Source organism: Crinia signifera, chromosome 5 (genome assembly GCF_055691185.1).
Source record: "Crinia signifera chromosome 5, ASM5569118v1, whole genome shotgun sequence".
Lineage (NCBI taxonomy): Eukaryota > Metazoa > Chordata > Amphibia > Anura > Myobatrachidae > Crinia > Crinia signifera.
Window position 1 is genome coordinate 258,194,884 of NC_139221.1, and position 72,089 is coordinate 258,266,972.

Consider the following 72,089-nt stretch of genomic DNA (forward strand, 5'->3'; position numbering starts at 1 on the left):
TTGACTCACTGGTGACCTCCAGTGGCAGGTCTGTTGCCATTACAGCTTTGTGTTCTGGGAGCTTAGTTTTATTCACTAGGCTGTGAGATATTAAGCTAATCAAGCACTAGCCTGGGAGCTCCCTGAATCTTCAGGTGTAATTAATTACATGAGCCCTTTATAGGGCAGGCTCACCTGCAGTATTCTGCCAGTGATAGCTTTCTGTTTAAGTTCCTGCTGCATTTGCAGGGAACTTCTGTTTGCTCCTAGCCACGCTTCCTGGTCCCTTGTTCCAGTCTCCTGTTTGGATCCCAGGTTATATCCTCTGCAGCTCAGCTCCTTGCTAGTAATAGCATAAGCCTGATTACCCGGTCCCCGGAGCATTGTTGCTCCAGTCTTTGAAGTGTCCTGGTGTATACTCCTGCTCTCTTGTCTCCCAGCCTGCTTGGATCATCATCCTGTCCTGGGCCAGAGCCTGCACCTGTCCCCGTTACCTATCTGCCTGTGGGTCACGTAAGTGCTCTGTTGGAGCCTGCTGGTTATTTCTTATACCATCTTTGGCCCGCCGTGGCTGTACCCCTCCGTGGGTCCGCTGTTACTTTGCGGTATCATTTCTGTTGTCCTTCCTCTTTGGTTATTGTCTGTCACCTTAGCGTTGGGTAGGCAGGGGTATTTCCCTTCTAGCTACTCCTTGTTTTGGGGAATCGCAGTCTCGGGGTGTCCCTGTTCCGAGATTCCCTATTTCCTTGTTTGTGTCTGCGACTGGGTCGCCGTTCCCCGTTCTTGGCCAGGTGCCGGTAGTTAGGGGTCTCTTCCCAGCTAGGCCCTGTAGTTAGACGGTCCTTTTGAGATACCCCCTGGTGATCGCTCACCCCTTGTCTTTACCTAACACCTGGCTGCATCGGGGTCCGAGCCGGCCTAACTGGCTCTGTCGAACGCGGCGGCTACAGGCGAAGCCTAGCACTTGCAGGGGTATTCCATCTGCCCGGGGGACTCAACAGAGTCAGTGTAGGTTTCGCTGTGGCCGTTCTAAACAGCGGTCCCAGCTGCGGGCTCACGCCTGACCTTTTTCCTCCTGCCAGCTGTCGTATCACCCAGAGCCCAGGCGAAAACCATAACACCCTTCTAAAGCTGAGCTCAGCGGGCACTCTTCATCTATCTGAAACCCCAGGGAGGCTCCTTCCGAAGATACATATCTCTGGTCTCTACCCTGTGCCTGCTGATAGACCAGTCTCCATCGAGCAACAATCTGTGATCGCTGCATTGGTTGGCTATACGTTTGTCATTACCTGAGTGAGTACTTTCAGGTGAGGGGTGCTTGGCTGGCCCTGTGCTGCATCCTTGGGCTATAAAAGGCACACGAACTGCTACAGTTTTTTGTCTATTCTGCGAGTCTGGTGGTGTGCTAGCCGCCACCGGCCTATTGGAATCGTTGCCCCTGGTATATAATTCAACATGGCAGCCTCAACTCAACTCCTGTTACAGGCTATCTATGCCTCTGCCGACAGACTCCTCGCCAAGCTCGCTGATGTGTGGGGGGAGGCCCCCTCTATTTCTTGTACCCTCGCTGAGGCATATACACTTCCCTGCGGTGATCCTACAGCCGGCACTAGAGGGGCCCTATATTGTTTCAAGGATGAGCTCTCCTGCCCTGGAGATATTTCTTATCCTGACCCAGCGGATTCCTTAGTCTCCTTTGCCTGGGATATGGACGCTGCTGCTGTTGGAGAAGATACCCCTCCTGATCGTGGGCCTATAGCCCATACAGATCCTGTAACTCCTCTCTTTAGAGAGGGGGATTCCGAGATGTCTTCCCACATGCACCCCTTAGATGCCGCCTTGATCGTTGCAACTGGGCACTGCTGCTCTGTCTACTGCGACCGTTGCCCTGGCAAGGAGGACTCGGCATATGCGGACCCTGCTCCTATGTTGTTCTCCCCTATATCTCCTAGCAAGATCTCCGGACATGTGTGGCTTGAATACATTGATGCTACAGGTCGTCCCTCTGGCCCTATATGCTCCTTTATGTCATCCATGGAACCTGAGGCCTGGCCGGACTAGTGTTGCAGAGTCACTGTTACAAGTGGAGATACAAATGTTTTGTATGCCTTGTCCTATAATTCGTTGCATGATACTTCTATATCCTGTGTGCTATTGCTTTACTTTAGTCTTATGCTCTTCTATGTGCTAGTAATATTTGTGCTAAGATCCTGATTTATGAATGCTTCTACTTTGATATTGTTCCACGCTTTCGTCTGTGACTCTTCTGGTCTCACTAATGGTTACCGCACTGTTATTCATTCTCTACTATATTGGTTTGTGGTTTGTGTTATTGCGTGGGAAGATATGGGAGTCATGTATTGACCTATTTCAATTTTAGTTCAGAGACCACTACCCCGATATATCCTTTACAGACTATCCGGTAATTTGGGGGGGGGGGGGGGGGTATAGTTTAGTATAGTTTGGGAATATTTTGATACTGGGGGGGATAGGGGAGATTCTTAGCTTAGTTTAGGGTGGGTATAGGGTTAGTTGGGGGGATCCAAGTACGCCTCAGTTGGGGAGGGGGGTTGTACAGGGAGGGGGGTTTTCTCGGAGGGCTGTTTTGGGTTTATGGGTGGTTTATTTTGATAGGATTATTGGTTAGGGTAGATTTCCAGACAGAGGCTTAATCATTGATGTTTCTCTCCTGTGTGGGTGCAGTATCGTTTATCCATAATTCTATGTTAAGGCTTCAGTACCTCCTTTGTAGCAATTGCCCGGATGGCGCCTCCGGGATTACACGCTTCTCTTATAGTAGCAACAGAAGCCGTAACAACTCAATCTCCTGATTCAAGCTATGTATACAATATCCTATGTCAAGTCAAAATATTATCTGCACCTTTATGTTGCTGGAACCTTCAGCCCCTGTCGGATACTGTTTTGGGGTTTTTCTAATTGTACAATATTAAATCTTTAATAAAAATTACTGAATTTAAAAAAAAGAAAGATGAATGTAGGTGGTGATACATAGCTGAGATATTGCATTTTTCACTCCAACAGAAATTCTACTTGCAACACACTTGGGAAAACTGGAAATGTTGCAAGAATCCTTACTGTTCTGGCAGATAACTCTTAACCCCTTAAATTACCAGTGAGAAGACTGTGTGGAAGGGGTTAACTATGCATAGGTTACTTTACAGCTTGCATGTTTGCCTATTACAAATAAGTAATGTCACACTTTAGTAATTGAGAACCTCAGGTTAATCCCAAGTGACAACTATCACTATGACATCATGTTTTTAAAACAACATTTCCTTTGAAACAAGTTTCCTTTCATCACATAATCATCATGCAGCAGCAGCAGGCTGCTGTGAGCCCTCCCCTGACTGGGGATTTCCTCTGAGTGGTGCCCTCCTCACATCAGACAGAGCTCTGTCTCTACTGCCATTGAGGTGACACCGCTGCTGCCCTTTCTTCTGCCCCTACTGCCCATTCTCCCAGCTGGCTGAAGGGTTAATCCTGCCTCCTGCTGTTTCGTTCTCATCATTTCCTGGCAGCAGAGTCTCAGAGAAGCTCCCGCCCCGGACTTCCCAGCACTGGGGCTGAGAGCTGCAGCGACCAGAGAGCAGCCCTGCTGTCACCTGGAGATCGCTCAATGGGCAGCAAGTGACTCCCGGCTTCCGAGCAATGCTGGAATACATGGCGTACACAGGTAACGATGGTGGTGTGGGGCACATACATATGGAGGACGGTGCACTCTGTAGCCTGACCCCTGGGGTGGGAGATAAGTGCCACTCATATTGTAGCACAGTTACAATGGATCTGGGTTAAAGATCTCCTTCTCTGTTTGCGACTCACTTTGGATTTGGATTGTGCTGCTTCTGTAAGTGCATACGTAGCACTGGTATATAGCTTGTTTGCCCTGCAATGTCTTCTACTGTAAAATTAAGCCACATAAGTCTTTTGCACAGTTTTCATGTTGTTTCTGCTCATGCACCGTGTCAGGAGCTTCACACAGTTGTAGAGCCATACAGATATATGATAAAAATAATGTGCTGCTCTTTCTGATGAGACAACCTGTGGTGTAGTAGGAATGGACAATGGAATCCGATGGTTAGCAATAATCGATGTTTGCGATCTGATGCCAGCATTTTATGAAGCTGCGGAAGATGACGTGCACAACGCTCCAAATGTTAAACCTGTACAGTAACTGCTGTTTGATAGTTGTGCTCTAGTCCAATGTTTACGCAGTTGAGTGATTATCGATGGTCTGCGTGTGTGACACTGCGGCAGTATGCACACACAGTCATTAAATTGCGATTATGGTCATATTGAGCATTTATCCTCAAGTGCAGCACGGATGGTGTAATGGTTAGCATTACTGCCTCACAGCTCTGAGGTCATGGGTTCAATTCCCACCATGGCCCTAACTGTGCGGAGTTTGTATATTCTCCCCATGCTTGTGTGGGTTTACTCCGAGTACTCCAGTTTCCTCCCACAATCCAAAAATATACTGGTAGGTTACTTGGCTTCCAACAAAAAATGAGCCCTACAATGTATGTGTGTATGTGTGTATGTGTGTATGTGTGTGTGTGTGTGTGTGTGTGCATGTTGTAGGAAATATGGATTGTAAGCTCCACTGGGGAAGGGACTGATGCAGGGCCGGACTGTGACCAGAAATCGGCCCTGGCATTTTGCGCACACAGGCACACCAGTAGCGGGCGGGACCAGTGAAAAGGGGCGTGGCCTCATGGAAAGGACATCACAAAAAAAGGAGGCATTACACTTTATAGAACACACCGTAATGCCCATTACACATTATGGAACACACCATTATGCTCATTACACATTGCCAGATACATATGCCCCACAGTGGCAAGTACATATTATGCCAGATACATATGACCCACAGTGCCAGATATATATTATGCCCCACAGTGCCAGATACATATTATGCCCCACAGTGCCAGATACATATTATGCCCCACAGTGCCAGGTACATATGCCCCCCATCACCAGATACATATTCACGAGGGAGGTAGGGGCAGGAAGCAGCACAACTGACTTGCACTGTGGCACAGCAGGCAGGCCATAACGGATCCCACCAGGTCCACATGTGATGCTCTGCCAGGCTCTCCCGCCCGCTTTTGCCCCTCCCGTCACCTTTTCCCGTCCACGGCCGGCCCCTCAGCTCCCCCATCAGCGCTGCTTACACTGGAAGGATGTCGGCGCCGGCGACTCAGGTACTGTCGCGTGATGACGCTGCGTCATCATGACATCGATATGCAATTGACGTGCTGCGCCACACAGCGGAGCTCAGTATGTGCAAATCAGGCTGCACAAAATCGGCCCACAAGGCCATCGGCCCTTCTGGCATTTGCCAGAAGTGCCAGATGGCCAGTCCGGCCCTGGACTGATGTGAATGTTCAAATATTCTCTGTAAAGCGCTGCGGATATGTGTGTGCTATATAAAAAAACACAGGCTCACTGAGACCAATTTTGGGCCGGGTATCGGCACTTGACTGCGATCTTTTATGCAGGAAACACATCTCCAGCATCTCAGGGGCAGTACGGATGGTGTAATGGTTAGCATTACTGCCTCACAGTGCTGAGGTCATGGGTTTGATTCCATCCATGGCTCTAATGCTGGGTACACACCAGGACGACTAGGGCCCGATCCCCACAATCTAGATCCAATTCCGATCAATTGGATGTAGATTGTGTGCTGATTGGGCCCTTTTCTGACCTGGTGTGGACCGGTCCCACGGGTCGGTCGGTCGTTATTGAGATCCTACCTGCTGCAGGTAGGATCTCAATGACGACCATACAGCCGGGTGCGGGTCGCCATCGGATCGGACCTGCTCACGGTGCACATCGTGAGCGGGTCGTGCGTCACCGTGAGCGGGTCGGACGAGACACAGACGACCCGCTCACGATGTGCATCGTGAGCGGGTCGTCCTGGTGTGTACCCTACATAACTGTGCGGAGTTTGTATATTCTCTCTGTACTTGTGTTGGTTTCTTTTGGGTACTCCGGTTTCCTCCCACAATCCAAAAATATATTGGTAGACAAATTGGCTCCTATCAAAACCCTACAATGTCTGTGTGTGTATATGTGTACATGTGTTAGGAAATATAGATTGTAAGCTCCACTGGGGCAGGGACTGATGTGAATGTTCAAATATTCTCTGTAAAGCGCTGCGGAATATGTGTGCGCTATATAAGAAACGGTTAATAATAATCTCAGTTGAAGCTGTCACCATACACTCACCAAAGAGATCGATGTTTTCCTGATTTGCGCCTATGCTGTGAATGTGTATGCAGACATTCTAGGGTTAATTTGTTGGGAGCCTATTAACCTACCATTATAGTTTTGGATTGTGGGAGGAAACTGGAGTACCTAGAAGAAACCCACGCAAGCGCAGGGAGAATATACCGACTCTGTACAGTTAGGGCCATGGTGGGATTTGAACCCTAGTTCTGTGAAGCAGTAATGCTGACCATTACACTGTCTGTGCTGCTATATTAAATAACTGATAATCTATGAGGTACCAACTGGAGCTGCTGGCAGCAAATGATGTAACCATAGCATGGGAGGTTCCTGCTCTTTATGTATGGTGCAGTGCACTTGTTTGTGTTCATTACAGAAAAATTAATTACCCCGATAGATAGAATACTCTATGAGGAAAGCTGAAGTATATCATGCTTTGGATCCGGCTTGGCTGCAATTGCTGCCCCCTACCAGTGACCATATATGGACTGTGACATTTTTGGGATTCCTGGCTGGTACTCTGAATCTGTGCGAGGTAGGAATGTATCACGCAACTATTCCACTGTTGCCTTGATAATATTCCCTGGTAACTGCATAACAACTACATTCCAATCACATTGTAGCAGTAAGAACACAATAGCATACATCTACATTAATGGGGTTTAAGAGTTACTTAGTTAGGGCCGGTGATGTAGGGGAGAGGTGTTGTCTAGTTGGTGACATCATTTAAATATATTGTCATAATACTGATACTGCAATATATAGTATCTTAAATGATGATACTTTCTTTAAAAACAAAAATAGACATCAATAACAAAGTGCTCAGAGTGAGGGGATAACTGATGCTGCCCTTAAGGCCCCCATACACTCGATTTGGGCCCGATTCCACCCGACACTCGGTCCTGTGCACATCAGTGTCGGAGGGCGGTACATAAGATAAATCATATGTGCAGCCGTCAGCGGCACATTGAGGGTGCTTTTTAGCACCTGAGATGTATTGCATCCAATCCCTGAGCAGGGAAGCGCCGTGCAGAAGAGGTGCTCTGCATCCCTGGCTGGCACCTGGCTTACGATCTTGCAAAATAAGTCTTTTTCTGCCAGGCGGCCGTCGGCAAGAAAAAAGGATCCCCGTCCCCACAGATCCTCCTATAACCTCTGACTGTACCTCTACAATGATCAGAAGGGTGCAGGCTGCAGTTATAAATGGATTTCACAGTGCCCCTTGTATCCACTGACCGCAAGCAGCTGGCACATGGTGACCAATGCTTCCTTTGCCTCTGGGTGTGTTCTGCCACTGATTCACATTTATAATGCTTATTCAGTGATAATGCATCATTTTACAGTGGACTTGCTACTTATAATGGCTTTGACTGTGAATAGGGTCACAAGTAGGGTGGCCAATCCCGGGATCGGGATCGGCGGGATCCCGGGTTTTGGCCCCTAAAACGCCGGGATTTCAATCCCGGGATTGGAGTTTCCAATCCCGGGATTTCGGGATTAGACTGCGCATGCGCAGTCTAATGCCGGGCAGCATCTGAGCAAGTGCTCAGACGCTGTCCGGCAACTCCCGTCCCGGCATTGTGGCTCTGCGCAGCGTGACGAGGCCAGAGGTCACGCTGCGCAGACCAAGCAGCTGCGCAGCCCCGTCCTGTCATCACCCGCCTGCCTGCTCGGCCACCCGCACACCTCCCTGCCCGGCTCCTGAAGTGAAGTGGCCGCCTCCCGCCTGTCTCCCGGCATCAGCAATGGACCGCCCACCCTCCCAGCTTCACCGACCACCCGCCCAGCTGCACCGCACATGTAAGTAAATATGCGGGGCGGCCGGGGCGGGTTTTTTAATTAGGGAAGCCAATCCCGGGGATCCCGGGAATCCCGGGATTGGGCATTTTTCAATCCCGAATTCTGGGATTGAAAAAATGCTCTGGGATTGGCTTCCCTAGTCACAAGTGGGAACCTAATTATGCTGTTAGCAAACACTCTCAAAAATGACTTCTAGGCCCTGCATCATTATTCATTTAAAGTTTAACATTGAAATAATCTATTTTTAACATAATCATTGTGAGTAGGGATGCCAATCCCGGGGCATTTTTTCAATCCCGGGATCCGGGATTTTTCCCGATCCCGGGATTGGCCACCCTAATTGTGAGGTTGCCCACTGTAATGTGACGGCAAGTATACTGTACCACTAGGATATTTAACCTTCAAAAGACAAGAGTAGCTGTTACCCATAGTAAAACCTTTGATTTATTTAAGAAGTTTCTTATATAGCGTATACATATTCCGCAGCGCTTTACAGCAAATAGTTAAACAGTCACATCAGTCCCTGCCCCAGTGGAGCTTACAATCTATATTCCCTACCACATGTACACGCACACACAGACATTCTAGGGTTAATTTTGTTGTAAGCCAATTAACCGAAACTGGAGTACCCAAAGGAAACCCACGCAAGTACGGAGAGAATATACAAACTCTGAACAGTTAGGGCCGTTGCAGTTATCGAACCCATGACCTCAGTGCTGTGAGGCAGTAATGCTAACCATTACACCATCCGTGTAGCTACCATTTATCTAGTGTTTACAGTGAACACCAAGACATGATTGGTGGATTTGTGCAACTGCTGCACCTGACCTCTTTGCATGCACTCCAGCAATGCAGAGCATGATTCTTGTAAATCAGCTGAGGGACTTCTGCTTTCTGCTATAAAGTATCTTAGATTAATTTACAGGCTTAAAGTAACAGTAGTCATTGTTGTATATCTATACTGGGCAAAAGTGGGCAAAAAAATGCCAAAAAAATGCCCAGGCTCCTCAGAGTAGACTCAATGTCGATGACAGTCGTCGTCCAGTTTAATGCTCTTGTCACACCATTAGCAGTCGCCCTAAGGGGACATAAGGATGCTGGCCCCTAATGATTGGGATTCACCAAACCACACCTCCCAACAAAATGGATACAAATGACCGGCGGTTGGGATGCCAGCATTCAAAATACCGTCACCAGCAACCCAAAGGAGGGATATCTTGTTACCCTCACCCTGCCCGCCCCTAACTCCTTGCAGCCTGACCATAACCCTTTTCATTAGTGACTAATCCCTGTACTAAGCTGCCTAATCCTAACCCCCCCTGACCTGCGGCCTGACCCTTGCCCTCCACCGAAATCTTACCCTAACCCCCTGCAGCCTAACCTAAAGTCTTCCATCGGATTGGATGTCAGACACATACAATTTGGGTCCAATATCAGCACGGTCCATTAGAATCCGGCCCAAATCAGACAACAATATGGGCACCTTAAGACTAGTAAGTAAAACAAAGATGACAGTTGCGGATATCATTACACATTGAAGCTGTTTACTGTAGTGCATATCATCTTTGCAAATGCAGTCCGTAGTTTGTGACTATTTAAGTTCAAGGAATAATAAAAAAAATGTAAAGCAATATTAAATGGAAGTTAAGGTATCTTTTCATACTTATGTATGTGACAACAAACAAATGGACTGAAGAAAATTTGTTGCGCTGTTTTTCTTGCCATGAAATCTGTTATGTGAAAAAATACCACACAACTATAAAAATATTTAAATAAATATATATATATATATATATATATATATATATATATATATATATATATATATATATGCATATTCATTTCTTTTCCATAATATACTGCAGAATGCAACAATTTTATAAAAAGTTTTTAGATAAAACTTTTTAAAACCGCTTACAATAATATCTGTCATGTGCAATGTGCTATATTGGTATCATAGTCATAGACACTTAGATATAAAATACAGGTTTCTCTCAGCTTACTGTCTTTATATGAATATAGCATGCTATGCTATATATTTATTCCCCTGCTTTCAAACAATGCAAACTTCCATTCTCACAAATCCTTTGTATACTGTATACTGAAGAGGGAAAGATCCGTATTCCCCTTTAAACTGCTGCAGCACTGAAGTTTATGTAGTATTTCTAAAATGAGAGGAATTATTTCTACTGTGTCCAGAATAGTCCAGCAACGGAAACTGAACATATCTGATTTTTCCAGGTGTTTAGGTCCCTACACACTAGAAGATTATCTTTCCAATCTGGCTGGTTGTAATGAAATCTGGAAATTTGGGGAAACAAATGACAATCAACCATTTTCTCCCAAAAGCTGGAAAATGGACAAAAGTCATCTGCATAAATGGATTTAATTAATTTGTCTGAATGACTATTTTTGTGTGTTTTCCATGTTTAGGAGCAAATGGTCAATTGTCATTTGCTCCCAAAAAATTCCAGATTTTCACTTCAACCAAGTCCCTGTCAGGGCATATCTTATATAGGCCATACTCTGATGGAAACAGTGATGCTCTTGTTGAAGATTGCACGATACTCATGTCTACACCATTAGTTCAGCAGTCTGTAGAACATGACAGCAGATCCATATAAACGCAATACTCTTGATAAATATTATTATTTATTAATAATGAGATTCACAAGCAAAACCTAAATATATTTATTATCAGGTATTTATGTAGCACACACATTTTCCTCAGCCCTTTACAGAGAATGGGGTTTTGAGTCACATTTTAAACATTTAAGTTATATTTTCTTTCTTGGTATGAAAGCAGAGTTGTATGTAAAAGTCATACAGTCGCTTATTCTTAAAAAGAATTGTGAGGTATTCCAATTAAACTTGGTGAAATGTTTGTGTAGGTTAATATGGTAATTCCAGACTGTGGTTTAGTCTGTTTTCAGTCAAAGATTATAAGATATTACTTCAGAGATGGAACCGGAAGTATAGGCTACCCATATAAGGAAGGTGTTTCCCTGTAATATAACAGGTTTAAAGGCAAAGCAAGTGAGCCTATTGCCTAAAGCGCCTTGTACTGCGTACAGGTTCGGAAACATTGCAATGTGCACTATGTGATGCACGTCAGTGCACTTTAAATCCTAAACCCCAAATACTGCATGCAATGTATTCAGTCCATATAGGTAGATTGAAGACTACGTGTCAGCATGATAGCAATGTGATGTAAGAAGCATTTTAGCAGTGTCAGTTTTCGAACTTTAAACAGGATGGTAGAGTCATATTTGAAATGATAAAGCCAACATTGTGAAAATGCTTTAAATCACATTATTAGCGTGCGAGCATGCCGACTTGTCGTCCTTATGATTGTGGCTATAGCAATGACATCCTCATTTATAGGCTATGGTAGTGCAATGATTTGTGTTACTCAACTGTAATGATTATGAGGGTGATTCAGGTTGGTTTACAAAAGCAGACTCCTTCTTTAAAGGACAATCCATGTGCACTGCAGGTGGGGCTGCGATTTAGATTTCAGTTTCAACACACCCCACCCCAATGTAACTCTCTCTGCACATGTTACATCTGCCCCACCTGCAGTGCACATGGTTTTGCCCATTAGAGAGAGAGATTTTGCTTTTGCGAGCCAACCCGAATTAGGACCTAGGTGCAGTGAGCAACTTTTGTGTGTTGGGTATTTATATTGTGTGTATTTTACAATCCAAATTCAGATTCATTTTCATAATGTATGTATACAAGATGCAAAGTGAAAATGATTTCCACTAATGATTATCTTGTGTCCTAGGGGTTGCTTTGGAGAGCAGCGCCAGAATGGATTTTATGAACGAGAGCAGCAACCAGAAGGAGGACGCTGAGCTGCTGCTCACTTATCTAAATGTGTCTGAGGTGGTTACTATCATGGAAAACCTGTATAGGGACGGGACGGAAGTATGTGCTGGTGAGAAGAACATGGTGGCACTGTGTCAAGACACGTATGACTTTGAGGAGAGGTCAGACTCTTTGTTTCTCAGTGGGCAAGAAACCTCTCTCTTATCATCAGTCACATACGGAACTACAAAGGAATTACTCAGCTTTGCAAATCAGCTGTCGGATGCAACTAAGCATTTACATAAGTGTCTGCAGCAGGAATGTGGAATCATTTTAAACAGGGTAAGAGTTGCTGCAATCTTTGTGGTTGTTGTATTCAATCCCACATACAGTTGTCTTATTATTGGGATATCTTAAACACAGTTATGCCTTTTATTTTGATTACTCTAGCACAGGGGTGTCAAAAACAAGGCCCACGGGCCAAATCCAGCCCGCCAGACCTCTTCATGTGGCCCACGCAGCCGCCGCCAGCCTTCACCTTTTATTTTGATTACTCTAGCAGACTGAGTGCAATAAGGGCTACAGTTAAATTAGTTATCAACTCAATGGGGGAAATTCACTAAAATGTGAATTCTACTTCACATGTGATGTTGCTCTGGGCAACCAATCAGATCCTGTCTATTTATCTTCTAGAGAGTGCTAAATAAATAGTAGTAGATTCTGATTGGTTGCCTATAGCAACATCACATGTGAAGTAGAATTTCCCCCAATTAATCTCTCAGCAAAAAATAATATTTGTTTCAAATTCATCTACAATGATTTCCTTGTTTGCACAGAATTGCAACATTGTTGCATCCGAGTACTGTATAAAACTAATGTGGCCCATACAGCTAAGGGGCGAAGACCCAATGTCGATCGGTTGACTCTGAAGATTGGGGATTTCTCGGCTGATCAGCAAAATACTACATGTTAAGAGTCATGATGACTCCAATCATTTTTCAGTGACTCTATATTGTCCAACATGTTGAATTGTGACCATCCCCCAACCAAGGCATCGGCAAAATGGAAAATTTACACAATTGCTGATGTATGGACCCCATAAGGGTTACATCTGCCAGGGTTCCTCTCTTAAGGCGACATCTGCTGCATGGTTGCAGCTTCCTGATTAAGGTCCTGACTTATAGGTGGATGTGAGTTAAACATTTGACGCAAGCACCTAATGTGTTACTTATGCCTATGTGTCTGAGACACACTGCGCATGCATCTCAATAGTCACTGTCCGCGGACGCAAGCAGTGGTGCAGAGAGGGGGTGGGAGGGTATTATTACCCGGGTGCAGGTCTGTTTAAGGGGCCCCTGTTACTTGACAGCAGCTGCTGGAGCAGTTCTTCTCAACCCAGCCCAGTGCTGAGCTACAGTGTGGCCAGGGAGGTGCTTAAATTGCCATTTTTTTCTGTATTTTATTCTAGAGGTGCACGGTCACACCTCCCATGATTAGGCCACACACCCTGAAAATTGTCTGGGCACAACCAGGCTCTTTACGGCCCTGAACGCAAGTACCTAATGATTTACTTATGCATGTGCTTGTCAAACTGGGGGTCATTCAGGTGCGATTGTTTTTCCTGCTCTTGTTGCAATGGTTTGCTGTATGCAATTGTAATTATATGCTAATATGGCAGAAGCTAACCCCTGCAAAAGAACGCCCATTGCGATCGCATCATTTGCATATGGCACCACATGATTGCACAAACATTGCTAACATCGACACACCTTGGATCTTCACGTAGTCTCTGTAGATGTGGAGGATGAGCTGATCTCCCAGGATGCACAGTACTCTCCATTAGCAAGTGTGATTGTAGCTACTAATGTATGCATGCCCAGTAATACTGTATATGGTGTACTTACACACATGTGCTGCCTATGCATCTTTCTCTCCCCCCCCCCCCCCCCCCCGCCCTCTCTCTCTCTATGGTACTCTCTTTATATACTGTTGATTTCAGATAAACATTGGCCACTGTCTTGTGCAAAAACGATTCTGCATAAATAACTTCATGATTACTTATGCAACAATTTCCATTGAAATAATGTGCATGATGCTAACAAAAACATGGAAATGATTGTGTAATATTATTACAGAGAAGGTTTCTATTTTCAGACGTAAGTGCCAGCATAACCCTGGCAGCTGCCAAAATACTACATTCACCACACCTAGTACAGGCGTTGTTGTCTGATGGGTCACAGTTTGCCACCTTGTGGTGTTTTATTGTGTACAAGCTGAATGGTACATCATACGCGGCAGGACTGATTGGGCTCCTAGGGGGATATTTATCAGTTGTCAGTGCACCTTTACAAAAAAGTCGCCACTAAATCTTCTAGTGTGTCATTTTATAACAACTGTAAAAATAAAGGTTTTATATAAGTGTAGCTAATGTGTTAGTTAGCTTTACAGGTTAGTAACATTTTAAATTTACTCTCAGATTTTTTTTAAAGTGTTTTCTGATTGAACTGAAATCAGGGCCGTAAGGTGTGACCAGTACCACTGCTGCGGGCACCAAGCAGAGTGCATTAGTGGCAGCCTGGTGAGTCTCTGAGCAGTACATTACTAGGCTACTGGTGCTCAGCTGCCTTGCTGTTTTCTGACCTGTCACCATGCCACATAACCTGGGGGGTCCAGGCCATGACGCAAACGTGCTATACTCACTGGCATTCTTACTGTCATACAGTATAGGTGCATAATGTATGTTTTACTTTGTTGGTTTTTTTTTTGGGGGGGGGGGGTGGTAAATGCATCTTATCCCCATCACTTAGATTTCCCCAAATGGCTCCCAATTGGTTTTTTTAATGCAAAAATATTTTTTTATGCAAAAATATCAGCAATGGCTATGTGGCTTTACAATTTTGAAGAGTTTTGGAAAACCCAACTGTAGTCTGTCAGTGTCTGTATTATACAATCATTAACAAAGAGGACCCATCATTTCACCTCTGAGATTAAGGGCCTTATTCTGGTTGGTGCGGCCGGGCCGTACGCGTACGTCCCGGGGTTTTTTATGATCTGCGCATGCGTACATTCGCTAATGCGCAGGCGCGAACACTTCACAACGCTTACGGACGGGTCTCTACATGCGAAAAAACCTATACGCGAGTGTACGGGCATTGGGGGCGGCATAGGGGCGTGATGAGGGGAGCAGCCAAAATAATGAGGGAAAATGGGCGTAAATATGGGCGTACACGGGGGTGTGCACCAAAAATGAGCGGTGCTACTACCGCACGATCGACTAAAGCACTGTTCATTTCGGACACAAAACAGGCGGCCGCCAACCGCCATCTCAAACCACCCCTACAGATACCGCATGCCAGCGTGCGCCTGGGTTTGCTAATTTACGCTGATTACTACCAAACACATACACCTGAATGTAATAACCAATGCTGCAGTCTATTAAGTCCAAACCATGATTTCACTACCAGCAAGCCACACACAGCACTCAAACACATTGGAAGCTTATCTTTCTATACTTCTCTACATTTAAAGGTTTATTTAATTTAAGGTAAGAATCTTTGTAAGACCTGCTTATATATGCTAAGGTAGGTATTTGCTAAACAGTTAGACACATTCACTACGTGCTTTCATAGACTTTACACAGTAGCACACTCAATCTTCACAAGTCGACATGTGTCAACGTGTTCACTCTAATACAAACATATGTTTTGTATTTATGATACAATAACATAAACCACATCTAACACCTACAAAGGATGTTTCAGCAATGTTTTAAGCCCATGCCCACTATTTTGCACATTAATTAATTCAATCAATTAATTAATTTTCATAATTATAGTTGAAAGGCAAGATTTGCAGGTCCATATATGTGAAGGGTATGTCAGCGTACACGGACGTACGCTCACTCTCACGAGCGGTGACATAAGCTGAGTTTTCTATTGAAAACAATAGGGACCCGTCCGTGCAAGCTGGCGTACGCTCAGATAGCAGCAAGAAGTCGGTGGGAAGACGGCCGAGAGACGTCCGTAAACGGTGGCGTACGCTCAATTGTACGCCAGTTGTCGGAGTGTAAGGGCTGGCCCGTCCGTGTACGTTGGCGTACGCTCAATTGTACGCCACTCCCCTTTGCCGTTGTTTCTGGCCGTACGTATGCGGCTGAGTTATGGGTGGACTTGACCCCAACGGCCGCGTACGGATAGCGTACGTTAATAGCGAACGTACGCACGTTTGGCCGCTACGATCAGAATAACCTCCTAAGTGCCTTGCTCCCTGGCTCTCTTTTAGCGGTAGGAGGTAATCCAGTTAGATGTATTAATATTCACCTCAGCAAAATCATACTGATCTACATGGAGGAGGAGAGCGAATGTGCAAGTGCTTATACTGATATTCACCACAAAGGGGTAGATTTGCTGAACTGGGAGGTACCAATATGATGTGTGGCTGCACACACAATGGGTGACTGTGGTAGGAAAATCATTCTTGGTTTTAGCTTGCACCTCTGTGGAATGCCAGTTAATATAAGCAAGGTTTTCCTGCCGTATAAGCCATGTAGCGTTCATACCAGGTACCAATGGATTTATCTGCCCCATTTTCTAAATTTTCAATAAAACTCTTTCTGTGCTATAGACGTGCTCTGGTAACAGGGAGTAAGTACCGCAGTGACTGATTTGGCAGCTTATCACTAGGCCTTAATTGCAAGTTTTTAATTGCAAGCTAATTAAATTTGGAGTATGCCCTAGCCGCACCTGAAATCACAGTGTAAAACAATCTTTATTTATGAAGAGTACCACACCACAGAAGTGGGACAAGGAATCTACAGCAAAAAGATAGACAACCATTAGGTCGACACCATTAGTTTGACATGTAAAAAGGTTGACATGTAAAAAGGTCGACATGAAAAGGGTTGACGTGCAAAAAGGACGACATGTGAAATGGTCGACATGCAAAAAAGGTTGACATGCAAAAAGGTTGACACTATCATTAGGTCGACAGTGTCTAGGTCGACAGTCAAAAGGTCAACCTGGGGTTTTTCAGTGTTTTTTACGCAAATGGCGACACAGTCGACATGGACACAGTTTGAAGTGAACCGCAGCACCTCGCATCGCTCGCTTTGCTCGCGATGCTTCGAGCACGATGCCTCGCTGCACTCGGCACACTATTTTATTCTCACACCTCACCCTAGTGGATGGTAGGGCATGAAATACCGCCTGTCGGCACATGTCGGCTCAAAAAACAGTGGAAAAACCCATGTCGACCTTTTGACTGTTGACCTAGACATTGTCAACCTAATGGTAGTGTCGACCTTTGTGCATGTCAACCTTTTTTTGCATGTTGACCATTTTGCATGTCGAACTTTTACATGTCGACCTTTTTACATGTCAACCTTTTTGCTTGTCCAACTAATGGTGTCGACCTAATGGTTGTCTATCTTTTTTGCTGTAGACAAATATAGTCCGGATACTCCACACCACATGAGTGAAAAGAAACCATTATATATTTGAAAATACTTCCACTTAAGATTGGCCCGGGCAAGGTCCCTGTCTGTGGTAGGTGCACAGCAATCAGGCCTGAGCCCAGCGTATCTTTTGGCGCCTTGCAGGGTGTGTATTACTCTGGAGACACCCTGCATTTGCCACCTCTGGCTCCATCACCCAGTCTGGGCAAGAGACGATCCTGTTCCTTTGGACTGCATTTTTTTATATTATTGCTCAAGTTTGTCCTGTTATTCATTCCCTTTTTAACCCATTAGGTGTTTTTAAGTGTGTATCCCATGCTTTTTACCCTGTTATCCTGTATACAAGAAATACGTTTTCTTATTCATACTGTGTGGTTCTACCTTCCATTTTTTGCTATTCCCTCCTTGGTGCCAGGAACACCAGAATAAGGTGCCCAGGCAGCACAGGACTGATTGCACTAGGAGATAGTATTCACCTGCTTGTTTCATGACACCTGAAATTGGTCTACATGACTAAGGTTGGCAGAGTTAACATGGCTCGCTGCACGCGGCACATTATTGTATTCTCCCACCACACCGTAGTGGATGGCAGGGCATGGAATACTGCCTGTCAGCCGGTGTCGGATCAAAAAACGTAACCAAAACCTTGACATTGTCAACCTAAAGATTGTGTCCACCTTCCAAACCTGTTGACCTATTTCAGGTGTCGACCAAGCCCTGCGACCTTCAGTGGTCAACCCAATGCATGTCAACCTAAATAGGTTCAACCTAGTGACCGTGTCCCGTAGTCACTGCATACAAAAAAAAAATGATATTTGCACCTGTGGCACCAAAACATGGTTTGTCAGTGCATATGTTTGTACCATTTAGCTGGACTTGCTCCTAACTGAGGGAGGATCTGTGCATGACCAAAAAGAGCAGACACCCTCCCCCCTGCACAGGGGATGCAGGAACTACCACCCGGAGCTATGTACAAATTCTGCATCAGCTATGGAAACTCTGACCCCTGTGGAGCTTCCTCCTGCTCTACGCTTACATGGTGGGTGGCTGTGGTGTAGAAGGAAGCAGTGCGCCGGGCACAGTCACTGCAGGCAACATTTGACATTTATGTACAGTGGGTGGGTAGTAGTGAGCATTGGGCATAGTTTGTCTTCAGTCATACATGGTGGTGTTTCAGCCAAAAAGAGGTGTTATCCAACAGTTGGCAGGACATCTACAACCAGGAGAAAATGGACGTATTGCATCTGAAATGTTGTATCTAGTGAGATATCTTTGGATTTATGTGAGGTCTCCATAATGCAGGCAGCGTTATAACACCAGCAACGGCATCTGACTTGCAGCTTGAAATCAGTCTGTCTTCCCCTATGGTGCAGCGAGCACTTCTGTGTGAATCTCAGCCACCGTAAAGTGCTCTCACCTGTGAGATCATTGTGTCTCAGTGGATTGACCCCAATATGTGTATCAGCTTTTGGAGTCGTGTATTAAGAGTCGTGGTTCTAATTCTAAATCGGCTACATTAACATAGCATGTGGTCACAAGTTACAGCTCACACTTCCCTTCCCTTAGAATGACAGTGCAGTGACAGTAAGCAGAAGCTAGGACAGGACACAAAAACTGATGGCTGAGAAGACTCTTCTTACCAGTACACCTTTCTTATACGCAGTCATACAAGTTTTATATATGTTACGTGTTGAACGTAACATGACCATCTTGAATATAATATGCCTGTCCTTTAACCATAACATGATAGCTTGTATGAAGCTTAATGCTGTAGACAACCACAACATATACATGTGCTCATTAAACGTCCAGGAATCTCCAGCTAATCGTAGCCAGCCTGTGGTGCTGTGGGGCCCTCAGCAGTATGCTGGTTTGGGCCCTCCTCACCTCTATCAGGAATATGTGCCTATAACTGCTTTCTGTACGTAGGACAATGCATCAAATGTTGTAAAGAGGACGGGTATCTCAAGCACTCAGCTTCGATTGTAACGTGTGTACACACTATTACCCTCTTTTGAAGTCTGATACTGTACATCTCCCCATACAGTATATGGGCTTTAAATCAGTAGTTCTTATTTACAGTTGGATTAAGGGACACATTCATTTGCATGTCTACACCCATAGGATATATTTATTAATATGCCTCTTATGTTGTCTGATGCGTTTCTGCATGTGTCATAGGCCCAAAAGGGATATTGATCGCCCCCTATGTTTCTTTCATTCCAGAGTCAATTTCTCAATGTTTCGGCTATGCTATAATAACAGAAATACAGGCCAGATAATTATAGATCATGAAATCAAACATTCATTTCCTAAAAATATGTAATCCAAAACTGTATCACCTCAGATCTATTGCAGTCTTTATAAAGCTGGGTACACACTAGGCAAGTGGTTCTCAAACTCGGTCCTCAGGACCCCACACAGTTCACATTTTCCAATTCACCCTGCAGGTGCACAGGTGCATTCATTACTCGCTGACACATTTTAAAAGATCCACAGGTGGGGCTAATTATTTCACTTGTGATTCTGATCTACAGCTGAAGAAGTCTGCAGAGTAGATTTCTAGGCACATATTGCACTATGGCCTATTTATATAACCTCAGTGTTTGGTTTTTCTTCAGGTAATTGTGCAGCGCAGTAATCACATCCAACTTATTTGTTATGTAGTTAAATCCTGATGGGGTGTAGCTAAGATGATGACAATATTTGGTATCCCTCCTTCCCTTACAGTTAATACAATCTGATGAATAAAAGTAGAAGAGCCTTGTTGGATTTGATTTAAACATTTGCATTTTTCCTCCAGATGCTCACGATTAGAAACGGGCGATATCAGACCGGCACTGACGTTCTGTTATTTCCATGGAAGATGACTTATAAGAGCATTGGGTCAGAATTCATCCCCCGGGGTGCCTTCGGGAAAGTCCACCTTGCGCAAGACATGGAAAGTAGAAAGAGAATGGCGTGTAAACTGGTAGGTTCCTTTGAGAACGGAGCACTCCGTATAGACAGTTAAATATTTGTTTGAGACCAGATTAACAAGGCTATACATTTGTACTTCCATCAGTGTCTGTATAATGTTACTTGTTTCTGTAAGTCACAACACAGGCTGCAGAGACGGGATGCGGTCAATATGCCAGCGGTTGAAATACCGACGCCGGAATCCTGACCGCCGCAATGCCGGCACTTTTTCCCTCTATGGGTGTCCGCGGGACCCATAGAGGGAGAATAAAATAGTGTGCTGAGTGTAGCGAGGCACCGGGCCCACAGCGGCATTGCGGTGGTCGGGGTTCCGGCGTCTGTGTTTCGACCGCCTGGATTCCGACCGCCAGCATTTCATACCGGACCCGCAGAGACACATGGAAGTATCATGTTCCAGATTATGACATATTACCTGGTAAATTGATTCTATTACGGTATATAACTGTGTTATTAGGGTATGTACCCTGAGATCATATAAGTCCTTCCATGGAGACCGTGAACTGAATGACTTATACTTGGTTTCCTTGATGCAATTAGAAAGATGAATTGATTTTGTTTTTTTCTGTTTGTATTTCAACACAAGAAAGTTTACATAAGTTATTGTTTGCTGTTCCATGACATTAACTCGTTTCCTTAGTAGAAACACATGATGAAAAAAGCATAGGGCTGATAAAGAACAGATATGTAACAAAAAAGGCAGATAGTCAAGCCTTGTTTAACCCTTTCAGCGCCAAGGGAATTTGTCAAAGCAGGTGTAAAATTGCCAAGCAAATCCCCTTGAGTGCCGACGTTGCTGTGAGACATCCTCAAAATGATTGTTAAAAATGCCAGGATTGCTCACAGCAACATTGACACTCAAAGGGTTAATTGTAATACACAAAGTAGCTCTACAACTATAATGATGTAATAGGTAAGCAGGGGTTGCAATGGTCCCGATGGAAGGATTGGTCGGAGCAATGGTCCCGATGGACACTGTAGGATTGGGTTAAGCGCTATTTGAAATCTGAGAAGAATGAATAGGAGACACTGACTGTCACTGGGGGGGGGGGGGGCCTGGATGAACGATTTGTGGGTCCGAAGGTAGGGGTGGGGCTAAAGGAGTTCCCTGCTAATCTTTGTATCCTGCCCGCTTGACTTGGAATCGGGTGGGAGGATGTCCGATAAATTGCTAGTCTCCAGGCCAGCGCTAATTCAATTGCAGACACACACCCCCCCCCCCCCCGCCAGAGAAAATCTTCGCTCCTATCCATGCATCCGCCCAGACATAAATGTACCTGTTAGAAAATCATAGTAGGAAAAAATAGTAAGATCCTGCCCAGGTAGAATTGTATATGCATCCTTAGTAAATGAGTCCCCATAAGGTTGAAATCTAGCTGGTAAAAGAAAGAGTGAAAGAGAGAAAATGAAGCTAGTCACAAAACAAACACAACAAACTGAACGGGAAGAAAACAACTTATCCCTCTAGCTATTTCCTGCTTGAAGGAATTTATGCAAAGAGGGCTCGGTTAGACACAGAGTTGGATATGGCAGCCAGGCATCTCAGAAACCGTAATATGTAATTCACCTGGGGGAAACGATCTAGGCACCACAACCTTCTGGAGTTTTGTCAGTGAGTTTAAAGTGGACACACCATAGTTCCTAGAAGGCAATGGTGTATAGCTTCAGGGTTGGCCATGCATAGGGTGATGCGGGGAACACAACTGCAAACTAAAACAGAATTAAAGCACAAATGTACCATTTGGTGTGAGGATGATATGTCCTCTGGGACCTTGTGGTGGCTATAAAAAATGACTGATCCTCTTTGTCTCATAACGAGCAGGAGGGACCGCTATATTGGTGTCTGACACCTTGTCTGTGTAATCAACAATGCTGCTGGCAATATCACAGTCTCATGGTTGATGAATAGTGAAGGCTTCTCCCAAGCTGATGATGGGCTGTAAGTCTAGTAATGGGCTTTGCCCCATAGACAAAGGAGGGCTTAGCTGACTTCACGATACGTTGGATTGAAGGACCCAGGGCCTGATTCAGAGTGGATCACAAAAGCAAAATCTTTCCCTAATGGACAAAACAATGTGGCACTGCAGGTGGGGCCGATTGTAACGTGCAGAAAGAGTTTGATTTGGGTGTGTTATTTTGTTTCTGTGCAGGGTAAATACTGGCTGCTTTATTCTTACACTGCAATTTAGATTTCAGTTTGAACGCACCTCACCCAAATCTCTCTCTGCACACATTACATCTGCCCCAACTGCAGTGCAGCATGGTTTTGTCCATTAGAGAAAGATTATGCTTTTGCTATCCATGGTGAATCAAGCCCCCAATCTGATTTAGGTTGGTACAATGGTGCCCACCTGATAAGGAGTGGGTCGGAGTACTAACGCTGATGATCACATTATGTTAGAATGGTTGCAATTGCTTTACTTGGGTACCAACTTTATGGAAGGGATAAATAATCGTAGGGAGTTACTGACTGCAACCAGCTGTTATATCCTGCTGAATTAAGTTATATTGGATCACTGTGCCAGACATGTACGTTGCTGCAAAGCCACACGCTGTATAATAAGTGTTGACGAGAGCCTTTGTCGGAATGGAGTGGACCAACACTTGAAATATAGGAATTTTTATGGATTTTTTTTAGACACTTCTGCAATAAAGGTGGCTTTCGAATAATACAGTATCAATACAGATTAGTGCACCTTTAGTATTTAAGTCTCCATAAACATCTCAAATTCATATTTACTTCAACCATAGTCAAAAAAGACATATTATTAATGTATGGCTAAAAGTAGTTTGGCTTTTAAATGCTTGATTTGAAATACAACATTAGGGGCTTGATTCAGACACACACATGTGCAAAGGGGGGGGGGGCTACCAGTTGTTTTGTGAGAGGGGCCTAGACAATGCAGGCGTGTCTGTGCTGCTCGAGGGGAGGCCCACAACTGTTGCGTGACGTTAGGTGCAGCGAACTGAAACTTAGCTATCCTGCACCTTGCTTCACAGATATACTGCGCAGCCAGGGGGAACTGGACATGTGCGCTTGCCCTTTAGCGGGCACATCATGGGGAGGGATGGCCTTGTCCTGTGCTGCACCCCGCAGCATCGCCCTGAGGGTGAGCTGTACTAAGCTATGAAAAGTGCTAAAATGGAGAGTGATAAACCACCAGACAATCAGCTCATACAGTACTTGTCATTTTTCAAAGAGCCTGTGACATGGTGGGTAGGAGCTGATTGGCTGGTGCTTTATCACTCTCCATTTTAGCAATTTTCATAGCTTAGTACATCTGGCTCTCAGTCTAGTAGTCTACAAATGATCGGATATACCACATAAACATGTAAGTGCCTGCATTACGTGTGCCGTGTGACTCGCTGACAGTCCGGATCCCTACTAACGCAGAATTCCCCACTGTTCAACAGCCTAACAGTTACAATCCTGATCAACAGGGGCTATTCTCTTTTGTGGGGTCCACAACACTCACAGAGGGAGAATAGAACCTGTGGTGAGCGCAGCGAGTCACTACCCACAGGTAGCTTTTTTGCACTCCCCTCCCTGTTGGAATACTGTCACTCGGGATTCCGATGTTGTTATACTACTGCTGGGATCCCGACCGTGGGCGAGTCATACCAGTCCCCAGTTCCTAATACAAACACAAGTGTTATTTTGAGCATTGGCAAATCTGACCTTTATTTGATTCTTAAATATATTTATTGTTTATTTGTAAGAAAATCTATATTTAAAATGATTTATATGTAATTTTTTATTTTCTTTTTTAGGATAATTTACATTATTGAGCAGATCTGGATCATGTTAGTGCAGTATGTTTATCTTGCTGGTTAGAAAACACTTAAGAGGGACATGTACAGTATTAACTGAATATGTATAATATTATTGTTGCACTCCCTGCAGTTTTATCACATCCATGTTGCTCCTTCTCTCTACAACAGATCCCGGTGGAACATTTCAAACCGGCAGACGTGGAGTTTCAAGTACAGTTTCAGCATGAAAATATTGCAGAATTATATGGAGCAGTGTTATGTGACAACATGGTTCATCTTTACATGGAGGCTGGAGAAGGAGGCTCTGTCTTAGAGAAACTGGAGAGCTGTGGTCCTCTACGGGAGTTTGAAATCATATGGGTGACCAAACACATTCTCAAGGGTCTTGATTTTCTTCACTCAAAAAATGTAATCCATCATGACATAAAGCGTAAGTTAACAAGAGCTCAGATTTTTATTAGCCACATAGGGGCATATGCAACCAAGCACGAGGTCCCAACATGTTGTGTGGCTGCAAACAGAATGAGTTACTATATTAGAAAAACTTTGGGCCTTATTCTAGTTCACTCTTTCTGACAAAATCCTTCTTAGATGGACAAAACCATGTGCACTACACGGGGCAGATGTAACTTGTGCAGAGAGAATTAGATTTGGGTGGGGTTTTACTTCAAAGTGAGATCTATATTGCAGTGTAAAAATAATGAAGCCAGTATTTACCCTGCACAGAAACAAAATAACTCACCCAAACCTAATTCTCTCTGCACATTTTACATTTACCCCCCCCCCCCTGCAGTGCACATGGTTTTGTCCGTCTAAGAAGGATTTTGTCAGAAAGAGTGAACTAGAATAAGGCCCTTTGTTTGGTTTGCCTGCCTGTATATGTACTGCAGCAGTAAGGTTCTAAGGGATGCTTTGCGGCTAATTTAGGGTGATTTATCAAAGTTTAGAGATTGGTAAAATACTAATCAATCACTTTCCATCATCATTAATTCAGCATTGATAAAAATTATGTTCTTGTTTATGGTAGTGATTTAGTAACAGGGAGCACCACAGCCGTATTAATCTACTAGCTATTTCATAGGCTTACATCCCATCCTTGAACAGCCTGGAACTGCTCAAATATACAAAATAACTGGGCAGAGCTACATAAAATGCTGCACATTTTTATCTATTTGTTAACCTGAGAATGTAGTAACATGTACAGTATCAATATTACCACTGTCTGTGTAGTGTATTAAATGCAACATATTGTCTGCATTTAATACACTTATCCACTAGAGTTTAAGGTGAGCGTATTTAGTGTTCCTGTACATACTGTACAATGGGGGAGGCCATTTTGTTTGCTGATCTAAAGGTAGGCCTCATACATTCAACCTCTGTAACTAGCTGACAGAAGCACTATAATGCCAAGTGAGAAACGTGTAGATGACTGGAGGTGACAACATAGTACAGGTTGAGTATCCCTTATCCGAATTTTTCCAAAAACCATACATTCCAGAAAGTGTAAAAAAATGTATATATTTTTTTTTGCTAAAAACTTACTGGGGACATCTGTACCAGCACTACTGGGGACATGATATGTAACTGGCACTATATATGTGCAAGACAATGATTGCTTGGCATTCATATTCAGTGCCTGAGATTTTGTTTCATGTTTTGAAACCTTGTTTTTTGAACAAATAAAATATATTTGTGTGTATTTCATGTGTTTGATGTTGTTATACAGCATAAATCCAAGATACTTAAAAATACATAATTGAAATATTAATAAATTCCGAAATACGGAATAATCCGTTATCCAAAATTCTCCTGGTCCCGAGCATTTTGGATAAGGGATACTCAACATGTACAGTATTGTGTGGCTCATACATCTGGCCATGGTAATGATCTTAGGATATCATGTGAGATCACACATCAGATTTGAATTGAACAAACCAGTTTCCTGCACTGCGCCAGATTATCGGTGGTACATACCTAGTTTTCCCTCCCACCCCCACTACCTAAACCCTAACCTCCCATAGCCTAGTCAAGCCCTCCTGCAGTCTACCTGATCTCTCCCACTGCCTAACATCCTGCTGTCTGACTTCCCCAACAGCCTCTCTCTACCCTGCAGACTACTTACCCATCCCACAGCCTAACTTAGCTCTCCAGCAGACTATTTGAGCACTCCCGCAACTCAACTTCCCCTGCATCCTATTTTCCCCCTGGCACCAGATAAAAGGAGGTGCCAGATAATCAGTGGTGTACCTATATATAGAAAGTGCTATCCACAGTTGGACAACTTTATTTCTTCGATTGTATACACCCTCCTGCAACTTTTTATTTCGATAAACATTTTATTTATAAAAAAAATAACCAGCACAACAATTTGACAGAAAAAGGCACTCAACATCCAGTATAATGCCAGGGCCCTGCAGCAGTGAGACGTTAGTGTGAGCAATAAAGTTTGAATAGGATGCATCAGAAAAAATACAACATAAATACAAAAGAAATAAAAATCAAAACAAAAAAGCAGAAGGGGAGGGGGGCACCCCCCTGCAGCTTTTTTATTCTACCATCCTATTGTGTTCTTCTTCCACCTCCGCATACCTTCATTAAATGTTACTTTATTAAATATTAATTGTGCATTGCTGACTAGTCGCCAGGAATCGGGAAGTGAACTGGACGGTGCACATACAGCATGAGTGCAGGTAATACAATGAGATATGGGAGTGTTGATTAACAGGTTTGTCCTGTTTCCTGGTTCCTCAAATAATCTTATTGTTAATGCAAAACACAGTGCAATAACATCCATTTCAAGCTAGTTTTCTATATCATTGCAGCCAGCAACATAGTATTCATGTCTACAAAAGCAGTGCTTGTGGATTTCGGACTCAGCATTCAGATGACCGGTGATCTGTATTACCCGAAGGACTTGAGGGGTACTGAGGTAATGTCTTACAACACAGGCTATTCTGAGATCTTCCTAGTGGCAGAACTAAATATCGAAGGAACATATAATCCTCAAAATTTCTTCCCCTTTTCTGAAATCTTGAAAGTTCCCTTTGTACGTGTCTTATTCGGCATACAGAGCAGCTCATGTACATAACTGATTACGCTACATGTGCAACAGAAGTATGGAGTGATGCATAATCGGGTGACATTTTGGGGCGTAAGCCCTTGTACACCGAGATGTGTGTAAAAACCCCAAGTTGGAAGAAAGCACAGCACAAATTGCTGATGTCACATATGTTATTTGTGTCACTTTTTATTGAAATAGTAAACAATGTTTCTGATACTTTCCATTACAGATCTACATGAGTCCAGAAACCGTTCTGTGTAGAGGACACTCTACCAAAGCTGATATCTACAGTATGGGGGCCACCATCATTCACATGCAGACCGGGAACCCACCCTGGGTGAAACGCTACCCACGCTCAGCATATCCCTCGTACCTCTATATTGTAAGTTATATCACAAACAAATGTCTATGCCCATGTCAATGCCAAACAATGGCTTTCACCTGGAGGTTGAACACCATCGACATTGATGTGATGGATAACCAGTCTATGACCTACCTAGCCTCGGCTGCCTGGCATGGTATACAATTGGAAACTGGGAAGGGGAGAACGTGTTAAGGCACCCATACACTACGTGATTTAGGCCCGATTTCAACCGATTCTGGAGGATCGGGCCGAGAAATCAGTGAAATAGCCCAAATTGCGTAGTGTATGACATCCGATCTGATCCGATGCGCAGTCCTGTGCGCATCGGATCAGATACGGAGCTCAGGCGATCTGTACATAAGATAAATGTGCAGCCGTCAGTGCGGCAGGGAGCAATCCTGGTGCAGCGAGCAGGGACCAGAGAGCAGGGTCTGGGGGAGCTGCAGGCGAGGTAGCGGCAGTAGAGCTCAGCCAATCAGTGGCCTCCCAGTCTTTTGAATACAATTTTTTTCTATTCTCCCACTGCTTGCCTCTACCCTGGACCCTGCTCTCCTGTCCCCGCTCCCCACCTGCCTCTACCATAGACCCTGCTCTCCTGCCGCTACCCCGCCTGCAGCTCCCCCGGGTTACATGTGATAAATTGCATCCGATTTATCACATGAAACTGTCACATTAAGTGCCAAATCTTATCAAGCTCTCCCGAGGAGCTGCATGGAGAGCTCAGGGGAAGTCGGGGCAGATTTGTCCTTAGGACAAGTCGGCCTAATGTATGGAGGCCTTTAGAGTATGTATTGAATTGAATATGTCTAATTTTCTTCCTTTGCCTCCAGAAGGCAGAGTGGCTAGCATTAATGTTTTTTTATGGTGTCAGTTGGCTGGTGATTAGCAAAATGCATGGCCATTTAGTTAAATGTTTTGAAAACAAGGTAGTTGAGGAAATTCTGTACAATAATCACACAAAACAGCTCCAATAACAAAGCATTTGTTCCTCAGATTCATAAACAAGCACCCCCATTAGAAGACATTGCAGAAGACTGCAGTCCTATCATGAGAGACTTTCTGGTTGCATTATTAGACAAGAATCCAAATCAGCGTCCTACTGCTGCGGAGCTGCTGAAACACGAGGCGCTGAACCCTCCTCCAGAGGACCAGCCTCGGTGCCAGAGCCTGGACACAGCTTTGCTCGAGCGGAAGAGACTGCTTAAGAAGGAGCTTGAGCTGCCTGAAAATATCACAGGTACAAATGTGTTCTTCTTTTATTGTCCTTTATTAATCTGCAGTAGCTTGCATCTAACTTTCTAGTAGGAGATATAAGACACAATGCTATACGGGTGTGGGACAAGGGGTCGACACCAAAAAGGTTGTCAACCATTAGGTCGACAAACAAGAAGGTTGACATGCAAAAAGATCGTCACAAGCATTACGTCGACATGGGGAAGGTCGAAAGTCAAAAGGTTGACATGGTTTTTCTTTAACAATTTTTGTTAAAAAATGTCAACATGGACACTAGAACGTAGCACCGCCTGCCCTTGCATGGCTCGCTATGCTCGCCATGCTTCGGGCACACTATTTTATTCTCCCACCATGCCCTACTGCAGGGGTGGCCAACCGGTCAGAGGTAAAGAGCCGAAAAATATCTGTAGTCAAGCTAAAGAGCCAACAACATGCGAGCGCCGCCAAAAAAGGGGCGTGGTCTATTTGGACCCCTTGGGTGGGTGTGATACACATATGCCTCCAATAGTGCAGTGCCATATATACATATGCCCCCAATAGTGCCAGACACACATATGTTCCCACGGTGCAAGGTATGCCCCCAGAAAGCTGGTATGCCCCCAAAGTGCCAAAAAGCTGCTATTCCCCCACAGTGCCACAAACTGCTATGCTCCCACAGTGCCACAAACTGCTATGCCCCCACAGTGCTAATTTCCCAGCAGCAGCACTCACCCTTGTTGCTGCTGCTGCTGCAGGGTGGGGAGAGAACAGTCTTGCGTCCCCCTGCAGTCCTGTCATGTCACCAAGGGGAGGAGAGCACAGCACACCGGGCGTCTCCTAGTCCTTCCCCCTCACTTTCCTGTGACTAGGCCATCCGCCAATCAAAGCTCGCGGGCCGGCTCCTGATTGACTGCTGGCCCACGAGCTCTGATTGGCGGACGGCCTAGTCACAAGGATGCACAGTGAGGGGTAGGAGAGATGCGCGCTCTCCTCCCCTCAAAGGGAGAAGGGAACTGGCAGCGGGTAATGGAGGGATGGGGGACGGGCGGCGGGCAGCTGAGTGGGAGCAGGAGCCGCACCTTAACAGGGGGAGAGCCGCATGCGACTCGAGAGCCGCGGGTTGGCCACCCCTGCCCTAATGGATGGTAGGGCATGAAATACCACCTGTCGGCACATGTTGGCTCCAAAAAAGTGAAAAACCCATGTCGACATCTTGACTGTCGACCTTCCCCATGTCGACCTAATGCTTGTGTCGACCTATTTGAATGTTGACCTTTTTAAATGTCAACCTTTTTGCATGTCAACCTATTTGATTGTCGACCTTATGGTTGTCGACCTTTTTAATGTCGACTCGTTGTCCAGATGCCATGCTATAAGCGTCTGTGGGGAGAATGTATTTCACTCAATGGAGGGGATTCTGTTCTTTCTGTAAATGCACACCCTGGAATTATGCTTGCCTGGTTGCACACGTGTGTGTAGTGTCTGTTATCTGAAAGCACATTGGGCCTTATTCTAGTTCACTCTTTCTGACAAAATCCTTCATAGATGGACAAAACCATGTGCACTGCAGGTGGGGCAGATGTTACTTGTGCAGAGTGAATTAGATTTGGGTGGGGTTTTACTTCAAAGCGAGATCTATAGTGCAGTGTAAACATAAAGCAGCCAGTATTTACCCTGCACAGAAACAATAAGTCAACCAAATCTAATTCTCTCTGCACATTTTACATCTGCACATGGTTTTTTCCATCTAAGAAGGATTTTGTCAGAAAGCGTGAACTAGAATAAGGCCCATTGTTCTGAGTCCTAAGACACCAGAGCACAAAGTACTCATGTGTCACTATCCTAAAGGACAATGCAGTATCTGAGGCATGAGCGTATAAGTGTATGAAGAAGACAGAAGAGTGCCCACATGTACAGAGGCAGCATTCAGTCTTGTAATCAAAAGCAGAGTTTACTTGTTTTTTAACCTTAAAAACACAGAGGGAAACCCTCTTAGGGAATCACTGATGTCTGTGGCACGCTGCTACAGGTGTTCTTACGGAAAGCAGAGTTGTATGTGACACGGATGTTACCACGAGACAGGGATGCGTAGACTACTGCTTTCTGGTGTGACCTGTGTGGTGTATGTAAGGGAACGCCATAATCTCTACAGCTGGCTCTGCACCTGAAGGCACCACAACGCTTTCTGCTTCTCACTTCGCTCCTTTTGGATGTTTAAATAAACATTCTTAAACCTCTTATGGACAAACTTGCAGAGGAGTGATGTCCATAGATCAAATGAATACGTGGTATAGCAAATAGCAGAGGCAAAGTGCTCTAAAGGTGCCCATACACTGCCTGCGACGTCTCGCAGCAGTGTACGGACACCCCATGGACTGCAAGCCGCCGGGACCTTCCGGTGGCAGGGACACATGCGATCCGTTGTGATGGCTTAGCGCCCGTCCCAGAACGGGTGGTCGGACGGCCAGCCGGTCCGATCACCTAGTCGGGTCCGATGCGCGGTCTACATGTCAGGGAGAGGCAATTTGGTCCGATTTAACGGGCCGATTGGTCGTGGACCAAATCGCCTTGATGTATGCCCAGCTTTACTCTTTGCCAAGTGAATTTGTGAAAATTGGTGTGAACATTGGCAATCAAACATTTTTATTCATCATAATGGCATGTAATCTTTACCTTATATAGGAAATTTAATTTTTTTTCACAACATTTTTTATGTAAATTTGTATAACAAATGTAAACACTGGCATCTTTAGCAGATACTTTGCACAGAGATGTTGGCACTCAAAGGGTTAAGGTCATATAGAGAAAGCTGTAGATTGTCTCAGGAGGGTACAGTTAGGGAGTACTGTAGCTTATTTTTTCTTTAAAAAAAAACACCTTTTTAGTAAATCTGTAAATCAGACACAGAACTTGTCCTCCCAGCAGAGTTTGTGCAGCCCAGAAAGGGGACTTCCAGGCCCAGCTTCCTCTATTCCTATCACATCTGCTTGTGTTTCCCATGACCTACATTCACACTGGAATAGTTTAGTTATGGGAAGAACACTGAGAAAAGTAAAGTGGAATTGTTTCAGATTTTGAAAGGAATTTTATTTCCACATCTTCTCGCTGCAAAGTCCTATGTGATTGAGTGCAGAGGTATTCAGGGATAACCATGCATGCAAAGCAGCATGGCAGCACTTGTAATTAGGGTGGCCAATCCCGGGATCGGCGGGATCCCAGGATTTGGCCCCAAAATTGCCAGGATTTGAATCCCGGGATTGGAGCTTCCAATCCCGGGATTTCGGGATTAGATTAGTCTAATGCTGGGCAGCGTCTGAGCACTCGCTCAGAAGCTGCCACGCTGCTTCGTTCTGTCCCCGATCTTGCACAGCTCAGACGCGCAGCGTGATGTGGTCAGAGGTCACGCTGCGCGTCATACTGTGCAGCCAGAAAAGGCCCCCCGGTGCTCCCTACTACCGGATGCTCTTCGCCGCTGCCTGTGACCAGAGACTCCCTGCCGCTGTGACTGTGTGTGGCCGGGAGAGGTCGGGCAGCGAGCGAGTTGTGACACCGGAGGTGTAGCGCTGCAGCCTGTGCAGCGTGACCCATTGGTCACGCTGCGCAGGCTGCAGTACTGAACCCGCTCGCCGCCCGACTTCTCCCGGCTGCACAGTCCAGTGACATACCGGCACGTCACACCAGCAGCCTGCTTCCATTCTGCTGCCCCTCTCAAAAGTAAGGCAATGTGGGAGAGAGGGGGGGGGGGGCGTTTATTTAATGCCCAGTGATTTTCCTCCCCAAAAATGGCATGTGGATGCGCATATAGTGCTTGTCTGCACCTAGCTCCCAAGTAGGGATGCCAATCCCGGGATCCCAGGAATCCCGGGATTGAGCATTTTTCAATCCCGAATCCCGGGATTGAAAAAATGCTCCGGGATTGGCATCCCTACTTGTAATGTATGTTTCATACATATATTATTAATTGTGGACCTCCTCCAATGCCTTGTAATTAGGGTGCGCAAAACAGTAAACAAGTGCTGCATGTGAACACACATACAGGTTCTGGTTCACTCACAAAGGCAAATTCCTTCTCAAATGGACAAAACCATGGGCCTTATTCTAATTCACTCCTTCTGGCAAATTCCTTCTTAGATGGACAAAATCATGTGCACTGCAGGTGGGGCAGATGTAAAATGTGCAGAGAGAATTAGATTTGGGTGAGTTATTTTGTTTCTGTGAAGTGAAAATACTGACTGCTTTATTTTTACACTGCAATATAGATCTCACTTTGAAGTAAAACCCCACCCAAATCTAATTCTCTCTGCACAAGTTACATCTACCCACCTGCAGTGCACATGGTTTTGTCCATTTGAGAAGGAATTATTTGCCTTTGCGGGTAAAGCTAAAGCCTGTAATTAATGCTAGATTTCAATATTGCAACTTTTACTTTTTGTCAGTCACATTACTAAAATGAAATCATTTAGTACTTCATACATAAGAGGTGAGTTAATGAGCACAGCAGTTCATGCATAGCTCAGGTCTTTGTCTATCTTTCACTATTTTCATGTTTAATGATGCAGAACTCCCAAACTTGTTGGGCTATGGACAGTCCGTTAATGTACCCAGCTATTTCACTTGTTATAATGTTATTGTTCTCCATAAAGAAAAGCTATAAAATGTATTATTTCCAGCAATGGTTCTCAAACTGTGGGTCCTGACCCCAAAGTGAGTAGCAACCAACTTAGCATGGCATTGTGACTTCATGGGGTAAATTTAATAAGACGGGAGTTCTTTAGAAGATGGGATGTTGCCCGTAGCAACCAATCAGATATCATAGAACTCCCATCTTAGTATATTTACCCTCATGTGCTGACCGTCAGGCTAATGCCTTATCTAATATCTTAAAGCCCATACACACTAGAAGATTATCTTTATAATCTGGCTGGTTGGAATGAAAATCTGGAAATTTTGGGGAGCAAATTACAAATGACCATTTACTCCTAAACATGGAAAACAGACACAAATTGGTCCTACAGACAAATTGGTCAATTTAAGGCCCATACACACTAGAAGATATGAAAGACGAAAGATATTGGTAAACAATTTCCCTTGAGCTGATCATGAAAGATGTTGTACATCCACACTGAACACTGGGTGCAAATGGCACAAGCAATATTGGCAGATTGAATTGCATGTCCGAAAGATGTCAACATCGTTAAAAATAAGCATAGTTAAAGATCTAAGGCATACACATTAGAAGATATTGCCAGCAATATTGTTCAGAAGCCCCTTTCTGAATGAGATTGATGTCAATATCTTCTAGTGTGTATGGGCCTTTATGCAGATGACTGCTTTTGTCCATTTTCCAGCATTTGGGAGCAAACTATCAATTGTAATTTGTTTCCAGAAATTTCCACATTTTAATTCCAGCCAGCCAGATTGGAAAGACAACCTTCTAGTGTGTATGGGCCTTTAGTCAGTGATCCAAGTAGCCTGAAAAATCAAGTCAATTGATGGTTACTTCAGGCTCCTGGCATCATTGTGTGCCTTCACAATGCTGCTGTATGCTGAACACACATGTGGCGGCCATTCTGCGGTAACGTCCTGCGGTCCTGTAATAATTTTTATTGACTGACAGGGTCCCAGAGCAAAAATGTTTGAGAACCCCTGATTTAGAGCATAAATGGAAATGTAATATGACAATGTATGTATGCGTTACATGATAATATCGCACTCAGTAGGGCTCACTTTGCCTTCTCTTTTTTCCTCTTCAGACTCATCGTTATACACCAGTGAAGAGTCTGAGGTACTGAGGCGACAGCGGTCACTGTCCATAGACCTGGGGGCACTTGCTGGCTATTTTAACCTTGTGCGTGGACCTCCGACCGTAGAATATGATTGTCCATGATGGCAGACTTTCTAGAGGAAGCAGGACTTCTCTGTTATATGAATGCAAGTTTATTTTGATGCATTGTTTAAAATGTTGGAAAAAGCTAATTTCAGTGAATTTCCATGGGCGGGATGCTATATAGCAGAAATGCGGTAAAAACCCCGTTTTCGGGGTTTCTACCGCATCTCTATATGCTATATGGCGCCTCCGCAGTGTCAGCGCTGCGGAGGGAATCGCCAGCTAAAGCTGGCGAATCCCTGCAGAAGCCTATGGGCTTCTTACCGCAGCGCTGTTTGAGGGATCCGTCACGGATCCCTCCCAGCGTGCCCTGCGGCCGGCGCCGGGGTCTGCGCATGCGCAGATGGACTCCCGGGTCACAGACCCGGAAGTCCAGCGCCGGCACCGCATCGCAAGGGACAGCTCTTACCGCAAGAGCTGTCCCTTGCATGAATAACGGCATATGTTATAGCATATGCCGTTACTAATAATGCGGTAGCCGGCGATAATGGGCGCGGATGTTACAACATCCCGCCCCTTATGTGAAATTGGGAGCTGGGACACACACACTGTTGCTATGAAAGAATGATGACCAAATATTTAGCATTTCAAGCTTACGTAAATAATACTGTGACATTGCTGATGTTTAAAATGGCACCTATTGAATCGTTACTATGGGGGCGATTCAGTCCTGGTCGTTGAGCAGCGAATTGGTCCCCGTCTCCGATGGTGAGGTACTACACATGCGCATAGGCGTTAATGCACATATGTAGACCCGTGCAGCGAGTGGATTCACAGGCAAGGGGTTTTCCGGGGTGGACACCTGGCGTTTCTTGGGCAACGGTGGGCACGCCCATAGGAATACTGACGTCAGCGCAGTCCCCAATTCGAACTTTTACGTGTAGCAGAAAATTCCTGGGCTACTTTTCTGCTCTGAACAGGGTGGCATTGACCTGCTAGCTTCGAATATACGAGCCCCATATTTATACAGAGGGTCACATAGAAATGTTAGATAAAATAAAAATACATGGTCATGAATCTAACATATGGGTTTCTTGTTGTCTAGTAGACATAATGACGAATATAATACACTTTGAGCTAAGCAACTATTAAGTAGTGGAAGTAGTCCTAGCAGAAAAAAGTGGTTGGTTGCCAGCAGGACCAATATTAAAGGTAAATTGGACTCTTTAGGCTTAAGCAGCCCATACACAGTCCGTTTAACGGATCCGTTTGGGACTTAATTAGCACACATCGGATCGGATCTGATCCCTAGTGCATGCAGTGTGCATGCACTGCGATCCGATCCGATGTGTACCTGTTGTTGCCCATCTATAAATAAATAAATAATTTGCTCTTTTAAAATATTGAGGCCGGAACTTACATATTGCTCCAGGTTTGTACATTAGTAAACAATTAGCATACCACTTACCCCTAGACTACCCCACACTTATAATTGGACAGCTGCACAAATAACCATTACCATTGCTTTTTAGTGTAGATTCTTTATATGTTTTAGACCACATAACATTTTAAAAGAAACTAATTTTTAAAGAAATATACCTAAGGTTCCTATGGAAGTTAAGTTCATTGCTACACGTGAACTGTAATGTTTTTATTATATGACATTTAGTACATCCTGACGGATGAGTGGGAGAGCTGAGTCACCCTTCGGTGCCGTGAGTTGTGTTGACCGCCCCTCTGGCAACCACAGGGTTAATAATGCTTGTTACTGTAGATGTTTATTTTTGGAGCTTATCTGCAATGTAGCGGTTTAGTGCTCTTTAGGCACTATGGATGTAAGTCATACTATGTATGTTTAAAGAAGGACACTTCTATTGTTTGCATTAAATTCCTGCTGGTATTGAGCATTCGTTCTAGAGTGCGCAGGAAATCTGTGCAGCAAATGTATGTATCAGATTCTGAAAATAAATACTAATTGAAACCAGTATTGTGTGATAATTATTATAGTGATGCGGAAATCTGAATTCTAGATGGTGATCTCCTGGGGCTGACGGACTTCCTGTGATTTCTGACGCTTCTATATAATGACTGTGTCCATGTGTGAACTTTTAGAAGAAACTGCTAGATTTATAACCAAGCATCACGTGTTCCTTTTGATAGCATTTTTATCGTTGCTACATCCCACCCTTAATCAGTTGTTTATCAGTTTTGTCATATAATATCTACCAACAAAGTTGTCTACACAAAATAGCATTGCAATGATTGCCAGCGTATCAGGAACTGTCCTAGGCATGGGACCTCTTTGTTTCTGCCGGCTAGGAGAAGGGGGTTTTATGTAAAATATCTTTTGGGTAGTTATTTTCAATAAGGCAGCTATAGTATTAATAGGTGTAAGCTCTTTTATAATTACTGTTTAGTTCACCTACATTTTATAATGCCAGAAGATGGATTTTTATTGTGGAACAAAGTATTCTACATCTAGAACAGTGGTTCCCAACCTGGGGTACTAGTACCCCTTGGGGTACTCTGCAGACCAGTTGGGGGTACTTGAAAATAACTTTGGTAATGGCGGAAGAAGGAAAAGTCTTTTGATGGCGGCAGAAGACTCCCATTACCATGGAGACGAACCACGTTGTGTCACTTTTGGTTCTGTCTGCAGCGTCATTAGTGTCTCCTTTTGCTTTTCCCTGACCAGCAATCCACTAGGAGCTCCTGTACCTACGCTGGCCTCAAACATCAGCAATCATCTGCCCCATGTCAGGTGTCGAGAAAGCAGTGGCATTAATCCTACAGGCATTAGTGGGAACCCCGATGACAGCGGTCAGACACAGAGGATTATTGACTGCATACTACTCCTCCACTACTCCTTAATAGAAGGACACGCATTAGTACATGCATACTGCTCACTTCCACTACACTCATAAGTACTGTGGATACTGTATTTCAAATTGAAATGAGGGGGTACTCATAAATTAAAAGTCTAATCAAGGGGTACGGGAGATAAAAAAGGTTGGGAACCACTGATCTAGAACATGCCATCCAACATTTGTTTACCGGAAGAGTTCTTATCCTCTACACGACCTGGGAAATCACAGCTTACTACACTGTTTCAGTAAAAAAAGCTGCTGTCCTTTTGTGCTACCTGCAAAAGAACAGTCTGACAATAACAGCCTGTGTCCTACGCCTCCAATGAGAACCGTTAGTAGTCTTCCCTGAACTAGGACCGCATTTTATATGTGACTGTGCATCGGAAGCAGGATCCACGGCATGCAAATTGCACCCATTTTTAAGGAGCAGAGTTAGATTTGGGTGGGGTGTGTTGAAACGGAAATATAAATTGCAGCCAGTATTTACTCTGCACAGAAACAAAATAACTCACACAAATCTAACTCTCTCTGCACATGTTACATCTGCCCCACCTGGAGGGCACATGGTGTTGCCCATTTTGAGAACAAATTTGTACTGTGATCAGATCTGAAAAAGGGCCTAACGTATATCCCCAAAGACTGCGTTGTGTTGTCATGTTCTTGCATGAGCAATGAAGTCATTATGTCATACTGTCATGTAAATGCAAGCAAAAAAATAAATACCCCTCCTTTTGAAGTTGAAATGATTTTGGAAAGGCCTCTCCGCACTGACTGCACATCTCATCTGTTGCTGTAGGAGGTCAGAGAGGGACAATAATTTTGACAGAAATTGTAGATAACTATGTGGCAAATTAAGTTGTTATATTAGCATTCTTTGGGAGGAGACCTGCCTAGTACACAGTCAGTGCGGAGGGACTTTCTGCACTTCCTCTGTATGTATATATCCCTCTTACTTCACATGTAAATGCCGCCTAGTTGTGAAGTCAGGTACTACACATCGTGCCGACAACAGGTAAGTGTGTGTGCTTTATCTTAGTGATTACCCAGTATGAGTTTCTGCATCTATATACAGTGCTACAATGTAGCAGCCACAGCATTAGTAGAAATCTAATGCCGCCCATACACTTGTGAGATATTGCATGCAATCATTCGATTTCGACCACATCTGGCCGATAAATGGAATGATTGTTTGTAACGCCGTCGAATGTCACGTCGATAGATAGTATGTGCTGCACATAATATCTATCGAATTGCAGGAGTGATTGCATGTGCTTTTTAACCACATGCGATCGATCGATTGCAATCTGCGGGTGGGCGCGGAGGGGACACTTTCGGCTGCTTAATGACTTGCTAAAGGTGCCAATACACGTTACAATTATTGTATACAATTTATGGTATACAATATCGCATCTCATCGCATCTCGGTTTTGCGATGAGATCTAGTACAAAAAGTATGTGCAGCGTGTACTTTTTGTACTAGATCTCATCTCATGTCATTGCAAAACTGCGATGAGATGCAATATTGTATACAATAATTGTAACGTGTATGGGCACCTTAAGTGTTGCCTTAGCAACTATGTTTTTTTTTATTTTAGAATATGTAAACAAACTGGTTGCTACAGACAACCCCATCTTTTTTTTCTTAGCACCAGTTTTTATAAATGTCTCATAATGTGACTGATTTAGGTAACCAATATTCAATACCAATATGGATGCCAATAAGTCTGCTTTTTGTACTAGTGACATTCTGTTCAATGTGTTCTTTTGTACAGAAGGTTGTTTTTTGTGGTTTAATGTCTTTTGTTTCACAATATTTTTTCAACAAATAAGCACCACAGAACAGAGCATTGTGATTTTATTGCACAACTGAACGATTAAGTAGATTAGTATCAGGGAAGGTGGTCGAACAGCTATTGCACAATACAGCTTGTTACTGAACATGAATATCATTGGAAAGGAACAGCAGCAGAGCTGGGTGTGTAGTATCTGTTTCAACATCACTATACACACTAACCGTAGCTCAACACTAAATTTCACACTAACACACCAGACATATACATAAGACATGTTGGCAATTGACGGTTTTTTAGTTTCTAAACTAAAATGTGTCTTTGTTTTTGTTTTTCTATGACATTGAGGCTTTATAGAAATGGTACCAAGTTTGGAAACCACGGATTTAAAAAAAATCTTAAAGTAACATGCACCTAACCTTTATATTGTGCTGACTTATACATGAACTTGTGTATAACCATGGGCTGTCTCTCCATATGCAAGGAGTAACAAAAATAAAAGAATATGTTTTTTTCACTTGCGCAATGTGACAATATTACATAAAGATGCATAGTCATGCAGTGCACACGGTGAATTACCAGATAGAGATGTATATTACCTGGGCATCGTGTGCCCCCCTAGCTGCTCATACAGGCGGTCATGCAGTTGCAGTTACTATCACTGCGCTGTACGGTAATGCAGCAGGAGATGTCTCTTACACGCAGACTTTTTCTGCTGCATTAGTGACCTGACCTGCGTCCTAAAACGCAGAATCGAATCAAAGCACCCAACAAGTGGGCGGCTTGCGCCACTCATGGTGCCACACAAGCTGCCCGTCGCAGAGGTCGGGAAATCTCTGTCCTAAGACAGGGATCCCTGGCCTCTTCCCATACCCTAAATGGCGACTACACAACTCCGTTTTTCCAAACGGAGCCCATCGCCATCCTCAAAATGGCATCAGACTGTCAATCAATGACAGTCTGATGCTTACCTGTGTCCTATGCCGCAGGACTTGTATGTGCAAGCTTATAACAGGTCATGTGCATGCACAAAGTACAAAAAATCGGTACTTTGGAAAGCTAAGCTCTAGTGCAACCACACCTGAATTACCCACAGTTATATAGTGGACCCAAATACATGAGGATTCAAAAGCATTAAAACAAAATGTATTGAAACATGGGGATAAGTGCATCCTATGGGAGTGTCACAGATACCTTGCTGAAAACGATTATGTACAAAAATACTAAATCACTAACACAGGAGAAAGTATCCCGCCCGCTTCTGGTATCCGGACTCATGATAGATTGACTCTTGGTCGACAGGGTCAAATGGTCAACATTCAACAGGTTGATGGTCAAATGGTTGACTGGGTCAAAACCTCAGCATGGAAAGGTCAACACAAAAACAGTTGACATGAGTTAATAAAAAAAATTGAACCGACGTACTGACAGGTGGTATTTCATGCCCTACCATCCACTATGGTGTGGAGGGAGAATATAATAGTGTGCCGATTGCAACAAGGCACCGTGCCCTTAGCATGGCGAGTGTAGCGAGCCATGCCAAGGGACGCGGTACACTTAGACGGTATCCATACCGACCTATGTCGACATAAAAAAACAAACACACAAAGGCACAAAAAAACATGAAAAACTCAACCTTATATCAACCTTTTTAATGGTGACATTTTGACCCTGTCGACCTTTTTGACCGTGTCAACCTATAGTGGTCGACCTTATGACTGTAGACCTAGACATTGTAGATATAAAATACCATAACCCCCGCTTCTTGGTTTACCTAATCACATTGGTGGAGATGTACTGTACTAAGCCTTTAAAAGTGATAAAATGGAGAGTGATAAACTACAGTACCAACCAATCAGCTCCTACCAACCACTAGTACTATTTTAATATAAAAACTATATATATATACACAGTCTCCCGTATCTGGAGATCTCTTATCCGTGTTTTTTTTTTTAGAATATTTCAGATTTAGTTCCCCCCTCGCCCATTTCTTCATACTTACCAAGTCCCCCGATGTCCACGGTGGCCTTCAGGATCTTCTTCAGCGGTCCCAGGAGTACATTGCGTGGGCGCACCTTTGACTTCACCGGCGCACCTGCAAACTAGCCCAATGCACCCCTGGGACCTCTGAAGAAGATCCTGAAGGCCGCCGAGGACGCCGTGGGACCAGGTAAGTATATTAAAAAATAAAAATTCAAAAACCGTAAAAATCCCTTATCCGAAATGCTCGTCCCGAGCATTTCGTATAAGTAATACTCAACCTGTATCAGTTAGTATCATTTAAAAAAAAACTGGATATATTGTGGCTGTTAAGTCCTAAAAAAATATAAGGTACTTCCTCATCTTTGCAGCCACCGCTTACGCCAGTTACAATAGCCGCTACGTAAAGATTTTCAGCGCACAACCCTGTGTCCACGTCACCCTCCTGTGTCCACACCACCAACTATTACCTTCAGTAACGCCTGAAGTGAGCCCACGAGGGGGTGATGATACTACATAAGTTCCGTAGCGTAAGCGATGGCTGCAAGATGACAAAGTACCAAATATAATATATATATATATACTGGCTTCACCATGTCCATTGTAAAGATTCAATATTGTAGTTAAATAATTTGATTACAACATGGGCACACAGTCTAAGTTTATGAAAGACTCACTTGTGGAACTAAAAGTCACAATTTTTTTTTTTTTCTCTCATTATTAAAACACTATTACTAAAGTCGGTCTGATATCAACTAATAAACTGATAAAACGTATATTGTATTGCACTCAAAAGGTAACAATACTGTTTGTAGAAATAGCACGGAGCATGAGTAGATATACACATATATCACGATTATATTATATAATGGACGTGGGAAAATGTATGTAACATTTATTAGATGTGTCTCACATGTCCTCTCCACCTCATGTATTTGCCCTTACTAATTGAGGACTTCACAAAAGACCATAATAGCCCCTCGCATCCAATGAAATGTCTCAGTGGGATTTGAATTATATCAATAGAAATAAAAATAAATATCTGTGTAGATAAACCTGGGAAGGGGAAGCACCAAGGCAGTTAATGATGTTAAGAAACCGTAGTATCTTAGAATGAGTAGAACCGCAGTAAATGATAACAAGTGGGCGGTGGACCAGGCCAGGGATTTGTGGGGTTGGGGGGGGGGGGGGGGGGTGGGAGGGTAAGTGTCCGTAAATATCTTGAAGGAAAATACTGTGCAACGGATTCTGTGTAATGTTCTGTGATTTGTGTGTTGTGTAAATTTTAAAATTATATAAATTATATAAATAAAGACTCAATTAAAAAAAAAAAAGTCACAATACGGTAAGGTCAGGCCAATAACTGGGCAAGTGCTGAATCGATTACCAGACACCAGACAAGTATCCCAGATCCAAGACACACTCGGGATAGCCACCCAAGCAGAAAATGTCCTTAACTGCTAGCCATCACAGCATTTCTCACTGATGTCAGCTGAAAGTGCTGCCTCAGTAACACAAGGCTCCAAGTAATGCACCAGGGAGTATTCTAGTATAGAAGTCAGACAATAATACCTCAATGCATTTTCCCCCTGAACAGGTGGCTTTATCAAAAGACGCAGCTGCTGTGCAAAAGCATCCACCTCAGAATCAGCCCTATATGCATACTTGCCTACTTTTGAAAACGAGTCTCAGGGAGATTATAGTTGGTAATGGGGGGGCGTGTCATGCTCCACCCAAAGGGCGTGTCTAGTTCCATATATGGAGAGATTGTGAAAAGAGATTGTGAACGTGGCACCTAGAAGCGTGGGTGTGTACTGCTACATCTGAGAGGAATCTTTTAGAATGACTTATATAGAAATGTAGGTGAGCCCCAAAGCAGTTAGTAAGAGATACTATACTTGCTAAAGTGCAGGGTGATGGTGCTGATGATTCTATGTAAATGTATCTATCTCTCATTCCTTTTTCCCCCAAAAATGTAACAGTGTAATGTGGGCTGGGTGAAATGAGGGAGATTGTTAGACTAATGAGGGAGAGAGGGAGATTGCTGTTATTTGAGGGAGTCTCCTGCAGAATGCAGGAGGGTCGGCAACTATGCCTATATGTATTCAATTTAGGCCCATCCAATACAGTTTGACTGCTAAATAATGGTACATTTAATTGCACACTACATTTAATTGCACACTACATATTTAAAGCATAATTGTGAAACAAGTTGTCAGTCATTTAACACATGCACAGTGGAACTGAAAGCCTGGGCTTTTCTTGCTGATTATACTCAGACATTGCTTTCACAATCCCTGCCCGTATAGATGGGATACGGTTGTTAGGTCAATGTACATTACCTAGATCAGGCCGAGTGCCTGTTGACCTTTAGTGGTTGTCCTAATGTATGTTGACCTAACTTGTGTCAACCTAATGGCCCATATACGTATAGATCATTCAGTTCACATTTTATCCTCACAGTAATACTGCCATCTACTGTCCAAATGTATTATTGGTTTCTAGGACGTAAGAAGGATATATAAAATAGTTCTGTGGGCTCTGGATTAAAAGATTAAAAGTGTCTAGATAGGTCGACACCAAAAAGGTCAGCATTCACAAGGTTGACACTGTCAAAAGATCAACCTGAAAAAGGTTGACACAAGCAAAAGGTCGACTTGGAAAAGGCCGGCATAAGTTTTTTAGGTTTTTATGGTTCCAATGTCGTCAACTGAGCACATGGTCCCTCAATTAGTGCAGCATTTACCCTTATATGACTTGCTTCGCTCATCATGCTTCGGGCCACTGTACCATTCCCAATGGGAGTCCATGTGGGTGATAAAGTATGGAAAAGTCCAAAACATAAAAAGAAAAATTATGAGAAGTTCATGTCAACCTTTTCTTGTGTTGAATGTTTGCATATGGACCTTTTGGCAAAGTTCACCTTGAGCGTCTGGACCTATTGACTGTCTATCTAGATACTGACCTATCATCCGGATACCATTCTGTTGAGATTGAAGAAGCTATATCAGGTCTGCAAAGTGAGAAACATACAGATGGAGCCACCATCAGCCAGCACGTCAGTAAGATGGCAGGGACCCGGGACTGAAGGATCGCTTCAGGGAGACGGGCAGGGAAGGGGGGCAGAGCAGGCAGTAAGTGGCAGATGGGCAGAGAGCTGCAGGGATCCAGGAGAATGGGGTGCGTGAGCGTCTCATGCCCCCACGCCCCAGGAAGAGACAGATTGTGACAGGGGATGGCAGAGAGGAACAGGGGAAAACAGTGGGTGACAGGAAGAGAGTGACAGGGGCAGCAGTGGGCCCCTTAGTCCTCAGAGGCCCCAATGCACTGCACCTGCTGCACCAATGGTAGTTCCGCCTCTGTTTCCCCTGGTGTAAAGCTGTGAGTCTTTGGATGTTTGCTAATGCTAGTATCAGCCACTCCCCTGGTATACAGCTGAGAGTCTGTGACTTTATGCTAATGCAAGTACCAGCCCATCCCCGGTGTACAGCCGTGATATTTGACTGTGTGCTAATGCTAGTATCAGCCACTCCCCTGATATACAGTGTCACATGTCACATACCCTCCAACTGTACCGAATTTGCCAGTACAGTACCGTTTTTCAACAGCCTGTACCGGCAAATTAAAATTGTACCGAATGTACCGCTTTTTTGATTTCCCTGCGGCAGTCAGTTATTAATTACTGTGCTCACAAATTCCTCCTGGCTCTGCTCCGTCACGTCAGCAGATGTGAGTACTGCGCGCCGCACTGCATGCCGGGAGTTGTAGTCTGGCCCCTCAGGGATGCCGCAAAGTGCCGGAAGTGGGCAGGGCGAGCTGGCCGGGTCAGGCCGCAGCTGGAGTCGCTGAGAGCGGCTGTGTCACTGGGAAGATCCCAAAGCTCGGGCCCAGCACAGGCCGCTACCACCGGGAGAAGGTATGGGATGTGAGAGGTGGTGCTGCGCTGGCTCTCTCCTCTCCCCCGTTCCCAAGAGTGCATTTCACCTTACAACCATCCAACTTTCCGACATCAAAGTCCCAGGTTGCTTGCATCGTGTCACTCCTCACCAGCCCAGCCTTGGAATGGGTCTTTCCATTATGGTTGCGATCAGACCCATTGCTCTCCGATTACCCTGCCTTCATTACCACCTTCCAATGGATCTTCAATGAGCTGGGGATGGTTTCTTCTGCAGCCACTGAAATCTTGAGAATCTGTCAAGGCGGACGACCGGTGGGCCAATATATTTTACAATTTCAGACTTTAGCTTCCGAATTAAGTTGGCGTGAAGAGGCTTTGGTGTCCGCCTTCTGGAATAGTCTCTCCAGTAGCCTGAAATATGAGCTCATGACACGTGATATACCTTCAACTTTAGATGAGCTAATATCGCTATGTAATAAAGTGGATCTACAGTTTCAGGAACGTCACTTGAAGAGAAGTAAAGCAGATCATCTCAGATTCCATCCTCCTCCCAGTCCTACTTCTGTACCCAGGAAACGACCTCTCCTGATCTTCAAGGGAGAGGTTTATTTATTTATTTATTAACAGTTTCTTTTATAGCGCACACAGATTCCGCAGCGCATTACAGAGCATAGTTATAAACAAAAACACATAACAAATTACAGTACAGGTTAGATTAGGAGTTCTGTTCTCATCTCCCACTCCAGTCAAATTCATCATCTTTGTAACCCTCATCATATCCCAGAAGAAGACTAGGATCAAGGCATTATTAGACTCCGGAGCAGCTGGCAACTTCCTTTATTCGAAAATTGCTACTCAGCTCTCCCTGCCTGTGCAACTGTTGTACCAACTGTTCTTCCTGACAGCTGTAGATGGCAGTTGCATTCCCAAAGGACAGATTTCTTTGCAAACTCCTCCACTTGAGCAACTAGTAGGGGCTCTTCATCATGAATTCTTAGAATTTGTAATCATCCCACAAACCACTCATGATATTGTCTTAGGAATGCCCTGGCTTTCTAGACACAACCCCCATATTGATTGGGTGACCATGGAAATTTAGGAGTAGGGGAAATACTTTTCTTCTTTTTTACCTCAGTACTGCCACTCCAACAATCCCATCCTTAAGACTTGATGCCCTTCTTGCCGCCTCAATATATTTCTTTTTCAGACATCTTTAGTAAAGGGGGTGCTGACACTCCTCATTGACATTGGGATTGTCCCATCGAGCTTATACCCGGGAATGTCCATCCCTGAAACTGAGGCCATGACCAGTTACATCCAAGAGAACTTAAAGAAGGGTTTCATTAGACCCTCAACATCTCCTGCCGGTGCAGAGTTTTTCTTTGCGAAAAAGAAGGATGGATCTCTTTGAACCATGCATCAACTACCGTGGGCTAAATGAAATCAACATTAAGAACCGGTATCCTCTTCCACTCATCACTGAACATTTTGATAAGGTCAAGGGGACCACGGTATTTAACAAATTTGATCTAAGATGCGCTTACAACTTAATCCGCATTTGGTCTGGGGTTGAATGGAAAATTATGTTTAACACCGATGACGGCCACTACGAATTCTTGGTAATGATGGTCGGGTTGTGTAATGCACCAGCCGTCTTCCAGCAGTTTGTAAATTACATCTTCATGGACATGCTTTATAAATCCATTGTAGTTTACTTAGATGACATTCTCATTTTCTCACCTAGGGCCTTATTCTAGTTCACGCTTTCTGCCAAAATCCTTCTTAGATGGACAAAACCATGTGCACTGCAGGGGGGGGGGGGGGGGGGCAGATGTAAATTGTGCAGAGAGAATTAGATTTGGGTGAGTTATTTTGTTTCTGTGCAGGGTAAATACTGGCTGCTTTATTTTTACACTGCAATATACATCTCACTTTGAAGTAAAGCCCCACCCAAATCTAATTCTCTCTGCACAAGTAACATCTGCCCCACCTGCAGTGCACATGGTTTTGTCAGAAAGAGTGAACCTATTCTGGGGGGGGGGGGTTGTTTCCAAATTACTATCATCGGTTCATCCGTGACTTCTCCACCATAGCAGCTCCTCTCACGGCTCTCACTCAGAAAGGTGTAGATCCTTCTCTATGGCCTCCTGAAGCTACAACAACTTTCTAACAATTAAAACAAGCCTTTGTCTTAGCGTCCATTCTTCTTCAGCCAGACATCAATAAACCATTGTTTCTGGAGGTGGATGCATCTTCAGAGGGGGTTAGGGCAATTCTTTCACAGAAATGAGAGGACCAAGAGTTTCACCCTTGTGCTTATTTTTCTAAGAAGTTTCTTCCTGCTGAAAGAAATTATCCCATTGGAGAACAAGGGCTACTGGCTGTTAAACTTGCTTTTGAGGAACGGCGGTATCTTCTTGAAGGAGCTTGGTATAAAATTACAGTCTACTCTGACCACAAAAATCTTTCTTTTCTTCGCAGTATCCAGTGTCGCACTTCCCGTTAAGTCCGGTGGGCAATGTTCTTTGAACATTTTGATTTCCAAATCATGTACCGTCTAGGCACACAGAATTGTAAAGCAGACTCATTATATCGGTCCTTTGACTCAATAATCAAAGAGAAACCACAAACTAAACCAGTCCGCAATCCTGATGTCTTTGCTCAAGTAACCACCCCTCCTACTCCTCCTGGCAAGACCTTCATATCAGCCGACCTACAGAAGAAACTGTTGAAGTGGGCTGATTTCTCCCATTTCGCCGGCCACACAGGGGTACAAAAGACTCTGTTGTTTCTCTAACGCTCTTATTGTGGCCTTCAAGGCGTACCGATGTAACCAACTTCGCATTGTCTTGTATCAAATGTGCTCAGCATAAAACTTCATGGACATCCCCTGCTGGAACTCTTCTGCCATTACCTGTGCCAACAAAACAATGGACTCCATGGATTTCATCTCTGAACTACCTCCATCAAAAGGCCATACTGTTATTTGGGTGGTAGTTGACAGATTTTCTAAAATGGCTCATTTCTTTCCTCTGAAGACTCTTCCGTCAGCATCAGTACTTGCTCAACTCTTCATTTCTATTTTTTTTAAACTCTATGGCCTCTCCACTGAAAAGATCTCGGACAGAGGAGTACAATTTGTTTCCAAATTCTAGAAATCTTTATGTTCCGCTGTTCAAATCAAGCTCAAGTATTCTACAGCATACCACCCACAAACAAAAGGTCAAACTGAATGGGTCAACCAGTGTAGCAACCCAAATAGGGCAATTTGCTCCAATTTCAGAACTCCTGCTTATACTGTAATTGCTGGAAGACTCCATTACAAACTCTGATATGCCACCAAAATCCTGTTTAAGTGGAAGTTTATGCATGCTCTATAACAACAACAAAAGTAAAGAAAACGTAATTTTCTGCGAGTCTGCCTGGTTGTTTGTTTGATTGTGTTTTTTTTTAAAGCAGCAAACATATCCAAGGCCAAACCAGTTTACAACATCTCCATAAGAGAAGAAGGGTGGATTAAGTGCATTACTACACAATGTATTATTGTGAGAGGGGGGAAGCAGCTGCAGCAGCATAACAGTCCCCAGCTTACTCTCTGCCTCCAACGGAGAACCCAGGAGGGACAGTTGGATGACATCATCAGTGGCTTCTCTGCTGCTAGCGCGGCGGAGATGCTTTGCTGCTAGCATGGAGGGGATGCTCTGCTGATAGGACAGGGGGCACTCACCTGGATTCTTAGTGATAAGGGTGATGACCTCAGACTCTGCCTATCCTATATGATGACTCAGTGGCCAAGCCCAGCATGCCACTGCCAATCTCCCCGTGGCCTTTACATCGCCAACTAAATCTAGACTTACTTGGTGGCTGGGAACAGGGGGAAATCTATTCAATGGTGAGTGATTGTGAATACTCCCTTATGTGCACGGCTGTGAAAGCTCCGAAGATTTGCAGTCCTGAATGAAGCCCAATGTCTCGGTTCCTTTAATCTGAAAATATTAACTTTATCAGATAGATCTCTGGATTGTATAGGAATCATTACTGTTGTACCAGGAAAACTTTCATTTGAATTCTACAGGAGGGACCTTAAGGTGCCCACACACTAGAAAGATCTGCGATCGTAAGATGTGCGCATAAATTAGCCTTGAAATCTTTTTTCCGTCCTGGACAAAAGATTTCAGGCAAGCGCACATCTTTACCAAAGATTTTTCTTAAGATCCCATGTGCGTTCCTATGGATCTTTTGTTAAATCTTCTGATCTTTTGTGCAGCACGTAAGATCAGAAGATTCAGCTAAAGATCCATAGGAGCGCGCATCAAACAATAATCGGGCGATTTTCGACCGATTATCAGTAAACATCAAATGATATATCGGCCGATTTATCGGAAATCGGCCAATCGGCCCATAAATCATTCTAGTGTGTGGGAACCTTAAGAAGGATTTTATCAGAAAGAGTGAACTAGAATAAGGCCCTATACTACCAGGTATTTTATTTATATGTCTAATCAATTTTACACAGATTTGCTTATTGTGCAATATGACCACCCACTATGCTGTAATATATCATAGCACATAATAGTGTTCAACTGGACTGTCACTTACACAGTTTGCTGACTTTGCATATCTTGTACTCATTTATTATATATCCTCAGTGCTGTGATCTTTTTGTCCAACTCATGTCCAGTACACCGATGGAGGTAAAACTGCCTCATTGGACTAAAGATCCTCTTCCAAAAGAGGAAGGGCTGTTATACAACTGAACAATAGAAGGGGAGAAGGGGGAAATGGGTATGTCAATCGCACAGGAGGTAAGTTATCGTCAAAAATATCGGCCCCTCATGTATGTATTGGGAGTACAACTCAATAAAGTCTGGAGGGTGTGCTACCACTGGACAGCTGATTAGAGCAGAAATTCATGGGGACAGAAACGGGATGTCACTGTGTGGTGCACCCAAAGAATACGTATTAAAATGTAACCTTTATTTAATTAGATAGATAAAATGTAGCGAAAATATAACAGACAAGACATTAAACACATAACATGTAGTAAAAATGGATATCTCTATCCATGCGACGTGGGACCCCCGTTCCCTTAATGGTAATGTATTCACTCTCAATTGGTGTTCTGAAAAACTGTCTTTGAAATAAGCTTTATTAGGTCTCACTGTGTTCACGATAGAAATAATCACACTTAATTGTATCAGCAAAATTACTGAAGGCTTCTATGAGCCTAGATGGAGTTAATTCTATGTGCTGTTGTGTATCTTGGTTACGCTATATGAGGTTTACACTGCATGAGGGACGTTCCAAAGGAGTCTCCGTGCAAGGTATATTTGGGAATAAGCCTCCGTATAATTGTCTGTGTATGTGACACAGAGTTCAGATAGTACCGGCTAGAGCACAATCACATAGGCGGCATGGGAGCGCAAACGCTCGATCACGATTATGCCGTGCGGCCGGTTGATGCCTCAGAAGTCAGGGGGTCGCAGTGCTACGCGTCACGCACTGCGTATCCCTCGCTGACTCTGGTGTTAGCGGAGCTATTGAGACGCACGGACCTTAACTAATATATTTAAGCTAGACAGATCAGAAATGTATTCAATGGGTAAGGGGAGTGGGGGGTAGCCACGAAGGTACGGTCGGCGTACGCTTCGCCACTAGCTTCATCAGGACCAGACGAAGCTAGTGGCGAAGTGTACCGGCCGCACGGCATAATCGTGATCGAGCGTTTGCGCTCCCATGCCGCCTATGTGATTGCGCTCTAGCCGGTACTATCTGAACTCTGTGTCACATACACAGACAATTATACGGAGGCTTATTCCCAAATATACCTTGCACGGAGACTCCTTTGGAACGTCCCTCATGCAGTGTAAACCTCATATAGCGTAACCAAGATACACAACAGCACGTAGAATTAACTCCATCTAGGCTCATAGAAGCCATCAGTAATTTTGATGATACAATTAAGTTTGATTATTTCTATCGTGAACACAGTGAGACCTAATAAAGCTTATTTCAAAGACAGTTTTACAGAACACCAATTGAGAGTGAATACATTACTATTAAAGGAACGGGGGTCCCACGTCGCATGGATAGAGATATCCATTTTTATTACATGTTATGTGTTTAATGTCTTGTGTCTGTTATATTTTCGCTACATTTTATCTATCTAATTAAATAAAGGTTACATTTTAATACGTATTCTTTGGGTGCACCACACAGTGACATCCCGTTTCTGTGCCCATGAATTTCTGTTACACAACTGACTTCTGAACCATAATGCTCTAACAGGATAAAAGGACCACAGGGCCCGTCATCTCACGTCCAGCAGTTCCTTTAACCTGGGATCAACCGGAAACCAATCCAGAGGTTCAATCGCTTCCAGGGACCTAACTAGACATTCGTAGGCCCCATAACAAAACTTTGTAAGGGCCCCCTATTTAGCAACTGATGGTAATAAATGTATATACAGTAGCACATATAACTTAGATTGTACATATGGGCCCTCTTCAGCTCTGGGCCCCATAGCAGCTGCACCCCTTGCACCTATGGTAGTTATGCCCTTGTTTGCTTCACCAATAAGAGGGAGCCTCTGAGGTGGCAAAACATGTGTGAGACAGCAGGTTCCCACCACACCCACTCAGAGAAGGAACCAATTAGGAACACCCATAGATCTCTGCCATTGAGGAAAAAAATGTGCAACATGATAAGCAAAAAAAAATTAAGCAATTGGCTCATCATGGCAAGTTGTTATTATACTAATTCTTCCCCTGTCCGGGCCAAATGGCAAGTGTAAAGAAAGTAATGGTGTGTGCTAAGGAAATAAAGGCCTCAGTTAAGGTGCATAAGCGGTGCCTTATAATATACTGTAAACATGTGAAAGTCTCATCACACCCACCATGTCCAGTATATGTTGGAGGTTTCTTCTAGGTCTGAATGTCAATATGGGAGAAGGCTCTACAATTGCATCATAGGAGCTTTATAAATATTTGCATCATGTCAGAACTGCTAAACTGGTCATGCTGATAAATCTACAATCACAGTAAAAACATAATCAAGTGATGAGCCTGTATAGCTAGAAAGGCACTAGGGCCCGAAGACTACAAGGACCTTGGTTTGGTTGCTACTTATATTGCCTTACCAATAACCTGCTGTACACAGGAAAAAAGGCATCTTATAGCAGTCACTGAAGAACCTGTTACACATCTCTACCAGAAGATGGCAATAAAACAACATACAGTAGGTCACATTACATTAAGTAACTGCATTATAAGAAATGTGAATTACAGGTTGAGTATCCCTTTTCTATAATGCTTGAGACCAGAAGCATTTTGGATTATTCTGTATTTTTTTAGATTATCTTGAGGATGGGGCCCATGTGTTAACACAAAATGCATTTATGTTGTACAAACACATCTAACACATGAAATATAAACAGATTTTATTTAACATAGAAACATAGAATTTGACGGCAGATAAGAACCATTTGGCCCATCTAGTCTGCCCCTCTTTTTACCCTTCAGGTAATCTCAACCCTTTTTAATCCTTATTTCTTTGTAAGGATATTCATATGCCTATCCCAAGCATGTTTAAATTGTTCTACTGTCTTAGCCTCTACCACCTCTGATGGGAGGCTATTCCACCATACTTGCCTACCCTCCCGCATTCAGCGGGAGACTCCCGCTTTTTGCAGGAGCCTCCCGCTGCCCCGCAAACCTGCCCCCACCTCCCGGTTTTTGTGGGGACTCCTGCAAAGTCCTTACTGCGCATGCGCGCGCACGGATCCCCGGGGGGCGCCGGGCGCTGCCTGCACGCTACTACATGACAGCCGGCCGAAGTCTGTGTAGCAGAAGGAGCAGGAGAGCCGTCAGTCAGGGCTTCCCTGCTGCTGGCCCCGCCCACCCACTCACAGAGTGAGTGAGCTCCGTGCAATGCTCTTCGGCTCTTCCTGCTCCTGTCACCGGCTGCCATGTGCTTCATCTACCACAGTGCCAGTTCCCTGCTGCACCTCCCAGGAAGGGACAACACAGCCAGGTGAGTGCTGTCCTGTGTACTGGGGGAGTGAGGGGATGTGTGTTATGTGGCACTGTGGGGCTATGTGTACTAGTCTGGGGGAGGGGGGCTGTAATTACTGTGGGTACTCTGTGTAGTGTGTGTGTGTGTGGGGGGGGAGACTGTGTAATGTAATATGGGGGGGCTGTGTATAATGTAATATGGGGCTGTGTATAATGTAATATGGGGGACTGTATAATGTGTATCATGTAACATGGGGGTACTGTGTATAATGTAATATGGGGGGACTGTGTAGTGTAATATGGGGGGACTGTGTAATGTAATATGGGGGCTGTGTATAATGTAATATGGGGGCTGTGTATAGTGTAATATGGGGGACTGTGGGGGGACTGTGTATAATGTAACATGGGGGTACTGTGTATAATGTAATATGGGGGGCTGTGTATAATGTAATATGGGGGGCTGTGGGGGGACTGTGTATAATGTAACATGGGGGTACTGTGTATAATGTAATATGGGGGGACTGTGTAATGTAATATGGGGGGGCTGTGTATACTGTAATATGGGGGGGCTGTGTATACTGTAATATGGGGGGCTGTGTATAATGTAATATGGGGGCTGTGTATAATGCATACTTGCCTACCCTCCCTCATTTAGCGGGAGTCTCCCGTTTTTTTCAATCCTCCTCCCGCTCCCTTGCAAATCCCTCGGTTCCTCCCGCATTTTCGTCCCCTCTCCCAAAATGTTTTACTGCGCATGTGCAAACGGCATGTTCCGTGGGCCACCGCGGGGCTGTGTGGGTAGCCATGGTGCATCACTGGGCAGCAGTAGCAGCGCTGAAGTTAGCGGCAGCAGCAGTGCGAGCGGGAGCCGGAAGCACCAGGAGCAGGAGGGCAGCGGAGAGGAGGAACTGAGGTGCGGCAGCAGCATTGAACAGTGGCAGTGAGCCAGAAGCACCAGGAGCAGGAGGGCAGCGGAGAGGAGGAACTGAGGTGCGGCAGCAGCATTGAACAGTGGCAGTGAGCCGGGCAGCGGGAGCCGGGAGGCCGGGAGCAGCAGTAAGTATAACATTGTCTGATTCTTTAACCTGTCTCCCACCCACTAAGCCTGATCCTTATTGATCCTCTCTCCCACCACCCCCGGGCCCCAACTGGCACCCAATACATGCTCCACTCCTCCTGTCATGCTCAGTAATTTACTAGCTGAATGCCTGCCTCACTGATTATTCCAACAAGGGGCACTTACCTATTGCTTTAATATTTGGTTGTTATATATTTTTTCATACTATTTTATATTTATGCTGCACATTTCCTGTATAGGATCTGTATAGGATCCCCCATTAGTTGCTGGCCAGCGATAAATAGACGCCTCGTCTGACACCGCGATTATAGGCCACACCCCCTCCCGCGGCAAGCCACGCCCCCTAATTTCGGGCGCGCGCCTACGGCGCGCGCAAGTGTGCCTCCTCTATTGTGATGTATGCTTTCATTTTGCTACCATCTAAAATCTCCCTCAAACTGCTTTTCAAAAGTAGGCAAGTATGTATTCCACTTATCCACTACCCTTTCTGTGAAGTAATTCTTACTACCGTAACATTTCCCCTGAACCTACCTCCCTCCAGTTTCAGTGCATGTCCTCGTGTTCTATTACTTCTTTTCCTTTGAATAAAATGTCCCTCCTTTACTATGTTAAAACCCTTGATATATTTGAAGATTTCTATCATGTCCCCCCTTTCCCTTTTCTGCTCCAAACTATACATTTTAAGATCTTTTAGTCTATCCAGGTAAGTTTTGTGATGTAGGCCATGCACCATTTTAGTTGCCCTTCTTTGTACACTCTCCAATGTATCTATATCCTTCTGAAGATATGGTCTCCAAAACTGGACACAGTATTCCAGGTGAGGCCGTACCAATGACCTATAAAGTGGCATTATTACGTCTTTTTTTCTGCTACTGATTCCTCTCCCTATGCAACCAAGCATCTGACTAGCTTTCCTCATTGCTTTGCTACATTGCTTTCCTGCCTTTAAGTTACTTGAAATAGTGACTCCTAGATCTCTTTCCTCCTCAGTATTTGTGCATGAAACTAAGTTTGTGTGCTATCTCAGGCACTGACATTGAATGCTAAGCAATAATTCTTGCACATATTTAGTGCCAGTTACATCTCCTGTCCCCAGTAGTGCCGGTTACATATCAAGTCCCCAGAAGTGCCGGTTACATATACTGTCCCCAGTAGTGCCGGTTACATATACTGTCCCCAGCAGTGCCGTTACATATCATGTTCCCAGTAATGCTGGTTACTAGTCCTGTCCTCAGCAGTGCCGGTTACATGTCATTTCCCCAGTAGTGCCAGTTACATATACTGTCCCCAGTAGTGCCGGTTACATATCATGTCCCCAGTAGTGCTGGTTACTAGTCCTGTCCTCAGCAGTGCCAGTTACATATCCTGTCCCCAATAGTGCCAGTTACATATCCTTTCCCCAGTAGTGCCAGTTACATATCCTGTCCCCAGTAGTGCCAGTTACATATTCTGTCCCCAGTAGGGCCAGTTACATATACTGTCCCCAGTAGTGCTGGTTACATATCCTGTTTCCTGCAGTGCAAGTTACATATCCTGTCCCCTGCAGTGCCGGTTACATATCATGTCACGAGTAATGGCAGTTACATATCCTGTCCCCAGCAGTTCTGGTTACAGATCATGTCGCCAGTAGAGCCAGTTACATATCCTGTCCCCAGTAGCGGCAGTTACATATCCTGTCCCCAGTAGCGGAAGTTACATATCCTGTCCCCAGTAGTGCCGGTTACATATCCTGTCCCTAGTAGTGCCGGTTACATATCCTGTCCCCAGTAGTGCCGGTTACATATCCTGTCCCTAGTAGTGCCGGTTACATATCCTGTCCCCAGTAGTGCCGGTTACATATCCTGTCCCTAGTAGTGCCGGTTACATATCCTGTCCCCAGTAGTGCCGGTTACATATCCTGTCCCTAGTAGTGCCGGTTACATATCCTGTCCCCAGCAGTTCTGGTTACAGATCATGTCGCCAGTAGAGCCAGTTACATATCCTGTCCCCAGTAGCGGCAGTTACATATCCTGTCCCCAGTAGCGGAAGTTACATATCCTGTCCCCAGTAGTGCCGGTTACATATCCTGTCCCTAGTAGTGCCGGTTACATATCCTGTCCCCAGTAGTGCCGGTTACATATCCTGTCCCTAGTAGTGCCGGTTACATATCCTGTCCTCAGTAGTGCCGGTGAATCTATAAATATGTTAATGAGTGGTTCCAGATTACTCATGAAGTATGGATCTGCACGCGGCGAAAAGGGGCATGGCCTTGTATGAAGGGGTAGGGTGACCCTGTCTTCAGGATACAGTGAACAAGGTACAATGTGTGATGGTAGGCATATTTATATGTGCCACTACATTACGTTTTATATATATATATATATATATATATATATATATATATATCCAGGGCCAGGGGCGACACACTTCCTGTGAAAAAATATATTTTTTGTCAAGTATAGTAAGGGCAGCCTGACACTATTACAGTTTTCATGTGCAAACAAGCCAGGCCTGTCAATCCCCCTGCACGTGTCGCCGCTGCTTGAACTTCAAGAGAAGGATGGACAGAGGGTGCCATCACTCACTCTCCTCAAAAGACCATGGGAGGGCTGCGTGCAGTCGCGCATGAGCGCAGCCCTCCCGCTGCCATTTTTTTGTGGGATAAAACACCTTGACCACATCAGACCACAGCGACGGCAACGTTTTTAAAGTGCACTTGTGATCAGCCGGGGTTATAATGACTGGTCCCCCTGACCACCCCTTAGATTCACCTATGATCATGTCCCCAGCAGTGCCAGTTACAGATGTCCCAGTAGTGCCAGTGACATATCATGACGCTAGCAGTGTCAGTTACAGATGTCCCCAGTAGAGCTTTCAGCAAAAAAAGTACATTCCAGAAACAATGACCTTACTGTGAATATAAAATTAACGTTTATTTGAGGATGGAATGACACACTTGGAACCACACATTGCAGTTTTTGGATCTTGTTTAACTGAAAAGAAAAGGCATCACGATCACACTCTACATTTAGTAACTGTGGCGAAAGCTGATGGATAAATGTAACCATGGGCATGAATTGGTTGGTCCCCCTCTTGATGCTATAACAACGCTAGCTCTCAGTGCACATGACTCAAGGGGATTATATAATACACATCTATTTACTGTATACAGTAGACACACACATGCATGCAAATATTTAGTTTAGTTACTGTCCCTTGCATAGAAGTTCCATTTTACACATTCTAACAGGGGCCTCAAATCACATCTCTATGCTCTTGTTGGATACACTTATGCTGTGTACACGTGGTGCGATTTTCCTTGCAATTCGATCCAGATTCGATCGGGATCGAATCGAACAGCAAGCTAAATGCATTTGATTCTGACTGTATAGTACAAATCTGTACTATATAGTGTTGCCTGCACAGTCTATTTCACTGTTCGATTTACACTAAAAGGGAGCGCATCGGGATCGAATCAGCATAAAATGCGGCTAAAAAAGTTTGATGTCCATACAATACATATAGGGGGTTATTTTGGTTCATTTGCTCGGACGCGAATTCGCATCCTTGGGAGTGAACCAGATCCCGCCTTGCAAATGGAGGTGTGCCATTCGCAAGGCACATACCTTCGCAATGGTTGCGAATGGATGTTTTACATAAACATCCATTCGCATTCCACTGGGACCCTACCACATCTTTTGATGGTTGCAGACCATCGAAAGATGTGGAAGGTGCACGTATATGTCAGTTTGCCCTGAGCAACCTGACATATGCGTGTATGCTCAGTAGGAGGTGGGCGGGCAGCTGCAGTGGCGTAGCTACGTTTTGGGCGCCCCCCCCCCCCCGCCGTTAGGGGGGGCGCCCCCCGCCGCCCATGCAAACCCCCCCAATCCCCCGCAGCCTTACCTTTCACGCTGGTCCCGGCGGCTCCGTTCTTCTGCTGAAGACCACCACAAAATGGCCACCCCCATACAGCAGACAGTTTCTGTCTGCTGTATGGGGACGGCCATTTTGTGGTGGTCCTCAGCAGAAGAAAGGAGCCGCCGAGACCAGCGAAATAGGTAAGCCTGCGGGGGATTGGGGGGAGGTGTAACTATAGCACCGCAGCCCCCGGTGCCCCCATATGCACAGCGCCCCCCCCCCCCCGCGGTGGCGGGGGCTGCGGTGCTATAGTTACGACACTGGGCAGCTGACATCCGGGAATGTCAACTGCTCGCCCCACACATGTCCGTCACGGCCAAATTAGCATGAGAACTCCCAGCATTCTTATGGGAACTTGCATGAAACGCTAGGGCATTCCCATATGCTAATGGAGCAGTCCTGCGCCCCACTCCCTCCGCCTGCAAAGATGAATCAGTTTGTTTGCAGTGAGTGCATGCGCCCAGTGCATGCACATGCACAGAAATGCATATGCGCAATCAAAAAACATCGCACCTTGCGAACGACTGTGTGCTTGTGAATCGACCTGAATAAGGTCCATAGTCAAAATCGAACACTTTAGTTCTAATCTTGTCGTCCTCTGTTTTCCCCCAGTTTTGGACACTGAGTACAATAAGTGCTCTGACCCTAGTCAAAACCACCTAAAATGAAACAACTTAATTACATAACTGTTCCAGATGCTGATTAAACAAAGAAAAGAAAAACACAATTATCCTTTTTCAGTTGAGAACTTGGCCAAATGTTATAAGACTATGGGGATTTTCCTTCCACACCAGTGCCGCAAGGTGACCTATGACTGTGTGTGCTGGTGTTAGTCAGTTGTGAATACAAAATAAAATAAGGTGCCTATTGTGTAATGTTTGGCTGAATTTGTAAATCACGAATAGGAAAATATAAAACCTATATATTGTTGTTGCAGGGTTATGAGTGGGTGTCTCCTAAAGGACTTGTAAAGAACAAAATACAAAAGCCATTTGTTTATGACTGAGACCAACCTAAATGTCATAAATGCCTAAACTAGAGAATAAGCCAAGAACCTTCGAAAACTGGTAAACACAAGATAAGACTCATGAAATCGGATATTTGGATGGTTGGAGACAGGATGTAGGAGGATAGTGAATCATGAGAAAAAGACCAAAAACAAATTCCTTATTGTTCTTTAATTAATTGATGTTTGCATGATCATACAGGCATCCAAGTACAGTGTTATGAAGCACTAATACAGAATCAAACATTATTCCAATGGTCAAAGGAGGATTCAGGAATTTCTCAACTTGGGAACCTCCGTGAGAAAATACTATGCAACCAATGGCTGTAATGTACCAGATATACCAAGTACAAATCAAGGTAAAGTTCACTGACTCCTGGGGAATGTAATATGGCGTGGGAACCAGAAAGTGAAAGATTTTGTGAAGTTTTAAAAGCAACAATCATTTCCATGGCAAAATCAACCTGGTTTTGGTATGTAAATATATATAACTATTATCCTTTATTTATATAGTGTTCACATACAATTCAGTTTCCCCTTGAAATGCATGGAGCTGATTTTTTTTACTGTATGCACTTGCGATATTGACAATGCGCGCAAATATACTGTATGTGACATAGGGCCTTATTTTGATTAATTTGGTCCTCCGTGTGTTTGCACAGAGGACCGATGCTTAGTGGCACGTTTCTGCGCAGGCGCGTTTCTGCGCATTTGCAGACACAGGGTGCTTGAACCCATGGCAAACTTTCGGTTCGCCGGGCGCACACACCCTACACGCCGAGGGGGGAGGGGGCGGAGAATGGGGGGGGGATAAGGCCCATAGTCACAATTGCCTTGCCTGCACAGTGTATTTTTACTTGCAAAACTGACACTCGCGAGGCCACACATTGGTAAAGCATGCAGTACAAACACTGTGCAATTTCAGCAAAATATTTTTATGACCAAAATCGCACCATGGCACTGATTCTGGTTCATACAGCTCCCCACGCATTCGCACGGGGGACCAATGTTTTTCTACTGCGTATGCATATAATGGTTTATGCGCATGTGCAGGGTCCCTGGGCAAACGGGCTCGGCAACTTGCATAGTCATTTGAGCCGTTCACACAGAGAGCTGTGGCCCAGGGGCATTCAGTGGGAGGCACAGGTGTTGCCCATGGGAATACCCAGCTTTTCATGTGCGTCCCCATGAAACTCTGGGTGTCCCATGGGAATGCAGGTGTATCTCTGATCACATGATCAGTAGCTGGGCAACGGATGACGCCAGGAGTGGCCACCTCATTTGCTGCACCTACTGTATAAGGTGATGAGCGTGATCCTGGCAACAGGAGACGCTCACGGCGATACACCCAATCGGCTTTATCAGCTGATGAGCAGGAACTCCGTAATACCGGAAATACACTACATGCATCGGCTTAGACTCTGACACTGGGCCCAAACATGTTCTAATATGATTATATATATTTATGCTAAAGTACACACACACACACACACACACACACACACACACACACACACACACACACATATATATTATCCAACTATTCTGTCTCCTATTTATCTATTATTTTATATTATGTATCTATTAATTGGATGATCTTAGTTGAAACTGGTTGGTCATGTGACCTATACAACTTGGGTATATATATATCCAGCCTCTGAACAAAAAGCTACCCACCTTTGATAAAGCTACCTAGCGTAGCAAAAGGCGTCAGTGAGCTGTCTGGACACCCACTTTTTGGACAGAACCCCGGATAGAGCCCAAAGCTTGGAACTTTTACGAACTGGATCCTTCTAAAGATATCAAAACCAGCTACCATGTTATTCCTGGATATTACACCCATCTTGGGAAAAAGGCAGATTACCATTCCATCTTCAGATTATTGTTGCGAATACATCTCTGGTTGACATAATCATTCCAGGGTGGTAGTTATTCCTCCATATTTATTTCCTTTATTATATAGGGGTATTATAGGAACAGACTCTCCGGGACAATATATTACCTTATGGGTGTCTTTATTCCATTCATGTTTTATATTGTATTTTAGGGGGAAATTTACTAAAGGAAATTTGTAAAAAAAATAGGTGTATTTGTATCCAGAAATACACTTATTTTTTACATTTACTATCCCAAAGATACGGCAATTCGTATGCGTATTAATGTGCTATCAATACGCATACGAATTACCGTATTTTCGGGATAGTAAATGTAAAAAATAAGTGTATTTCTGGATACAAGTACACCTATTTTTTACAAATTTCCTTTAGTAAATTTCCCCCTTAATGTTTTTTTTTTATTTAATTAATAAAATTTTGTGTACAAGATCATCCAATCTATTTAATTCTAATTAATTTTGTGCGCTGCTTGCCCCCTTCTTATTTTTTAATACATATATTTACGTGGTAAATTACCCCGTTTTTTGAGTGGCTGCAGGAGATCACACTCATAGTGAGTGCCCCCAGTTCTGCCCCTTTCTATGGCCAGTCTTATATATTGTTTTTGGGCCAACACACATGCCTCATGATAAAGAACCAAGTCAGGCATAGCCAGTTGCCCATTACCATGAGGCAAAACCATTCTAGACCGAGCTAATCTAGGCAGGAAACCATTACTACATACTCGTGCTGATGGGGAGCTGGAATGAGCTAACAAAGAGCAAAGGATTTGATCATTAAAACCAAATTTTTCCAATACCAAACGCATGTAGATCCAATTTTGTCTATCAACCGCCTTCTCAGCATCTAAAGAAAGCAAAAGAAAGCCAGTATCAGGATTAATATAGTCAATAATGTCAAACACTCTACGGGTGTTGTCAGAGGCTTGTCTTCCAGGTACAAGCCCAACCTGATCAGGATGGATCAGTGATGGTAGATAGGCATTTAAATGAGTGGCAATAAGTTTAGTGAAAATTTTAACATCTTCATTTAAAAGTACAACGGGCCTTAATTCTGACAATGTGCAGAATTTTTACCTGGTTTAGGAATGGTGGTTACTCGAGCCTAACAGTTCCTTTGGGAAGGCACTAAGGGAAGCAACATCATTATAAAGTGAAGTCAATGGGCGAGATAGATTGTCACTTATAGAAGTATAAAACTCATTGATTACGTTTTCTGGGCCATGGGGCCTTACTATGAGAGAGTGATTTTAATATGGAACCTACCTCCTGAGAAGACCAAGAGGCATTCAATGATTCCAATTGTTCAGTCGTGAGCGAGGGGAGATCAGTGGCGTAACTATAGCTCCGCAGCCCCCGCGGTGGCGGGGGGGCGCAGAGAAATTGGGGGCGCCACCGGGGGGGCTGCGGGGCTATAGTTACCCGCGGTCTGCGTCTCGCCTGGCTCTCTGTCGGGACCTTCCTGACGTCACGGTCCCGTCCGGCTCCTGCTGCAATGAAAACTGACAATTAGAAAATGGCTGCCCCCATACTGCAGACAGTTTTCTGTCTGCAGTATGGGGGCAGCCATTTTCTAAGAGTCCGTTTTCATTGTAGCAGCAGGAGCCGGCTGGGACCGTGACGTCAGGAAGGTCCCGACAGAGAGCCGGGCGAGACGACGCAGACCGCGGGTAAGAAGGGGGGGCAGGTTAGGTGGGGGTGGGGGGCGCCGAATAAACGTGCGGCGGGGGGGCGCTGAATAGTTAGTTACGCCCCTGGGGGAGATTAATACTCTCTCAAAAGGATTTTACGGCATCAAGGGTGAGTTGAAAAATAAAAGGATCAGACGACAAGTTATACAGATTAGTGAATTATTTGGCGAACTGGTTTGTTATATGAAATGGATTGGACAGTTTACCTTGAGGTAGATCAAATGCTTACCAGACAAATAAAATTTCAACTTTGACCTATTCAGAGCAAATTGGTTCTGTCTCAAAAGGGCTTTCTGAAACTCTAATTACATCCAATTCCTTACATAGAGATCTGGAAGGGTGGTGCTTATTTTGATATTAAACTTCTTTTAGTTTAGACTCTAAGGGGCAAATTTATTAAGCTTGGAGAAAAGATAAACTGGAGATAAAGCGGAGACAAGGTAAAAGGAGATAAAGCACAGCCAATCAGCTGTGTTTGAAAAAGACAGTTGGGAGCTGATTGGCTGTGCTTTATCTCCTTTTACATTTTCTCCAATTTATCTCCAGTTTATCTCTTTTCCAAGCTTAATAAATCTGCCCCTAAGTCCTGTTATAATTGCAAAGCCTGGCATTTGAGTCTAGTGCCTACTTGTATCGCCGTGCCCCATACTACTGCTTTAAGGGCACACCAGAAGGTGGTAATGGAGATATCTGCTGGGGAATTGGTAGCCATATAGGTGGAGATGCTATCAAGTATTGCCTTTCTAGACATAGAGTCCGATAGGAGATGTGGGGATAGGCGCCAAGACCTAGGGGGCAGAAATTGGCGAGAGTCAGTTGTAGAGTCCATTTTATCACATAAATCTATGCGAGAATAGGAACCATGAACTGGTGAGAAATAAGTATAATCTCGACCAGAGGGGTTCTGAATTCTCGACAAATCATATAGATTATATTCTGCAAGTAAATTACGAAAGGCTGTGGAGGGACCAATCTGCAATTGAGCTGTTTAGTGGGCAGGCTGGGAAGATCTATCAACTTTCGGATCCAACACTAGGTTAAAATCACCCACTACAACCAAAGCACCCAGAAGAACTTTTGATATAACTAAAAATAGTTTTTGTAAAATGGAACTTAAGTGGAATTATGAGCATAAAGGTAGACTAGTTTGACCAATTTATCTTCTAGTTTTCTGGTTAAGATAAGGGAACGCCCATTTTTGTCAGCCTTTTTGGAATGTAGTTCAAAGGAAACAGAGCTCCGAAAAATAATGGCTACTCCATTTATTTTGAAGGGGCCATTAGCAAAGAAACCAACCGGATATCGTTGACCTTTCAGCACGGGAGGACCTAGGGAAGAAAAGTGGATTTCATGCAGGGCCACTATATCAGCTTTATGTTTATAAAAAGTAGATAGAGCCAACATATGTTTATTTTGGGGAATTTAACCCTTTAACATTTATTGAATAAACCTGTACCATTAAAAGTAAATAAAATAAAGCTGTGTGTAAACTGACCACTACTCCATGTCATATAATACTTGACAGCAGTGGCGGAACTTTTGAGTGGTGGGCCCAGGTGCAAAAGTACAATTTGGGCCCCACAACAGTGGGTGACAGAGGTACAAGCTGCTGGTCTAGGCAGTAGTGGGCCCCTTAGTCCTCAGGGGCCCCGGTGCAATGCACCTGCTGCACCAATGGTAGTTCCGCCTCTGCTTGACAGCATCTAACATCCCAAGGGTAAAAGGGGGAGGCTAACCAGAAACAGAGGGGTAGTTAACAGGAGAAAAAAACAAAAGGGCCCGTGTATCGGGTTTGCATTACTACTGCAGGGGACAAAAAAGGAGGAAAAAGGTGGCGTGTTGACAGTATGCAAATTGCAAAACACAGAACTGTAGAAAACAGCGGGACATATCCTAATTACAAATCATAACTAAAGGCGTAGGTAAGTATAGTATGTGTTACTAAATGGAGATACCAATGGACCTGAGACCCAACAAAATAGAAATAAAAAGAGGATATGACAAAAAATAAACTGAAACATAAATCAGGCAGATGCATAGTAACAGAAATGTAATAATCATAGGAACCAAGGGCATAAAGAAAACAACATATAAACTCACGTAGCAGGAGTTTATACGTGGAAGGTCGGAGACCGTTAGGGAATAAGAACAAAGTTCGACGATCACAGTACGTGGACAGAGACATATTCAATCATGAGGTCAGTCCAGCATTCAAAGACTGTGGGGGCTTCTTCTTTGTAGAGGGCATTTTAACAGGGATGTTCCATTCAGCAAGTAGTTTGACGATTGCATCAAGGCTAGACACCACATACGTTCTCATGAGAAATAATCAACTTCACAGGGAAACCCCATCTCTATCTGATGTCCTGAGAGTGCAGTGCTGCAGTGATAGGGGCTAGGGCTCGATGTTTATAAATGGTCACTGAAGAGAAATCCAAAAATATTTGGAGACCTGCTACACATGAGTCCGATGCAGATCTCGCAGCCTGCAATATTTGTTCTTTGGTCGTATATACAAATGGACTCAGAGCAGAGTATCTTGTGAATATGAAGCAGAAACCATTGAGGTCTTGGGAGACAGTGGATCGGCCTATGAGCAAATCTCTTTTGCCCAACTTTTGGAGCAGTTTACGGAACATAACATAGTCCAGGAATTCTGAGTTAGCCACTGAATCCTGGATCCTAGAATGATGTATTGGGTGTTCTGGTACAATTTAGAAAACACTTAAAAAGTTTGGACAGGTTCAAAATATGTTAATGTGTATTCAGTATAGTTAAAGCAATATATTGGCATGTGTCTAAAAAGGTGAGACTGCCTTGGATTGGTGGTGCCTTGAATTACATCAGTCTCCATTGTGTTCTGATGTGTCTATGCAGCAGACAGGTACCTGGGGACTGAAAGGTTGAGCCAAGTGGTGGCCTACCTTCCCCACCTTGGCCATTACCATCCTGGCCAACCCTTAGTCATGGCTTTTCAGCACTCACAGAGCTGTCAGGAGCGGAACTCTGCAAGTTGTTAACAAGTGCCATGGGTTAAGCAAACTGCTCTACCCAATTGGCCTTGTGGCTTGGGTGGCTTGGGTGGCTGAACTAGCCGCACAACCCTCTTTATGGCCAATGCTTAACCATAAACATACTTAGGAATCTCTGTTGTAAACTGTTTTTGTGTAAATTGTATTTAAAAATGTCATATTTACAATGTCATGGTATTTATATATGGTATTGAAAAACTATTATTTATGTTAAAGAACATTCTCAGATATATGAGCCACAGTGTGGCCACTTATGTATCTACAGCAGGGGTTCGCAAATTATTTTGCTCTGGGACCCCATCACACAATAAAAATAATGACAGGACCCCAGCAAGTGACTGCAGAAGGTCATCACATCACATGTGTAGGCAGCAGACAGTACATATATGGCAGCATTGTGGAGGCACAAAATGATGGGTGGTCTAAAATAACAGAAAATTCATCAGATTTTCCAGACTCTTTGAATCACTGACAGATTAGAAAAGTCATCAGCCTGATGGTCAGCAACATGAACTTTTGGGTCAGGACCCACAGTTTGAGAACCACTGATCTAGGGAATAGAATACACTGTTTACTGTACAATACTGTATGTTATTCTTCATTACACTTTTCATCTAATGCGTTCTATTTATTCTGACAAACTCCCTTATGCAGCTAATCTTTTTACAGTACAAACTGTCACTATACAGTAGTTAATATTTAAAACAAAATAAATACACTAATGGGCTTATTCTACATGTGTTGTGCCCCAGGTGTTGGTGTGGGCACAGATAAGTTAGGTTTTGTTGTTACCTTACAGTTGAGTAGGCAGTTTCAGTGGATCTTCTTCTTCTTCTACTCCACAAGCTCACCCGTCTCTGGCTGTAGCAGAGGCTAGAACTCCATACACAGCAAACCGACATCATGTTGGAGGCTGGATCAATACAATAATAAAAGTACATTTATTAAAGTGGGTATAATAGGACATGGGTCAATCTCCAAGTGTATAGCCAGCTTAAGTGTATGGCCACACAAAACTGGTGCAAGCAGAAATCCACTAGTCGTTAGCAGCGTTCTAACAGGAATAGAGCTGGGAGCTCCCTTCCAGCGCTATTCACAGAACAGAGAATAGAACTGAGGGAGCAACTGGATATTTCAGGACTTAAAAAGGATCTTTGAGTCCTAATAGACAGCAAACTGGGGTGTAGCACCCAATGTAATGTAGCAGCAAAAAAGGCCAACAAAATTCTAGCATGCATTAAAAGGGGCATGGAAACTAGGGACTCAAAAGTAATTATGCCCCTGTACAAGGCATTGGTTAGACCGCACCTCGAATATGGAGTACAATTCTGGGCCCCGCACTATAAAAAGGACATCATAGAATTAGAAAAAATACAAAGAAGACAGACAAAGCTTATTAGGGGAATGGAGAATTTAAACTATGAGGAGAGATTAAGCAATTTGGGACTATTTACATTAGAAAAGAGACGTCTAAGGGGGGACATGCTCAACATGTACAAATACAGTATGTAACTGACCCAACATAAATCTGAGGGAATGATGTAGCTAGAGGAAGGATTTTGCTGCTGCTCCTTATTCCATAAGAACTTATTTGAAAGTTGCCTTTTGATTTTATTACAATGATTAATATATATGTATATATTTATGTATTAGCAGCATATTGATGGCTTTATAGCAGCCAGCATACGCTGAGATGGGAGAGATGGAAGCTGCATGCTGATAAGTCACCCACTGCTGTAATACAAATTTCACCTGAGACTGAGCAGTGCAAGCAGACCAGTGGTACTCAGTTGGAACTCCCCACAACCCACCATTTGCACTGTATGGATCCCGCCATTGTGCACAGGGTGATATTGGGAAAGTTACAACATCTGTCCTTATACAGTGACGCTGAGGCTCCGGTTACCGCAGGGTTGCCTACCCTCCCAGAATGGCCGGGAGGGTTCCGAAAATCAGGTTACCCTCCCGGCCCCTCCGGAAAGGTGGGCAACCCTCCCGAATTCTGGGGGACCCCCGCTCCCTCCCCCTGATTGCGCCCCCCCCCCTGACCACGGCGTTTAAATAACCTTATCTGCTGATCTCAGGGGAGGGGGCGGGGCTAAGTGTCATAATCGCGTAATTTAGCCTCCCCCCCCCCCCCGCGGAGATCGGCAAGCTGGGTCACTTTCCTTCATGGGGGCGGAACTCCTGCTGAAAGTCTCCTCTCCTGGCTTTTCCCGTAGAGGAGCTTTCAAAAGTCGGCAACCCTCGGTTACCATCACCCTAATGAGCTAGTATTTACACATAAGAGAGCTGTTGACATTTTGCTGCAGTATTTAGCCCATATGTGTGTTCTATGGTCTTGCTGCTTGGTATCCAATTTCTATATAGTATGGTTGTATCCATCCACACAGCATGATCTTATATCTCTGGTTCCCAGTAGTTAGAAATAGCAGATTATTGTCTGAGAAAAAAAATAAATGTATTTTTAAGTTTTAACCTTAAATCTCTTTACATGGTTTGTGTGCCTGAGAAAGTATTTTGGGTACTTGTTTCCTAGAACGGCCACAATCGCGGGCATCGTGTACCTTAAAGTTAAGGTACACGATGCCCGCGATGGACCCGATTTCCTTTGAAATCAGGTCCATTTTGCCGGCAAAGGCAAAATCGGGGGCATCGCGTCGGTCGCGTGCATTAACATGGCCCCCGACGCGACCGACGCGATGCCCGCGATTTTGCCATAGGCTTCAATGTTAAAATATTTTTAACATTGAAATCGGGAGCATCGCGTCGGTCTTGTGCCATTATAATGGCACAAGATGAGATGGACTTGATTAAGTCCATCTCACATAGGAAACAATGTGAAATGGGCCAATATGACCCATTTCACATTGTATATGGCCCCGTCGCCACCCCACGATTGACGCCAACCCGAAGCGTGGCGAGCGCAGCAAGCCCGCGAGGGGCGGCGATGTGCGTCCTCCGACCTTTTCATACCCCTACTATCCACGTTGGTGTGGAGTTGAGAATATAAAGTGTGGCGAGCGCAGCGAGCCACTGAGCCCGAAGCGTGAAGTTATACGCGTCCCCTCGCGGGGCTCGCTGCGCTCGCCACACTTTGTATTCTCGACTCCACACCGACGTGGATAGTAGGGGTATGAAAAGGTTGGAGGACGCGCACCGCCGCCCCTCGCGGGCTCGCTGCGCTCGCCACGCTTCGGGCTCGGTGGCTCGCTGCGCTCGCCACACTTTATATTCTCAACTCCACGACGACGTGGATAGTAGGGGTATGAAAAGGGTATGAAAAGGTCGGAGGAGGCGCATCGCCGCCCCTCGCCACGCTTCGGGTTGGCGTCAATCGTGGGGGTCTGGGGAATAGTTTACATTGAATCCAATGTAAAATAGGGTCCAAGGGACCCTATTCACATTTGATTCAATGTAAAAATCGGGTCGATCGCGTCGGTCACATCGCATGCGATTTAGTCGCATGCGATGCGACCGACGCGATTTTTCCAACACGATCACCCCAATGCAAATCGGTGTGGCCGTGCTATGAAACAAGTACAGTATTTTGTGGTCATTCTAGATCAGTGGTTCTCAAACTGTGGGTCTTGACCCCAAAGTGGGCCGCAACCAACTCAGTATGACTCCATGTTGCCGACTCCATGTTGCCGACTCCATGTTGCCGACCACCAGGCTGTCCTCTAATCTCTCAGTGTCAGTGATCTCAGAAGTCTGAAAAATCTGTTGAATTGTCTGTTAATTCAGAATCATGGGCATCTTTTGACGAGACATGTGTGATGACCATTCTGTGGTAACATGTGGGGTCATGTAATCATTTTTATTGTCTCACGGGGTCCCAGAGCATAATAGTTTGAGAACCCCTGACCCAGATTAATGTAATATTCATTTCTGAGAAATCATCTGTAAAATTCCCGTTTTGATCCCTCTGCATAATAAAACCTGCATTCCCGTACTCAGCTAGCACCAGACACCACTTTCACTGAGAAAGAGCACATTATAGTATCTGATGTTCCACTATCACGTGTATCTTGAGGTCTGAGCCTTGAGACAAGCTGGCATTTTCCTTTAATGTGTTTAATGTTTGAGACACAGCTTGGTATGTTTGTTGGTCAGAATTAGATCCCCACTAGTTTCCTGTAGTAGATGTAGCAGAATGGAGCTTCTGTGATTCAGTTTGTTTGATTAAGCAATGCATGGCTCCAGCAATGACTGGGACTTAGCCGAATCTGTTAAAAATGAAAAACATTTTGACAAGAAACAGGAAGTCGAACTTCAAATGCTTCCCACTCTCTAGCTGTGTTTAAGTGCTTTTGCAAATAAAAGGTTTTGGCTACTTGAAAGAGAGTATTTATGTTGAACTGTACTTCACAATAACAGACCAACAATGTCAGGGGGGTAAGCTACACACCAGTTCCACTAACAGAACAAAAATGAATGAGAGCTTTTAGTGGATTCTTATACAAATATTAATCTCAGTGCTTGGGCTTCCATTTAAATTGAAAACACTGCTATAGGTCGCAAGGCTGTTTGACTTTCACTCTAATATGTTTTACCATTAAATCCAATGAGATGTATTATACTGCTATTAGTGATTCTGACGTTGATCACAGAATTTATCTATCCCAAAGCATACTTTCAGCAGGGGTGGGCAGATTCTGGGGCAATCCTAGCTATTTGCCACTGTCAGCAGGCTTCTGGAAGGAAAAGAAAAATATTCAATAATCTAAATTGTGATTTACACGATTTTGCTGAAGCCCTTCCATGACATATTTTGATAAACTCTATGCTTTCAGAATAGAAGAGCAAACTAAGTTCAAGGGAAACATTCTGCAAGTGCTGTTTCAGAAATGAAATGTAGTACAGGGTAGTAGTAGCTGATTCCAGTTACATAGCATCTGGGGATTAGGAAGCAGTAGTTTCTTTACACAACAATTGTTAATAAAGTATAAAAGAGGACCTGTAGTACCTGGGGGATGATTTACTACCAGAAAGCAGTAGTTTCATAATACAGGGAATGTCGGATGGGAGGAGGGAACTTAGTTGTCACAGCCCTTTGGACCACTGGGGTTACTTACCTGGCTTGGGGGCATTGATGGGTTTGGGCAGTGGGAACAGGGTCCTGGACAGACGTCTTAGCTGGCACCCTGTATGGCAGTGACAGCTGTGCAGTCGGTTTCCTGCAGCGCTGGGGTCTCATAGAGTAACAGAGAGAGATGCGCCGGCATCTTGGTGGTCATTTGGGCGCCTGCATTCCCCCACTATCCACATCGTCATGGAGTTGATTTTATTTAGTGCAATGAGCACCGCAAGCCCAGCGAGGGGACACGGATTACATGTAAGCTAATCCGCGTCTCCTCGCAGGGCTCGGGGCGTGCTGCGCTCGCCACGCTTTGGGCTCAGTGGCTCACTGTGCTCGCCACACTATATAAATTCATCTCCACGCCGACATGGATAATGGGGGTATCAAAAGGTTGGGAGGACGCGTAACACATCCCCTCACGGGGCTCACTGCACTCACTACGCGTCGGGCTGCCGTGGATAGTGGGGGATAGCTACTCAGACGCAGGAGCATCTCATTGCTGGAGCGTCTGAGATGCTCCTGCATGTCAAACAGATGGAGCCCCTCTCCGCCGGCACCAGCATGATCCTCTCTCCGCCAAAGAGAGGGGATCATGCTGGCGCCGGAGGTGTTAGAGAGGCACTGACTAGGTTTGCCAGGGACGCCGGGGACAGAGATGAAGTTCCCGGCAACAGTACGGTAGTTACTTGTGTACTTTAACGCTGGATCTGACACTGACGATTAAGCGGCCACGGGAACACTGCGCTACTTCTGACTGACTATGCTAACTACACTAGCTGCGGGAACACTATGCTGATTCTGACAGGAACGCTACACTGACGGCGTAACTGCCACAGTGAAACTACACAAGTACCAAAGATAGCAACAGCAATCGCAAGAAAAACCATACCTGAATTGGACACAGTATCTGACTACAATATGATGTATGCAATAATAATTACTAATTTTCACACAAATAGTAAATATAAAAAGTTTGGCTAATAATAACTTACTAAACTAAAATGTTCCTACACTATATGCCGCTAATCTCATAAAATCATAACAAATACAATAAATATATATATAAATCATTCAGTAACAGATCATAATTTCATTGGATGCATGCACATAAAGGGGCTGAATCTGAGTTGTCAGGAAGTGGAAATATTTACGCTCACAGATTTCAACTTACTGCCCATGCGCTAAAGGAATATACCAGCAATGGCACATGTGCCAAATCAGGCTTAAGCACATGGATGGAGTTTGATAGTGCATATGGCTTGATCCATCTGTTGGTGGACCACATCATATGGGTTTTTCTATGCTCATTCTCACTGTATACTCCAACAGGACCACCTGTCACCCTCAGCAC

At 44.3% G+C, this 72,089-nt stretch overlaps 1 protein-coding gene across 2 annotated transcripts; it reads left to right on the forward strand.

Moving 5' to 3' along the window:
- The first annotated feature begins 3,358 nt into the window (after positions 1–3,358).
- Positions 3,359–36,491, forward strand: MAP3K8 (mitogen-activated protein kinase kinase kinase 8). Of its 2 annotated transcripts, none has more exons than XM_083188902.1 (8): positions 3,359–3,673; positions 11,819–12,183; positions 20,097–20,264; positions 24,212–24,473; positions 26,866–26,972; positions 27,334–27,486; positions 28,462–28,705; positions 34,434–36,491. In XM_083188902.1, exons 1-8 carry the CDS (start codon positions 3,649–3,651, stop codon positions 34,565–34,567), a joined length of 1,458 nt encoding a protein of 485 aa, XP_083045028.1. In that variant the 5' UTR covers positions 3,359–3,648; the 3' UTR covers positions 34,568–36,491. The 2 variants fall into 2 exon arrangements, with proteins under 2 accessions (XP_083045028.1, XP_083045027.1); XM_083188901.1 differs by lacking the exon at positions 3,359–3,673 and adding an exon at positions 11,609–11,718.
- Positions 36,492–72,089: the final 35,598 nt, after the last annotated feature.

Coding starts and splice junctions, on each gene's coding strand:
- MAP3K8 (XM_083188901.1), top strand. CDS start 11,619: ATGGTTTTGCCCATTAGAGAGAGAGATTTTGCTTTTGCGAGCCAACCC. Junction 11,719..11,818: donor GTGTGTTGGGTATTTATATT/GTGTGTATTTTA, acceptor CTTGTGTCCTAG/GGGTTGCTTTGGAGAGCAGC. Junction 20,265..24,211: donor AGAGAATGGCGTGTAAACTG/GTAGGTTCCTTT, acceptor TCTCTACAACAG/ATCCCGGTGGAACATTTCAA.